The sequence below is a fragment of the Saccopteryx bilineata genome, chromosome 2 (assembly GCF_036850765.1).
Source record: "Saccopteryx bilineata isolate mSacBil1 chromosome 2, mSacBil1_pri_phased_curated, whole genome shotgun sequence".
NCBI lineage: Eukaryota > Metazoa > Chordata > Mammalia > Chiroptera > Emballonuridae > Saccopteryx > Saccopteryx bilineata.
The window spans coordinates 333,333,717-333,395,464 of NC_089491.1; the positions used below are offsets into that span (position 1 = coordinate 333,333,717).

At 53.6% G+C, this 61,748-nt stretch overlaps 2 protein-coding genes across 9 annotated transcripts in view; both read left to right on the plus strand.

Annotated features, from left to right (window-relative positions):
• The first annotated feature begins 3,504 nt into the window (after positions 1-3,504).
• On the plus strand, positions 3,505-33,312 carry CCDC136 (coiled-coil domain containing 136). Of its 7 annotated transcripts, XM_066262245.1 has the most exons (19): positions 3,505-3,625; positions 4,390-4,497; positions 6,056-6,319; positions 6,410-6,484; positions 12,743-13,066; positions 16,476-16,587; positions 17,168-17,336; positions 17,547-17,687; positions 18,021-18,179; positions 18,456-18,626; positions 19,039-19,224; positions 20,964-21,158; positions 21,662-21,889; positions 23,193-23,678; positions 23,818-24,039; positions 25,438-25,719; positions 26,407-26,718; positions 28,615-28,721; positions 32,979-33,062. In XM_066262245.1, exons 1-18 carry the CDS (start codon positions 3,568-3,570, stop codon positions 28,714-28,716), a joined length of 3,594 nt encoding a protein of 1,197 aa, XP_066118342.1. In that variant the 5' UTR covers positions 3,505-3,567; the 3' UTR covers positions 28,717-28,721; positions 32,979-33,062. The 7 variants fall into 7 exon arrangements, with proteins under 7 accessions (XP_066118342.1, XP_066118341.1, XP_066118345.1 ...); XM_066262244.1 differs by lacking the exon at positions 28,615-28,721 and having other exon boundaries at positions 32,979-33,312; XM_066262248.1 differs by lacking the exons at positions 23,193-23,678; positions 23,818-24,039; positions 28,615-28,721 and having other exon boundaries at positions 32,979-33,312.
• Positions 33,313-40,006: 6,694 nt separating this feature from the next.
• Positions 40,007-61,748, plus strand: part of FLNC (filamin C) — a 26,712-nt gene continuing 4,970 nt past the window's right edge. Inside the window, exons 1-37 of one of the 2 annotated variants that reach the window (XM_066262253.1) lie at positions 40,007-40,651; positions 44,924-45,172; positions 46,661-46,758; positions 46,911-47,061; positions 47,155-47,273; positions 47,472-47,549; positions 47,750-47,912; positions 48,023-48,223; positions 49,589-49,726; positions 50,099-50,225; positions 50,375-50,511; positions 50,727-50,920; positions 51,013-51,126; positions 51,742-51,885; positions 52,104-52,227; positions 52,389-52,549; positions 52,763-52,853; positions 52,950-53,119; positions 53,340-53,457; positions 53,548-53,810; positions 54,184-54,781; positions 55,441-55,614; positions 55,723-55,885; positions 56,140-56,300; positions 56,960-57,127; positions 57,207-57,330; positions 57,784-57,940; positions 58,015-58,204; positions 58,386-58,409; positions 58,525-58,772; positions 59,183-59,263; positions 59,574-59,673; positions 59,962-60,102; positions 60,336-60,464; positions 60,568-60,741; positions 61,303-61,464; positions 61,574-61,748. The exon at positions 61,574-61,748 is cut by the window's right edge and continues 29 nt beyond it. In XM_066262253.1, coding sequence (XP_066118350.1) covers positions 40,297-40,651; positions 44,924-45,172; positions 46,661-46,758; positions 46,911-47,061; positions 47,155-47,273; positions 47,472-47,549; positions 47,750-47,912; positions 48,023-48,223; positions 49,589-49,726; positions 50,099-50,225; positions 50,375-50,511; positions 50,727-50,920; positions 51,013-51,126; positions 51,742-51,885; positions 52,104-52,227; positions 52,389-52,549; positions 52,763-52,853; positions 52,950-53,119; positions 53,340-53,457; positions 53,548-53,810; positions 54,184-54,781; positions 55,441-55,614; positions 55,723-55,885; positions 56,140-56,300; positions 56,960-57,127; positions 57,207-57,330; positions 57,784-57,940; positions 58,015-58,204; positions 58,386-58,409; positions 58,525-58,772; positions 59,183-59,263; positions 59,574-59,673; positions 59,962-60,102; positions 60,336-60,464; positions 60,568-60,741; positions 61,303-61,464; positions 61,574-61,748 — 6,164 coding nt within the window. In that variant the 5' untranslated portion in view covers positions 40,007-40,296. The remainder of the gene's footprint in view (positions 40,652-44,923; positions 45,173-46,660; positions 46,759-46,910; positions 47,062-47,154; positions 47,274-47,471; positions 47,550-47,749; positions 47,913-48,022; positions 48,224-49,588; positions 49,727-50,098; positions 50,226-50,374; positions 50,512-50,726; positions 50,921-51,012; positions 51,127-51,741; positions 51,886-52,103; positions 52,228-52,388; positions 52,550-52,762; positions 52,854-52,949; positions 53,120-53,339; positions 53,458-53,547; positions 53,811-54,183; positions 54,782-55,440; positions 55,615-55,722; positions 55,886-56,139; positions 56,301-56,959; positions 57,128-57,206; positions 57,331-57,783; positions 57,941-58,014; positions 58,205-58,385; positions 58,410-58,524; positions 58,773-59,182; positions 59,264-59,573; positions 59,674-59,961; positions 60,103-60,335; positions 60,465-60,567; positions 60,742-61,302; positions 61,465-61,573) is intronic. The other variant, XM_066262254.1, reaches the window with a different exon arrangement.

Consider the following 61,748-nt stretch of genomic DNA (forward strand, 5'->3'; position numbering starts at 1 on the left):
TACTTAAGAAAAAAGTCTTAAAAGTAACCAGAAAAAAAGCCTGTTTGCCTATAAAGAATTATATTGGCAGCTGTCTTATTAGCAACGAAATATTATAGAAAAAATAGAATATCTTCAAAAGACCAAGAGAAAACTGTCAACCTAAAATTCTATGCCTACTAAATTTCTATTTTAATGGTGTAAAATGGCCCTGTGTGGGAGCTCATTTGATTAGAGTATTGTTCCAATACATATATCAAGGTTATGAGTTTAATCTCCAGTCAGGGCACACACAAGAATTAACCAATGAATGCATAAACAAATAGAACAACAAATTGATTCTTCTCTCTCCCCCCCCTTCCCCTCTCTCTAAGGTCAATCAATCAATAACATTATAAAATAAAATAAAATAAATGTTGTATAAAAAGAACATTTTAAGACAATGACTGAGAATGTTTACTCTCAAAGACTTCCACTGAAATGTCACCAAACGATATACTTCATAAGAAGGAAGGACTGGAATGCAAGAAGGAATGGTGAACAGAGAAACTTGTAAATATGTAAGTGAACTGAAACAAGTTTTGAAAGCACAGTGAGAATGTAAATTGGTCCAACTGCTTTACAGAGCTATTTGGCAATAATGTAAAGTTTAATGAGTGAAGTTGAGCACAGATTCTATGACCTAGAAATTCCACCTCTAGGTCTCTATCTGAGAGAAGTGCTGACATACGTGCCAAGGAGTCACACACAGCATGGTCCACGCCAGCATTGTTTATAATACGGAAAACTGAACACATCCTAAATGCCCACTAGCAAAAGAATGAATCAACAAATTTGGTATATTCAAACAATAAAATAGTATTCAGCAGTTAAAATTCATGAACTGGAATTACACAAATAAATATAAAAAAAAGAGTTGAGAAAAAAGAAAGTTTGCAGAAGAATGTATACAGTATAATACCATTTAGATAGATTTTTAAACACATACATCAGTATTCCATATTGTTTGTGAATTTACACATAGAGTAAAACTGTAAAACCATAAATAGAAGGGCTATCTCTGAATTAAATATGGCAAGAAATAAACAGGAGTTGAATTTCAATGGTGGGTACATGAATAGTTATTGTTATTCTCTGTACTTTACTGCATGTTTAAAAGACTTGCTTTTTTTTCTTTTTAATGAAGAGATCTAGGCATTTAGAAATAAGGGTAAAGAGGGATAAATGGCTGCATCAACCCTCAGAAAGGATGAGCTGTGGGGGTGGAATTAGGAGGGAGGCTGAGTCCTGAGCCCAGGGATTACAAGGATTAATTTAGATCATCCCCCAAAGGTGATCACCTGGCTGGCATCCCCTCACTGCTGGCCTTTTGGAGCTTCATCTCTGAGCCCTGGTTCACTTGGCCCCATACCTGCTGAGCCCTTTCCTCCTGCCCCCTAATGTCACCCCCCCCCCCAGCCAGTGCTAGTCTGGCCAGGGCTTGCCCAAATTTGGCAATAGATTGATTCAGAATAGATTGATTCAGAGCTCCTCTGAATGCTCTTCCAATCCAGGGTGGACGGTGGCTTACACCCCCAGAGCCAGAAAGACATTAGTCTTCATACCCAGGATCAGAGCTCCCTGAAGAGCGCTTGGATGCCTGCATGTCACAGTGGACGATGGCCTCTCTTGCCCTTCCATCCACCAGCCAAGAGGTCAGCAGTGAACATCAAGTGCCCACTGATCTTACTGGTTGAGCCAAAACCAGAAGGCACTGCAAGATGGCAGAACAGGTAGCCACTGGTCTTCCAGCACGGAGCTCTGTCAGTCACCAGAGCTCTAGGCCCCCCACGTTCCCAGTGCTAACCCCTTTCCACCACCGCTGACAACTGCCCTGCTCTCTAAGTCTGGACAAGCCTGATATCGGCAGTAGACCTTCTGGAAGGGGTCTGGGTGGGCTTGTTCAACAGCCTTTCCCTATGATGGGATTGCCTTGACCACAGGATCTGGAATGGAATCCTGATCTCTGGGAAGCAAATGAAACCTCCATCATCTCTCAGAGCACCTGGCTAAGGGGATGAGAAAAAGGGGAGGTGGGGGGGGGAGACTCTTACAGGGCAATGTTATGGGTTATCTGACAACAGTTAACTCCCTAAGTGTGCAATCACATGCTAAAAGATAAGACAGCATTTACTGCATGGTTAGAAGATTCACTTTTACTCTTTTTTATTCTACATGTCAGGTACTTTGTCAGATGCTGGAGATTAAAAAAAATGACTAAGATACCTTCTGAACCATCCATAAATTGGGCAGACGGAAGAGTGATCTTGACAGCCAGTGATTTCTAAACACTGAGGGAAGCAGGACAGGGTGAGCAGAGCAGGGACCTCTTCCAGGGCTGTCCAGGTGGCAGGAAAGGCGCCTCCAGTGGACTCCCCAACCAGGGTTGAAGGATAGGTAGGGGATGTCCCAGCAGAGGACTTCTTTCCTGAGGATTATAGGGGTTTGTGAACTTGACAGCCTGTGGAAGTGAACACAGACAAATATACCCTTGACCTTGTGAACGATAAAGAGAAGGCGTTGGTGTGCCTCCCTGGCTTAGGAATCTTCTCGCACTTTTCTAGATGTGCGGAGGCGCCCTGGTTCCCAAGTGTGTGTCCTCTCTTTCCCGACTGAGCCCCGCAGAGATGTGAGAACAACGGCCTTGGGCACCTGGTAGACAGACATTCCTTGAATGAATGGGCTTCCACATCCCTCTTCTACAAGAGTGATTATCAGCAGTTCCCACTCTGAGCCCGCTACACCGACGGGGTGCCTGGGGTCGCGGCTCGCAGCCCACGGGGTTGGTCTTCGGGCCGCAAAGGCTGCGTGAGGCCACAAGAGTGGGCCTCCTAAGAGGGTCCTGGTTCGGCTTGATGGGGACCTGGGGAAGCAGAGAGACGAGGCCCGGCATTTCACATAGGCTGACCTTGGCTTCCTTGCTCCAGCGCTCACGCAACTCTGGGGCGCGGGAGGCCACCGCGCGGGACTGCGGAAGGCAGCCGCGGGTCCGCGCTGACAGCAGTGGTGGCGGCGCCAGACCTGCGTGGTGGTGGCGGTGTGAGTGTCTGCGTGTTTGGAGGGAACTGGCACGGAGGATTTGTCCATCCATGTCCTTTTCCTCCCCAATCACTGAGCGCACTGAGAGGGAGGGGCCCTGACACACGGCGCAGAGGGGTCCCCGCGTGCTGCCGACCCCAGGCAGGACCCACCGCCAGACCAGGGGATCTTGTCGCTTCATTTTGGGGCAGCCTCGAGCCCAGTGCAGCTTCGATCCGCTCGCTCCTCTCCCTCGAAGCGGCCATAGGCGTGTCCGGGGACACGCTCCCTCGCCCTCCCCGCGCCCGCGCGCGGGTACAGGTTCCCTAAGCCTGAGTGCTGGGAGGGCTTCCGGGCGGCGGCGGACCACAGGCGGGGCGGAGTCAGGTGGCCGGGCCAGGCCCCGCCCCTAGACCAGGGCCCGCCCCCTCGGCCCGCCCCTCTCCCCTCCCCCTGCGCGCCCGGCTCCGGGTCCCGGCCTCGCCGCTGCGGCGTCTGCTCCGGGCGACCGCGGCGGCAGCGCGAGCGGCGATGGAGGCGGGTGCCGGGGCCGGCGAGGGCGCCGCGAGCTGGAGCTGCCCCGGCCCAGGTCAGAGCCGCCCTTCCTCCCCTCTCCACCGCCGCCTCTTTCTTTTCTCTCCTCCCTGCGGTCCCGGTGTCCTCCCTCCTCTCGCCTCTCCCTCCGTTCCAGCCCAAGCCTTTCCCCTCCACCTCTCCCCCTGCCGGGCCCGGTCTCCATCTTTCCGGGATGGGTCTGCCGCCAGCGGCCGCGTCCTCCCTGGCGGTCCCTCTCCTGAGCCCTCTCCATCTCGTCTGTCCAGCCTGGCGGTGCTTCCAGCCCTGGGCTCCAGACCCTGCCCCTTTTTGGCCCCGAAGCCGTCAGAGCGCGGGCGAGGGCGGGGCGGGAGAGGTCCGGGGGGAGCAGGAGGGGAGGGAGCAGCCCTGGCCTAGACCCCTGCCCACAGCCCGCCCTCCCATCACCTGCCTCCCCGCTCGCACGACCTCACCCCTTCAGCCCCTTCTTTATTGGTTCCTTTCCCCGCTCCCATCCTTGCCTCTCTCCTCCTGTCCCTTTTGGGCTAAAGAGACACCTGCCCTTTCTGCTGTGCAAGGGAGCAGAACCTGGAACAGGAGGAGGTGCCTAGGAGAGTGCGGGGCAGAGTCCCTGCAGGCCCAGCCCCGGAGGCTGCTGAGGGAGGCGAGTCGCAGCTCTGGGCCGATTAAACCGAGCACTCCCACCAGGATTTAAAACACAGGCTCCGAAGGGCTAGAAGGCATGCCCTTCCCCTTCCCTGCACCCCAACCCCAGCCGCCCCTGGCAGCCGACAACTCCTCCTCTCTCCCTGCTGGCAGGTCCCACAGTGACCACGTTAGGGTCCTACGAGGTGTCTGAGGGATGTGAGAGGAAGAAAGGCCAACGCTGGGGGTCCCTGGAACGGCGGGGGATGCAAGCTATGGAGGGTGAGTTTTCCAAGAAAGCTTTCTTCCTCTCTTCCTCGCCCAGGTTCCCTTCTCTCCTCCATTCTCCCCCTGACCTCCAGAGCTCTGAGCCTGATGGGGCTCTTGACCAGTTCAGCCCCCTCCTCCCTTCCTCAGGCTCAGGCTTTGAGGGAGGCTCCTCATGCATCCCTTTGGGGCCCTAATCACCACCTGACCGGGCTGTGTGTCCTGGGGGAGCTGCCAGACAGAGGAGCAGGCCTCAGTTGGACAGCGCTTTGAAACAGCTTTCCCGCAGGGACTGTTCTTCCTGCCTCCCGACCCAGATCCCAAGCTGTCTGTTATTTTGAAAAGCAGGGAAGTGAGCATGTGGCTTGTCATGCTGATGCCACCACCACACACTTCAGACACAATGTGGTTCTCTAGGTTAGCATGGTGCCTGAAAGAGATTGGGAGGGGGACAGGTGAGAAGGCCAACCTCCCAACACTCATGTGTCCCCACCCGCACCTCTGGGGCTTCATGGTTGCTCCCAACATCAGGCCCCTGAAAGGGTGTTGGTCCATCTTCCAGGACTTTTTATGAAGTGTCCCCAGACCCCTGGACACACTCAGTGTGGACAACTCTGCTTCTCCAAGGGGGACAGATGATGATGATTCAGGAGACCCCAGATGAACCTTAGGCTACTCCCATTGGAGAAAGTGAGACCAGGGATTCAGAATTTTAAAACCAATCAAAACAGTCACCATCCAGACAAGGTTTTTGCTATTTGGAGGAACTGCATTGCAGCAAAGGAGGGGCTGCTTGCCAACCAGAGGCTGGGGACCAACACACCCCAGTTTCTTAATGCATTAAGGGCTTTCTTTTACACACAAGCACAACCTCAGACTTCTCCCCCCAAAAAAACTGCACTGTGATCACCAGGGAAGGAGGGGCCTCATAACACTCAGGAGAGGGAAAGAAGACCCACTCCCCACCCCTACCCCTGCAAACACTCCGTGGGGAAAAAGAGGGCAGACTTCATTGAAAATTTCAAAAGGAGCACATTTGGAAGGCCCCCATGTTTGTCCAGTAAAACATTCAGAATCACTTCATTTAGGTGTGTTCTTTCTCTGCCTGCTGACAGGCAATGCCTTGTTATTATGGGAAGGCTAATTGCTCTTAAGCTACTGGGATAATTTTTTAACTTTCTACAAACTCTTGCCTTATTTGGCTTAAGTCAGCCCCAGTGACTGAATCCTTTTGTGACTACTTGTCCCACTACCCACAGCCAGGACTGGAAGAAGCAGGTGTCCTTATGCAAGCTTCACATGGCTGAGCCAGCACCTGGGTGCTCAGTTGGCCCAAAGGCAGTAATGGGAGGCTGCCAGGTGCAATACTGTTCCAGAAAGGGCCTGGGAGGAGGATGGTCTACTCCAAACTTGACCCTCACACCTGAGGATTCATGAATGCAGGTCCTGCCCAGGGGGTCCTTGGGGGACACCAGGTGGCACTATTATACCATCTCTGCCCTGGGCCAGTGAGATTGAAGGACCCTGGAAAGGAAGTTGTCTCTGACTCCTTGGTGGGATGTGTGTCTCCTAGGGGAAGTGTTACTCCCAGCTCTCTATGAGGAAGAGGAGGAAGAGGAAGAGGAGGAAGAAGAGGTGGAAGAAGAAGTGGAAGAAGAGGAGCAAGTGCAGAAAAGTGGCAGTGTGGGCTCCCTGTCGTTGGGCAAGCACCGGGGACTGAGCCTCACAGAGACAGAGCTGGAGGAGCTGCGGGCTCAGGTGCTACAGCTGGTGGCAGAGCTGGAAGAGACCCGGGAACTGGCAGGGCAGCATGAGGACGACTCCCTGGAGCTGCAGGGTGAGTGTCCATGACGGGGCCAGGGCCTGAGCCCAAAGGCTCTGTGTGCACTGGCTCCCGGGCCTGACGCCTGCTCCCCTTGCACTGCAGGGCTCCTGGAGGATGAGCGGCTGGCCAGCGCCCAGCAGGCAGAGGTGTTCACCAAGCAGATCCAGCAGCTCCAAGGTAACTCCCAGAACTCAGGGCTGGTGCAGTGGTGGCCACCCGTGCACTTCTGTCCTGAGGGTTTGGCTGAAGCATACACACAAACATAACCTAATCCAGTGCTTTGTCCTTTTATCTCTCCTGGCCTCACCCTCTCTCCCCATTTCTCCATTCCCCTCTTTTCCTCATTCCTTTCTTTTTGCGTCCCTGCCTGTCTCTTCTGTCTTCTCCTCCCCTTTCTTGCCCTCACATTTCACCCCTTCTCTCACGTTGACTCTCTCCTTTTCCTCTCCTTCAGCCTCCCTTCACATCGACGTCCCCTTTCCTTAGTTCTCCTGGTCAGTGGCAGGGCAGGTGATCAGGACTGGATTCCAAACCAGACCCTTTTCCCAGGTTCTTCAAGGGCACCATGGGAAGAGCAGTGAGTCAATGAGAGTGAGCAGAGGGGACTCTAGAGATCTTTTAAGTGAAGCAGATGAGAGCTTCTTTTGTTCCCTAGGACCAAGCTGTGGCTCCCAAATCCTTTTCTTCTAACACCCACATTCCCTTTGTCTCTGGGAAGCAGCAAGGTGAGCCTCCCACATTCATTCCACTGAACCACCAAATAAAAAAGCAGTTTTTATTACTTCTGTAGGCTTCCGGAAGATTTAGGGGAGCTGCCCTAGAAAACATCAGGGACTCTACTGGGAGAAGGGAGATCAAGCTCCCCCCCAAAAAAAGGTATAAATGGAGAAAAAAGGAAGGCCAGGAAGCAGGCCCAGAAAGGGCAAAGCGAAGGTGGAGGACAGGAAGGGGAAAAGAAGAGACAGATAATAAGTAAAGGTAGATGCAGGAACAGTAGACAGTTCAAAGGGGAGGGCGGAGGAGAGAATGGGAAGAGATGTGTTGCACAGAGCGGAGGGTGTGAACACTGGTCTCAGATCACCTAGGTTCCTGGGCCTTGCTCTGCCAGGTAATAAGCTTTTGCTCTTGGGCAAGTCACTTTTATCTTTCTGAAACATGGTTCCTTTTCTGTAAAATGGGGTTAATTTATTTGTTTATCAACCATTTATGGACTGCCTGTATACTTGGAGAGCCAGCTATGAACAAGACAAACTGGATCCTTGCCCTAATGAAGAGGACGTTCTAATCGGCAGAGACAGAAAAAAAACAACAACACAAGTTCAGGTGGCATTATATGCTATGAAGTCAGTGCAACGATATGAGAGAGAGAGATGGGGCGAGATGGGAGTTTATTTTTCACAGGGTAGTTAGAAAAGTCCTCTTTGAGAGATGACATTTGAACTTAGACCTGGATAATGAGAAAGATTGGTGGGAAAAGCATATCCAGCAGAGGGAATAGCAACTGCAAAAGCTCAGAGGCAAGAATGAGCTTCATGTGTTTGAAGGACAGAACAAAGGCCACTGAGGCTGAAGCACAGTGCATGTGGAGGACCATGGTAAGAGTCCTGGGAGGCAGGCAGAGGCCAGATTGCAAAGGCCCTTGTAGGCCAGCTGAGAGATTTGGCTCTTATTCTAAGTATAGAGGAAAGACATGGGAGAGTCCTAGCCAGGGCTGGGGTGATGTGCTCTGCTTTACATTTTAAAAAGAGCACTTTGACCACTATGTTGAAATTGGATAAAGGGAACAGAGTCAAAGCAGTGAGACTGGTCAGCACATCTTGCAATAATAGTCCAGTCAAGAGGTGGCAGTTGTGCCTGATCAGGTGGTGGCACAATGGATAGAGCGTCGGACTGGAATGCAGAGGACCCAGGTTTGAGACCCCAAGGTCGCCAGCTTGAGCGTGGGCTCATCTGGTTTGAGCAAAGCTCACCAACTTGGATCCAAGGTCGCTGGCTTGAGCAAGGGGTTTCTCGGTCTGCTGAAGGCCCACGGTCAAGGCACATATGAGAAAGCAATCACTGAACAACTAAGGTGTCACAACAAAAAACTGATGATTGATGCTTCTCCTCTCTCCGTTCCTGTCTGTCTGACCCTCTCTCTGACTCTGTCTCTGTAAAAAAAGAAAAAAAAAGGCCCTGGCTGGTTGGCTCAGTGGTAGAGCGTCAGCCTGGCGTGCGGGGGACCCGGGTTCGATTCCCGGCCAGGGCACACAGGAGAAGCGCCCATTTGCTTCTCCACCCCCACCCCCTCCTTCCTCTCTGTCTCTCTCTTCCCCTCCCGCAGCCAAGGCTCCATTGGAGCAAAGATGGCCCGGGGCGCTGGGGATGGCTCCTTGGCCTCTGCCCCAGGCGCTAGAGTGGCTCTGGTCGCGGCAGAGCGACGCCCCGGAGGGGCAGAGCATCGCCCCCTGGTGGGCAGAGCGTGGCCCCTGGTGGGCGTGCCGGGTGGATCCCGGTCGGGCGCATGCAGGAGTCTGTCTGACTGTCTCTCTCCGTTTCCAGCTTCAGAAAAATACAAACAAAAAAAAAATAATAAAAAAGAAAAAAGAAAAAAAAGAAGGTGGCAGTTGCTTAGATTAGAGTAGAAATGAAGATGATTCACTATGGGTTTTGAAGGTCAAGCCCTCAGGACTTCTTTTTTTTTTTTTTTTACAGAGGCAGAGATAGACAGGGACAGACAGACAGGAACGGAGAGAGACGAGAAGCATCAATCACCAGTTTTTCGTTGCGCGTGCAACTTCTTAGTTGTTCATTGATTGCTTTCCCACATATGCCTTGACTGCAGGCCTTCAGCAGACTGAGTAACCCCTTGCTGGAGCCAGCGACCTTGGGTCCAAGCTGGTGAGCTTTTTGCTCAAGCCAGATGAGCCCGCGCTCAAGCCGGCGACCTCGGGGTCTCGAACCTGGGTCCTTCCACATCCCAGTCCGATGCTCCATCCACTGTGCCACCACCTGGTCAGGCAGCCCTCAGGACTTCTGATGAATTGGATGGGGTATAAGAGAGACATGAAAGATGGTTGCCTTACACTGGTTGGACGGTGGTGTTATTGGGATGGGAAGACTTGGGGGTTAGGGGAAGCATTTAAGACATGTTTTCTACATGCTGAGTTTGAAATGGCCAATGACACCTAAATAAATATGTTAAATTGGATATCTGGATCTAGAACCAAGGGAGCAATTGGGAGATATCAATTTGGGAGTCATTTAGCGCAGTGTTCCCCAACCCCTGGGCCACGGACCGGTACCGGTCCGTGGGCCATTTGGTACCGGTACTCAGAGAAAGAATAAATAACTACATTATTTCCGTTTTATTTATATTTAAGTCTGAACAATGTTTTATTTTTTAAAAATGACCAGATTCCCTCTGTTACACCGGTCTAAGACACACTCTTGACGCTTGTCTTGGTCATGTGATACACTTATCCGTCCCACCCTAAAGGCCGGTCCGTGAAAATATTTTCTGACATTAAACTGGTCCGTGGCCCAATAAAGGTTGGGGACCACTGATTTAGCGTATAGACGGCATTCACGTCTATGGGAAATCACCATGAAATCACACCGAGATAGAGGAAGAGAAGAAAAGAGGATCCAGTGTCAAGATTACTCTAGTATTTAAAGGCCCATGTAGAAGGAGAAATGAACAAACAGAGACGAAGGTAGGAGGAACTGCTGAAGGCTTTCATGGCCTGGAAGCCAAGAGCAGAAAGTGGTTGGTGGAGATTAACAATCAACAGTGTGAAAAGTTGCTTAGTCAAGTAAGACGGCCATGTGGTATGGCAAGATGGAGGGCTCTGAGATACTTCGGTGAAGCCTGACTAGATTGGGATTGAAGAGGAAAGGGGAGGTGAACTGGAGAAGGTAAGTACAGGTAATTCCAGCAGCCATGTTTTGAAGAGCGGCAGAGAAATAAGGGAATGAGAAATAAAGTCAAGGGAGAGTTTTTTGGGGGTCTTTTTGTTTTGTTTTGTTTTAGATAGGATACACTAGGTCGTGTTTTTATTTTTTTAGATTTTTATTCATTGATTTGAAAGAGAGAGGACGGGACAGAAACATTGATTAATAGTTCCACTTATCTATTCATCATTTGTTTGTTTTTTAATTGAATGTATTGAGATGACTTTGGTTAATAAAATTACATAGGTTTTGGGTGTACAGACAGTGTTGTTAGGGCAATGGAAATGGTCCGGTACAGTATAAAAAGGCCTTTTCAGGCCCTGGCCGGTTGGCTCAGTGGTAGAGCGTTGGCCTGGTGTGCAGGAGTCCCGGGTTCGATTCCCGGCCAGGGCACACAGGAGAAGTGCCCATCTGCTTCTCCCCCCCCCCTCCCCCTCTCCTTCCTCTCTGTCTTTCTTCCCCTCCAGCAGCTAAGGCTCCATTGGAGCAAAGATGGCCCGGGTGCTGAGGATGGCTCTGTGGCCTCTGCCTCAGGCGCTAGAATGGCTTTGGTCGCAACAGAGCGACGCCCTGGATGGGCAAAGCATCGCCCGTGGTGGGCATGCCGGGTGAATCCCAGTCGGGCTCATGCGGGAGTCTGTCTGACAGCCTCTCCGTTTCCAATATCAGAAAAATACAAAAAATAAAATAAAAATAAAAAAATAAGAAGGCCTTTTCTTGGATCAAGGCCATTCTTCTTTTCAAGTAAGAAGGAAGTCAGACTCTAAGCAGAGAGGCAGGCAGACAACTACATAGGAAAATAAAGTTCTAGAGCAGTTTGTACTGAGTAGGGCTGTTTCTAGCATTAGATTTCATCCAAGCCGCGAACGGGGTAAAGAGTAGAGGCTGTAGGTCTGGTGAAGGCACCCCCAATCCCCACCCCGCGGAATAAACAGACCGTCCTTGCGCACACGCGCGTTGCCCGTTTCTGCCAAGAGGGGGCGCGCGCGGCCTCAGAGGTAGCTGGTGCTGCGAGGCCGTTCGGCCTCCACAGCCCCTCCGGGGGGCCGGGACCGGCCGGTGGAGGGAGGCCCCCCCTCTCTCAGAGACCTATTGCGGGGGGCCGACGAGATGGAGGCCATAACCTGTAAGTGAATACTGACTTGTCTTTTCCGCAACCTGACTCCCGGACTCTCAGCTTAGCCCCGACGGTCCCAGACACACTGTCAACTGGCACCACCAGCTCCTGGAGAACCAGCTTGGACCCTTCCACCCCCCAGCCAGGGCCCGCCCAGCCCAGCCCAGCCCAGCTTCTGGATAAGCTCCGCCCCTCGGGCCACTGTGGGCCCTACCCTTTGTGTTCCTAATGAAGAGGTTTCTTAGGTGGGGGAGGGCTGCCTTCATGGAGCTTATAGCCAAGTAACTGGGAGATCAAGGTTTTACGCACTGCCAAACTACAAGGTGCTTTGAGAGCATTTAATAAAGGACTTGCTTCATTTTTTTTTTGAGGTGGTGGGGGGAGAGGCTAGGGAAAGTTGAAATCTGAATGGTGAGTAGAACAAGCAAGTGCTTCAGGGTAAGGAATGAGATGTTCCACAGAGGCTGAGAGTACACTTGACACATTTCTTTTGTAAATTAACATCTATTATAAAATAGAGGCTCACTGTGAAAATTCACACAGCACCAGTTTACATGATGTAAAAAGTCACAGTCCCCATCACATGCTATCCTGCTCCTCAGAAGGAACTGCCGTTTCTGGTTCGGCACACAGATCTTTCCAGACCTTTTTCTATGCCTTGTGTATTTGTGTTACCTACTGTATATATAATTTTTTTTTTGCAAAAATTAGGTATTTTCTTTCTAGATAGTGTATTATGGAAATCTTTTCATATCTTCTCTATGACTGCCATTTTCTTTGGAATGGCTGCTGATATTCTGTTTCAACCATCTTCAATTTAAATGACCCTTATCAATCAGCATGTAGGGTATTTTTCTATGTTTGCTTATCATGCGATGAACCTACGTTTGAATTTCAGTTGTGAACTCTCAACATACATTATTTGGGGGCCAGTACTTACCACAGGCAGTTCATGGGAGCTCTGAAGATCTAATTTCTAACCTCCGAGACTGAACAGTCTGTGTACACTTTTTTTTTTTCAGAAAGGGAATTTTTGAAAAGACTCAGGACATCAGTAAAGTACTGTAAATTAGGTTTGGCCTTTAACTGTTAGGCGAGCACTTAGACTCACTAGTAGTACCTTTTGTTTTCAGTAGCCCAAGTTGCTGCTTTGGTGCCAAGCCTCAAAGACTGCTTTTCTACTTAACTTACTACGTAGATCCACTCTTTATTCCCTTGCTAGGTATTCTCTTTATTCCGTACCAGATGAAGCTATACTTCTCTGAAGGGTAGAGACTGGGTTGTCAGAGCTTTCTGAATAAAAAATTAAGCCTGCCCTTATCTTTGTGCCTCTAGAACATGGTAGATTAATTCACTTCTCCTTTTGGGCATCTCAACCTTTTCAGGTGAACTGCGGTCTCTACGAGAGGAGATTTCTCTATTAGAGCGTGAGAAAGAAAATGAACTCAAGGATATAGAACGGGAGCTGCATTTGGCCCAGACAGAGATCCACAATCTGCGACGCGCAGCGGAGGATTCAGCGACGGAACATGAGAGTGACATAGCGTCCCTGCAGGAGGACCTGTACCGGATGCAAAATGAACTTGATGACATGGAGCGCGTTCGGGGAGAGTATGAGATGGAGATCACTGCCCTCCGTGCAGAAATGGAAATGAAGACCTCTGACCCGTCCAATAGCTATAGCCTCTCAGATTTCTCTGAGATGCAAGGTAGGAGAGTGCAAGCCCCCTCCTTCTGGTCTGTGGAAGGTGGTCTTACTTAGATCACAATTTGAGAACCTCTAGAAAAAAAAACCTCCCAGGTTGAATTCAAGTCTATAAGAGAAAAAAATCACCAAGTGTCACACAGCTAACCCATCATGTGTAAGAAATAGCACCATGGAGATGTACTGTTTCTCAGAGAGCCATCAGGCATTTGTTGATGGGATTCTGCTGAAGCCCTTCCCTGGGAAGGACAGTTAGGGATGGGAGGGAGTCCAGGAGCCTATCACCTTGGGAAACTCTTCCCGCTGCTCCAGCATCATGGACGGCTTTCGGGGTCCTCCAGTCCTGCTGCCGGGCCCTAGAATGCTAATTCTTAGGCTCCTTTAGCCCTCCCCAAAGCAGAAGCTTTAGGGGGCAACAAATCCGAGCGCAAGACAGCTGGAGAGGAAAAGAGGTTATTTCTATTAATAAAGACATGAAGTACTCAAAAGCTCTGAGCTCCAAAGCTTTCAGACAGAGAGACTCCCAGCTAGTTGCTAGGATTCATGACACCAGGGAGTTAGCCTTTATTCTGAGGCTAGATTGATGATCTGGTTATAATGGGAGGCCTTATATTAGGCCAGGTCAAGCAGAGGCAAATCAACAAGGAATCAAAGAAATGCAAGGTTTCCCAGCTGTGACAGGCTTCTCAGAAGAGCCTTTGGATTGGTGACACTAGGAGAGGGCAGCCAGCCCAGTGGACAGGCTAGGGCTGGACTTACACAGGCCTCAGTTCGCCATCTTGGCTCCACCGATAAGCAGAATGAACTTAGTTTTATTATCTCTCTGAACTCCAGTTTCCATACATGTAAAAATTGGTTAATAAAACTTTACAGCAGGGAGACTTGACTTGGGGTGGTGACCACACAACGTAATATACAGATGCTATATTGTATAATTTTATTAACCAATGTCACCCCAATAAATTCAATTTTTAAAAGTTTAAAATTATCCAACAGTAAAAAACAAAACAAAGCTACAGCTAGATGAGATCCTGAGATAAGAAAAGGACCTTAGGGAAAATGTAGAGAAACATGAATAAAGTGAAGAGTTTAGTTAATAGTAATGTACTAACCTTGATTTCTTAGTCATAACAAATGTACCCATTGTCAGATATAAACAATAGGAAAACAAGGTGAGAACTCTCCCAGGGAATTCTGTGCTCTTCTGCACTCTTTGCAACTTTTCTGTAAATCCAAAACTATTCTAAAGTTAAAAGTTTATTTTAAAAAGAAAAGGAAAAAAAACCTTACAAAGCTATTTTGGGAATTAGATGGCATGCTTAGCGTGTTGAAAGCACTCACATACTAACTAAATCCAGGTTTGAAACCATCAAGTCTAATGCTTAGCACATGGTTAGTTTTCATTAAAGATAGTTTTCTCCCTTCCTTCTATGGTAATCTGCAGTATTCCAGGGACTTCTGATTGGAATAAACATTGGTAGTAAACTTGACTGTGTTAAAACTGACAGTAGGTAAGATAGGCCTTGTAATTAGAGCAAGCAAATATTCTCCAAGTATCAGAATTAGTATTCTAAGAGAAATAATTCTTAGAAGTGAATCAGTTTTTGAAATTGATTTTGAGAGTGAGAAAGACAGAAAGGTAGGGGGGAGGAGAGAGTAAGAAACATCAACTCATAGTTACTTCACTTTAGTTGTTCATTGATTACTTCTCATACATGCTCTGATGGGGTGTGTGGGGAGGTGTCTCAAGCTGAGCCAGTGACCCCTTGCTCAAGCCAGCAACCTTGGGGTTATGTCAATGATCCCATGCTCAAGCCAGCAACCTTGTGCTCAAGCTGGCAAGACCATGCTCAAGCTGGCAACCTTGGGGTTTTGAACCAAAGACCTCATCATTTCAGGTCAACACTCTATCCACTGCACTACCACTGGTCAGGCCTAAGAGAAATAATTCTTAATTATAAAGAAATAAAACAGATATGGGTATCTGTATTATCACAGTATTAAAAAGCATTGTACCTGGTACTAAGGGACATATGCTGGGGCATTTCAGCCGGGGCATTTTTCTGTGGATGCCTGAGTGTGATGAGTGGGTCTGGTTAGGATGGGCCCTTCCTTTAGCAGATAAAAGATCATTAGAGCCTGACCATGTGGTGGTACAGTGGATAAAACATCAGACTGGGACGCAGAGGACCCAGGTTCGAAACTCCGTGGTCGCCAGCTTGAGTGTGGGCTTATCTGGTTTGAGCAAGGTTCACCAGCTTGAGCCCAAGGTTGCTGGCTTGAGCAAGGGGTCACTTGGTTTGCTGGAGCCTCCTGGTCAAGACACATATGAGAAGGCAATCAATGAAAAACTAAGGTGTCACAACAAAGAATTGATACTTCTCATCTGTCCCTTCCTGTGTGTCTGTCCCTATCTGTCCCTCTCTCTGTCTCTCTCTGTTTCTGTCACACACACACAAAAGTTCATTAGAAGGAATTCTTTTTTTTTTTAAGTCTTTCTTAATCTTTTTATTACCTTTCTGTTATTTTCTTGCAATTTATGTTGTTTTTTTTGTTTGTTTGTTTGTTTTACAGAAACAGAGAGAGTCAGAGAGAGGGATAGATAGGGACAGACAGACAGACAGGAACGGAGAGATAAGAAGCATCAATCATTAGTTTTTTGTTGCATATTGCAATACCTTAATTGTTCATTGATTGCTTTCTCATACGTGCCTTGACCACGGGCCTTCAGCAGACCGAATAACCCCTTGCTGGAGCCAGCAACCTTAGGGCTCAAGCTGGTGAGCTTTTGCTCAAACCAGATGAGCCCGTGCTCAAGCTGGCTACGTTGGGGTCTCGAACCTGGGTCTTCTGCATCCTAGTCCGACACTTTATCCACTGCGCCACTGCCCGGTCAGGCTAGAAGGAATTCTTGACCACATGCAGGCCAGTGCATTGGCGTGATGGTTAGGGGAGTTAAAGAACCTTTAGGGTTGTCTCCTGGGTTGTCCCCGAAAGGCTAGGACCCCTAGGCAGCTTACATCTCTCAATGTTTGGTATTAAAAGTGTAATAGGAAGGTAATAAAACAATGCAATAAAGAGTTTATACAATAAACCAAACAATTAAACCATCACAAACTCCTGAAATCCCAAAACTCTGCCTTGGGTAGAGTTTCGAAGATGGATACACAGGGCAAATCTTCAGGGACAATGAAAAGAAAGGCAACCCCCTAAAAGGGGACAAAGACCTGTTGCAGCGTGGAATTTTCTGGGCTCTATCTTTTAAGCCTCTGCATGTGGTATCTCTTCTGTCTCTAGAGAGAGAGGAACAGGTCAGCCTTCTGCTGTCTGATTTCTGGGGTGGAAAAATTGGGGACTGGTCATCAGTGCTTCCTCCCTGGATTCTCGTGTCTCTCTCATCCCGTCCCCTGCAGAAGAATTGCAGCAACTGCGGGAACGCTACCGCTTCCTGAACGAGGAGTACCGGGCCCTGCAGGAGAGCAACAGCAGCCTCACAGGGCAGCTCGCAGACCTGGAGAGTGAGAGGTACAGCCGGGGGCTGGTGGGGCTCTGAGGACGGGGCTTTTCCCTGAATAGAACTGGGGAAGGCAGATGCCAGGCTAGCCAGTGTCCCTCCCCTCCTGGAGACCTGGTTCTTCCCACGGTGTCTCCAGGATACGGGTGCTGCCTAGAAGCAGGCGTGGGCCTCCAACCCAGTTGTCTAGGACTAGAGTTGAGTGAGTTCAAAAATTTAGTTTTCTTCCATGCTAGCCATTAGGGTCTGGTTTTCTGTGCCCTCAAGTAGCTCAAAAGTGATTCCTTTGTTGTCCACACAGACTTGATTCAGTCTAATGGCCTCCAGATTGGAGCTGGCTTGACACCAGGCCCAGCCTCAAGTCCTACTGGGCTAGCACTCTTAAAGCCTCCTAGAGCCAAGCAGGGCTTAGCAGATTGAGGTGCTGGGGACTTTGTACCCTTCTAAGTGTGTTGATTTGAGAGACAAATCACAATAAAATGACCCTTACCACTTCTTTGCCTAAAATGAAGGCGTCAAGGCTAAAGCACTTGGCAGGTGACACCAGGCAGAGGTCTCTCCCCAACACGGCTCTGGGGTTCTGGATTACAGGACACGAAGAGCAACAGAAAAGTGGCTGGAGTCCCAAACACTAAAGAGTATGATGTCAGTAGAGTCTCAAACTTCAGAAATGGATTTCCTAGAGCCTGATCCAGAAACCCATTTGTTGCGACAGAAGCTGCTGGGAGCCGAGGAACAGGTGTATGACATGCAGAACAAGGTAGGGGACAGGAGGGCCCTTTCCGCTGCCATATTTTTGCCTTCTCTGTAGACACGGGACACAGGGCTGACAAAGGAGGCATGCACTATGTATGGCGGGAGGTAGCACTCTGGGGTCTTGCTTGCGTGATATAAAAATTCCACCGGGCCTGTTCTCAGAGTGCATGTGCTGCTTGTAGTAAGTCGTCCTCCCATTCCACTTCCCACGCAGTGTAAGGAATTGTGTTGTGAGTTGCAAGAGCTGTGGAGTCACCGCCAGGCCAGCGAGGAGGAGCACAGGCGGCTGCAGCGGGAGCTCAAGTGCGCGCAGAATGAGGTGCTCCGCTTCCAGACTTCCCACCATGCTGCCCAGGTAAACCTGCTGGGAGGGGAACTGGGGAGGGCGCAGGGCCTTCATGGCGTCGCCACTTCCAGGGAGGACGAACGCGGCATTGCGGCTGTGCTCTGCTGGCTCTTGCGCTGCACCCGGGGGTACAGTCCACTGGAGACCATTTGGAGAAGTCACGTAGCATTGCGTTCTAGAAATGGCAGTCATTATGGAGTGTCTGCCTCAGAGAAGAAACCAGACCAGAGACCTCTGGGAGCTCCCCAGGATGTCTGCATCTGGAAGAGAACCCAGCCAGTCTGGAGAGGGCTCTGCTGTCTCTGGAGAGTGACAGTTCTACCCGCGTCCTCCCCGCCACAGAATGATGAGCTGAAGACAAGACTCTGTGCCCTGCAGCAGAAGTACGATGCTAGCCAGGACGAGCAGAGCGAGCTCTTGAAGGCGCAACTCCAGCTGCAGGCTGAGCTCCGGCAGCTCAAAGTCATGAGACCCACAGTCGTAGAAAGCCCAAGTGAGAAGGTAACAGCAGCCAGAGGTGAGGGGCAATTTAGGTGCCAAGAGGTTTGGGGAAGGTGGCTAAGAGTAGAGAGTGGAACTACCGCCAGCTGCCACCTGCAGCCTCACCGGTGAAGAGCTCCAGCCACCCTCCAGTACTGTGTTAGAGGAGGGGACCTCCAGCGGGTGAAGGGCAGGGAGATGCCCATCCTTAGACCGTCTGTGTCTGAGAGTGGCTCAGGCAGAGGAGTGAGTGGGCTGAGGATCCCAGAGGCGCTGCCCAAAGCCCCTCCGCCATAGGAGTTAAAGTGCCGGCTCCATAAGCTGCAGCTGCAGTACGAGAATGTGTCGTTTGAGAAGGATAAGCTGCTGGACGTGCAGCAGCAGCTGCGGGAGGACCTGCAGGACCAGGAGGCGGAGGTGCAACGCCTCAAAGACATCGCGAGCTGCTTCCAAGAGAGCAGTGAGAAGGTAAAGGCAGCTCCAGGTGAGGGCGAAGGTGGCCAGGCAGAGCTGCAGCGAGAGGACCGTGCAGAGGAGGTGTGGGAATTGTAGGAGTCGCCGGACGAGCCCTTGGTGAGGGAGACAGAGAGCTGCTTAGGAGAGAGGTGATCGCAGAGAGTCACGATGCTCTCAGCTTCCTTGGGCAGAAAACCAGCCTATAAAAAGGGAGCCCTCTCCTCTCCTCACTCCCAAAATGGAAGCCCCAGCAGGTCTCTGTGTAGAGCCTGTTAGGGACTCGTCCATCTCAGGGAGCCCTCAGTGGGATGAAATTGGGACTGGAAAGGACAGGGTAGGGGACCCCCTCGGTCACTGCCTGAGAGGAGAGAGTGCAGCCGCTGGGGCTCTGGGGTTGACGGCGGGCCTGCCTCCCCTGCCCCAGAACGCAGAGATGCAGTCCCAGCTGCAGGAGCTGAGACAGCTGTACCAGACCAGCACGGACGAGCTGGAGCGGCAGAAGCACATGTACAATCAGCTGGAGCAGGACTTCCTGCTCTCCCAGCAGGAGCTGATGCAGCTCAAGACCACCCAGCCCATCCCAGAAGACAAGGGAAAATGTGCTAATAAGGTAATCGTAATTAAGAGAGGTGACATCTCCTGGGCACTTGCTCTGGAGAAAGGAGGTGAGGGCAACAGACAAGTCATCCATCCATCCCAGGCACTTGATGGGCTCTTGTCCAATCACAGCTGCATGCAGCAAGGCAGGAAACAGAGGCAGAGCCCTGTGCTGTTAACTTTAAACCAGTTTGCCTAGACCTGGACCTGGGCCACAGGTTTGTAGGATCAGTACATCTGGATCCAGTCTGAACACTGGAAGGCTTGCACATAATTCCACGTGTCCTGAGATCTTGTCATTCATGGAGAATATACACATAGGCCCCTGTGTGTAACTTAGGGTTAGAACTAGAAGGAGAAGGTCTAATTTTCAGAGGTGGATTGCAGATGCTTTTGTCAGATGAGATGGTCTTGTGCCCAGAGCACTAGTTGGGTTTTGGAAGGACCTAGGCTCTTCCAGGATTTATTCTGTGACTTCAGAGTGCTTGAGTCCTCTAAGCTTGATATTTATTTTTTACCCCTTTTCAATGGAACAGAATACTACTCTTATCTCACTTTCTTTTAGTAATAAATCCTGGCAGTGATGAACGAAGCCTTCCTCACTCATTCTCTTTTTTTCATAGGTGTAAAATGCAAGTCATTATCAGTCAGAATGTGTTGAGCACTTTCAGGATCGCTGATAGGCGATGGAAAAGTGTTGAAGCACAAGAGAGAACAGGCCCGAGATTCTCACAAAATAGGGGAACAAGTCACATTCTGCCAGACTACTCAGTAGCTCCTGCCACAGCCAACAGCAGGCTGTGTCCCCTGGAAAAGGCCTTCAGGAGATGCAGAATTGGGGGATATTATTTGGGCCACCCAAACAGTTTACCTGCCTTTGTACACCCACACTCAACTTCTCCCTTTCCCTATTGCCACTAAACTCAGGAGTTAGGGGGCCCCTGCCTTCCTCACGACCTCCTCTCAGTGAGAGACAGAGCCAGCTTTTTCTCTGGTCATAAAACAGCATTGAGATTAGTCTGATATTAGATTTAAATTTTAAAAAGTTGTTATTTATTGATTGATTTTAGAAAGAGGAAGGAAATGAAAAAGAAAGACAGAAACATCAATTTGTTGTTCTGCTTATTTATGTATTCATTGGTTGATTCTTGTACGTGCCCTGACTGGAGATTGAACCCACAACTTTGGCATATGGAGACAACATTCTAAACAACTGAGCTATCCGGCCAGGACAAGATTTTGACTTTTTGGAATCATAGGATGATTTAGTCTTAATCAAATTTAGCAATAGCACATACCTTTCTAAAGATTTTAAAAGATGACTATAAAATGGGGGGAAAAAAAGGTGAAATTAAGTCCTTATTGGTAATAAGAGTAACCGGAAGTAGAATTCCCAGCAGGGCAAGAAAATGATATGTATATACACCAAAGGAAAGAGCCAAAGGCAAGGGAGGCGGGGAAACAAGAAGGGCAGGGCATTGATAACACTCCCATTCAAAATGCTCTTAGAAGGGACTAAGAGAAGAAATTTAGAGCACAGCCAAACAGTTATCCCAAGCAGCCTGCTGGGGTTACCTACTCAGCATCTAAACCAGTGTGGGTACAATGTGGCTCAGGATGGTCGGTACAGGGAGGGCAACCCTCCTAATTTGCAAGGGGCAGGAGGGCACTGGAGTGCTCTGCTAGCCACACGGGCAGAGAACGAACTACCTTCAGGAGTAACTTGCCCTCCACGCCCCGCTCCACCCGCAGTGTGATGCCCTGCTGTTCAGACTGACAGAGCTGCAGGAGAAGTACAAGGCCAGCCAGAAGGAGATGGGGCAGCTGCAAATGGAGCAGTGCCAGCTCCTGGAGGATCAGAGGAGGCTGCAGGAGGAGCAGGGCCAGCTGCAGGAAGAGTTGCACAGGCTCACGTTCCCGCTGCCCCAGGCGGGTGTCCTCTGGAAGGTAACCACAGCCATCGAAAGGCTGGTAACCATGGAGGCGTGGCTCTGAGACGCTTCCCAGGTGCCACTGTACTTGGGAAGAAGAAAAGGGTGTGGGATTGAGATTTTTCTTTTCTTAACCAACCACTCCTTTCTCACCAGTGTCAAACCAAAAAAAAAAAGATTTCAGTATAGCAGATTAAGGTTTTTAGGCTCTGGCATCAGTCCAGCATTTTTAGATTTAGATATTTAGTCCATCTGGAAAAAATAAACTTGAAAGCACTCTGTAAACTACAAAATACATCCAAACATACAAGATCAGTACTACTCAACTAACAGACCTCCAAAGAAGGACGGCCCCCATCTTGGATGGGCTGTGCAGACCCTACCCAGAGATTCTTTTTGGCTGACATCAGGAAGGCTTTACCCAGAGATTCTTAAAGGGAGGGTCCCCGCAGGCCGAGGCAGAGGGCTCTCCTGTGCCCACCACAGTGCCCGCCCCCTTCCTCCCACTCTACCTCACAGAGTCAGGAGCTACTTTCAAAGTTACAAAACCTGTGTGAACTGCAGCTGCTCTACCAAGGCATGCAGGAGGAGCAGAAACAGCTGGTGCACACTCAAGAAACTGTATTAATGGAGCAATTGGAGCTGCACAAAGAGCTGCATCTTTTCAAAGACTCTCGTTTCCAGGAAGTGTTGGAGAATCCAGAAGGTTCCAAATCGCTTAAGTCCTCAAAAAGTGGTCCACACAAGGTAACCATGGCAAGCGGCAGGGAGACGGTTCTGGGGATGGCAGGGAAAGGGGCTGCACAAAAGGGTCAGAGTTAGGAAGGCCTGATTGGCCCGGAGTAATGATGACAGTGAAGTCCAGACCTGCCCCAGCCATGTCTACTTATGGGCTCATTAAGATGCGGCGATAGGTATGCCTGAGGACCTCACCCGTGCACATGCCCAGTTGAGGCTCTGTGAACACTCAGAACCGAGATGACCCGGAAGTCTGTAATCACCTGATAATCTGCCTCTTGCTTTGGACTGACTGTAAAGGTGCTATCCTTTTCTCGTGAGCTGGTTGAGAATGGAGAAGCAACTGTTCAATGATAAAATCTGTACCCTTTAGGTGTTCGACATGAGGCCAATATGGGGCCTTTCATTTCCAAAGCAAGAGTTCCTAGCATGCAGTGTTCTCGGTACTGACCACACCATCTTCATTGCAATGTTGGCAAGAATGACAGCCATGTCAGGGTGTTGGGACATCAGCAAAGGGCCATGCCTCTGAGGCCTCCCTGGTGGAGATTTCTATAAGGTCTTTCAGGTTTTGGGGGTGAATTTGGTCTGAGGTCTCAGTGGGAGCAAGGAAGAGCAAGTAGACTATTTCAATTTAAGCAATATCAATTCATTCAGATATTAGCCTGGACAGGGAGATCCAGGCAACAGCAGGAGTCCAAACTATGAGATTTGGTCAGATTCCAGGGACATCAGATTTCAGCCTGGAGAACACAGAGACCAGGTATAAAATATTTCCTTAACCGATCAGATCTCATTCTGGGCATTGGCAGCCAAGAATCCAGACCCAGAGGTCCTGGGAAGTGTGCCCAGAGTCCAGATTCAGAATTGGGGCAGGAGGTACAGGGAATCAGAGTGAGACCTTGATTCCAGATCCCCATTTCTGAGGAAGAAAGCTGATTTTAGAACTGGGGGGCAGAGAGGGGACTGAGTCTAAAGGTCAGGATAATGGATTCACCTGACTGAGAAGCGGGTAAGTGTTCTCCAGACCCGGTCAGCACTGCTCCAGGAGAGAGGGATGTACCTGAATTCAGAAAACAGCAGAAATGGGAGTCTGGAAACACTGGAGTGTCTGCCCAGGGGACATTTTCCCCAATGAACAAGGAACTGACCCATATCAGTTATCTGTAGGGCTAAACTGACCACCGAGGCTGTCGCGAGACTGGGGTGAAGGTGTGTAGTTCTCTAAGGTGTGCTCGCTCTCAGCCGGCTGCACCAGGAGGGGTGGAACTAGGGCTGGAGTAACGCCCTGTCTCCCACCCACTCCCGGCAGTCCAAGATCATCGCCTTCCAGATGCAGGCTCTGCAGGACCTGTATGAGGCCAGTCAGACCGAGCAGGAGCTGCTGCAGCAGGAGCATGGGAGGCTCCTCGAGGAGCGGAAGATGCTGCAGGCTGACTTGCAGCTCTGCCTGGAAGAAATGCAGTTTCTCCAAGCCCAGTCCCCTTCTATAAAAATGATGAGCCCCGAGCCCTCCAAGAATAACAGTAGCGACATTGACAGCAGTGAGCACTATCACAAGAATTATGGGAGCACCCAAGCCAGTGAGGAGAGCTTTCTCAAGAGCTATGAGAGTGGCACCAGCGACACTGAGACCTGTATGAAGAGCTATGGCAGCAGCAGCAGCAGTGGTGGTGGTGGTAGCAACAGCAATGTCGCCCGGAAGAAGGGCTGTGTTGGCCGCAGCAACTCTGACACCTATTATAAGAGTTATGTCAGCAGCACTGACGACGAAACTGCTGAGCCTGAAGTTGTAGAGGTAAAAGTAGCCAGACGACACATTGGACAGGGACGAAGGGTTCCTGTCCTATTACGGAAGGGCCTAGCAAGGAGAGTGGGGCAGAGGGCAGGTGCTTCCCCGGGGGGTCATCATTCCTCCCCTGCCCTGCCCTCCGCAGCACTTTGAGGATATGGTGGCCGAGGTGCTGGTCAAGCTGCAGGGAGTGCAGGCTCTGTACCAGCTCAGCCAGGAGGAGCACGACCTGCTGCAAGAAAGGATGGGGAAGCTCCTGGCCCAGCAGAAGGCGCTGAAGGAGGAGCTGGACGCCTGTGAGAAGAAGTTCCGGGAGTGCAGCGAGGGCCTTGAGGACTCCATCGCCTCCCAAAATGACAAGAATGAGGTAACCGCCCTCAGGGAGGCAGGGCTTCACGCAGGAGTCCCCAGAGTCGGAGGAGGTTGTAGCCATTTCAGAGAGGCTGGGAGAGAGGGGCAGTTGCTCTCTTCCTGGTCCGATGACACAGTGGGGACCGAATCCCAGGAGGTCGGGCACTCTGCTACATCGTGATGGACATTTCTCAGGTGCCTGCTGTGTTGGGACTTACTGATCTTCAAGACTCTGATTAATTTTTTCTCCCTTTGCCACTTCTGTTCTCGGTTTTGCTCTGTGCCCTAGAGCAGTGGTTTTTCAACTGCCGGTCCACGGACAGGTCCGCCAAATATTTCGTGCTGGTCTGCAAAAGAGTTAACCACCCTGATGTTGTATGAAGCTTATAGCCCCAATGATCTTAGTCAAATTCATTTGTGCTCAGGGTGATTTCTGCCTAAGCAGTCCCTGAAATAACTCTCCTATTTTCACCGGTCCCCAAGTGTATAAAGGTTGAAAACCACTGCCCTAGAGTTGCATTTTTTCACCTACCAATTCATGTGAGCTATTTTGTGTGTATTTGTCTTGGCTCTTCAACTCGATTGTAAGCACCTCAAGGACAGGGCCCTGTCTCCCCTTGGACATGTCATAATGCCAAGAAGAGTGCTCTGCATCCACTAGCAAGGGGACAGAAAGCATTGGCTCCGACCAAGAGTCATCCACAGTCCAGTGGGGGTCACTGTGTATGCAGAACAGAGGTACAGAGGGCAATAGACACGTGGGCCTAAGGAGAGACCCTGACGTGCTCCTGGAAGTCAGGAAAGACAGAGCCAGAGGTTAGGGGGCAGGAGGAGGACTTGCCTCCATTTCCAGGGCAAGGTGCAGGTGCCCAGGTAAATCATCAGGAGTGTCCACCACAGTTCTGTAAGTGATTGTACCTAATAGAGAAATAGTTTGGGTAAAGTAGAAGTTCCCATCAAAAGTCATGATAAACTAAAGCTCGAGGTTCAGAAGGGGTAGTCCTATAGTTACCCTTCAGACAGGTCATAACAAAGATACAATTTAAATCATCCTTTTTTGATCCTGTTAGATATAAATTATCAGGTGCCTCCAGTGAGGGAGGAGCTCTTTGTAAAATTGCTTTAGAGGCTCATCTTCCACAGTTTCGTGTTTTTCTTTCTTGTTTTAGTAATTTGTCCAGTGTTGTTCACTTAGCAAGTGGCGGGGCCGAGACTTGAACCCAGGCAGCCTGGTTCCAGAGTCCACACTTTCAATCCTTATGTTCTGCTGCTAATTCTGGCTCCCTCGTGTTTTCTTTATCGTCTGCTTCCCTGCTGGCTCTAGCAGGGAAATTTCTGATGCAGCGACCCCAAGCAGGGTCCAGGCACATGGCACAGGCCAGGCCATGGGTAACGGCCCCCCTACTGCCCACAGATCAAGGAGCTGCAGACCAAGCTGCGGGAGCTGCAGCTGCAGTACCAGGCCAGCATGGATGAGCAGAGGCGGCTCTTGGCAGAGCAGGAGCAGTTGGAGGGGCAGCTGCAATGCTGCCAGGAGGAGCTTCACCAGCTCAAGCAGAGGAAGTCTTCTGTTATTTCCATTGCCAAGGGAAACAGTGACAGTAAGAACATGAACACGAACACCAAAGGGGCGAAAAATAAAAAGGTGACCCTGCTGAAGCCGGAGAGTAGTGAGAGCAGCTGTGAGGACAAGCAGGTGAGTAGTAACCTGTGTAGCCAGAAGCAGAAAGGTAGATGAGATCCTGGGAAGAAAAGTAACCGTCTCTATCACCATCCTGTCCAGGTGAGGTGCCTGTAAACAAGCTTCTGGAGTCTCTAAGGTGTCTAGAGTAGTTCCATACGAGTAACAACTTGGTGTCCCTCCTCCTGTAACGTTAAGGGGAGAGTAGAGTACAGACCGCTCATATGTGGAGTCATAGCCCCAGAGGACCACAGCCACTAGGCTGGGTGACCACTTCAGTTAACCCAGCCCAATTTTCTGGGGCCCTGGTCCTTCCTGGGTCACATGCTCAAGAGAAGGACCAAATGGACGAAATAAGGGAAATCTATTCAGAAGTTGCGTACACATAAGTGAAAGAGGGTAAACTAGGAGTCGCCGTGCAGGGGCAGGAAGTGCAGTTGAGGTTCAGAGCATGAGACTCTTTAGCTCTGGCAGCTGTCTGGAATGGCTAACATCCAGACAGATGTGTTGGTCCAGAGAGGCTGCGTGGCACTGCCCTCCACGCTGTGTGCTGGGAGATTGGCCCAGTCCCAGGTGGCAGTGCTGCCCACACACCATGACGAGATGGGAAGCAGCGTGTTCTTGAGATAGTTCAGTGCTATGCTGAAGGGGCAGGATCTTTGCAGGTGACAGCACCTCCACCTGCCCTGCCTCCGCCCACAGAGTCTGGAGGTAGTGCTGTACTACAGGGCCAGCAGCACAGAGTCAGACAATCCACTGCAGGAAGAGAAAGAGGAGATGGAGGAGGAAAAGAGGGAAGACATTGAAGAGGGACCAAAGGAGGAGCCACAGGATGAACCAGTTGCTGAGCCCCTAGATGACGTAAAAATGAAGTCCACTGAGGATGAAGAGGAGGACATTGAAGAGTCCCAAGACCAGGAGGGTAAGGAAGAAGACAACAAAGATGCAGAGAATGGCAACTCTTTCCCGGAAGCATCAGAGGAAAAACCCCTCAAACTGTCTGAAAGCAAAAAGGTAACCACAGCCAAAGGTTGGGTCAAGTGGGAAATGAGCCCTGGGGCTCAGGTGCCCCTGTTTGCGGGGTGACCCAGCCCTAGGGTGGCACCCTAGGGTGGACTTCTGCAGGAGTAGAGGCCAGTGAGCTCGAGGCACACCGCTTGGGGGAAGCGGAAATGGACATGGGTTTGGAGAGCGTGGTCTCCCAGTGCGAATGGCAAGCTTAAACCAATTTGTCGTGGAACTGCATTACAAAGACCACCTTTGCTGGGAACCAAGGTGGGTTCTTTGGAGTCCTACCTCCTTTCATGTGCAGGTAGCGCTAGTTACTTATGTCAGGAGGGTGCTGCCCCTGCCATAGTGCATTAGTGCACTAGGGACGCTGACAGGGCAAGGCCTTCTGTCAGCCTGGGCCAGTCACTCCGTTTCCCACAATGCCCTGTAAAGTTAGACCTTTGTTGTTGCAGTTAGGAGTGGGTGGAGGGCCGGTGTCACCCACCAGGCTCTGTATATTACAAGGCATAGGGTGGGGGCTGGGGTGACCAGAAGCGATAGGACATTTCCCTCTGTACAGCAAGCAGGTCACTGACCAGCCCAGGCAGAGCAGCCAGACCCCTAACCCTTTACTTGCTGGATCTTGAGAGGTTGGTGGTGAGAGTATCCTGGGTAATTTACCAACAAAAATGCGAAACTATTTCCGTATTTTAACAACTGGTACATCTGTACAGGTAAGTACCAGCTGAACTCCCACCCTGGTTGGGGTTAACTGGGGGCTCTGGTTCCCAGAAGAGGTCAAGTACTTCCTGAACAAGTCCTCAGTTCACAGTCCTGGTTCCTTCTGAACTGTGAACTGTTCATCTAAACACAGGGGAAGAAAATAGGTCTCTTGTGGTGGGATGTCCCGGTCAACTTGAAGGCAGTCTGGAATTTCTCTGACAGTTGAGGCTGCAGAGTGGGCTGAGGAGCCAGTGTGCCGACGTCGTAAACTGTGGCAGACCATTACTTAGGATGTAGAGACCATGACTTAGGACCATGACTTAGGAGAACCGCAGCTCTTCTCCCATATGGTATTGCTTTGAATTCATGGTGTCCCTCCACGTGCTGGTTCTGAGCCTCAGCGATTTCCTGGCCTTGGGTACCACATTTCTAAATGCCAGACCTGATTCTTCCGAAGTCAAGCTCATTCCTTGTGTCTACATGCGGATGTGGCCCTTTGGCCTGGCGGGTCCTGCATCATCTGTGGGCAGCTCTCCTGCTATGTGTGTTGCCGCCTGTAAACTCAGTCTCTCTCTGGAAGATTGTTGCATGCAAAGAACTGCTCCTTCTCCATTGTTGGCTTGTTTTAGTACATTTTGTCTCACAACCACAGCCTTAGACTCCTGGGGGATCGTGGGGACCCCCAGAACACTTAGACACTTGGTGGAAAGCAGCCAGTATGAGGGACTGACAAAGGGACAGGTGGCCTGGCAGGAGACGGCTCTTTCTAGGTTGACAAAGTGTACATCCTTCTCATTTGAAGAGGTCAGCTTTACTCACCAGAGCACCAGTTTTACAGAATCATGACCTACAGAAATGGTCCGGGGGCAGATCACCTCTGCTTGATGAGAGACACAAGAGGGCCGTGACAACCCAGAAAACTGGACCGGGGCACCACCTGACTTAGCCCTAAGCTGCTGCTAAACCCATTCTGTTTTATGTCTTCTGGAGGCTCCCAGTGGGAAGAACCAAGCTTGGGTAGCAGAGAAGAAACCCTGCTGTTCTCGCTCACCAGTTGTTTAACCTCTTGATCTCTCTCTCTCTTCCCTTTGTTTTCTCATCTTCATTATCTGTTGGATTCATGTGTTTATGTCTTTTTATGCCACCTTTCACCTCCTGGTCTCCTCTTGTGCTTCTTTCTCATTTGATATGTTGCAGCCATCCCCTGCCCCCAACCCCCCCATCTTCTCCTTGCCTCTTGTAGGCCTGGTGGTCATATCGGCTTTGCTCTGGTGCTGGTGGGCTGAGACGTCATCCTAACGCAGGTACTGGTATTGCGTCTTCTTCTGAGGGATCGAGGGAGGGTGCAGGTGGCCCTGGCCTCCCCTCTTGCCCTCTCCTCTCAGCTGCTTGCTTCTCTCTTTTGCCATTTTATAACAGGCGATCCTAGGGTTTGAGTGTTAGCCCTGGCTTTTCCTTGGGCTATGGCAAAGCCTGTGACATCTTGGGGCGTGTCTCCATAAAACATAGGAAGTTAGAATGCTGACTGTTGGCATGGTTTGAGTTTCTGTCTTCTGGCTAGGAAAAATTCAGATGATCCTAGCACTGTGGCCACTTTCGAAGCTGCCCAACAACTTCTGAAGAGCTGATGGTGTCGGTCTGCAGGGCTGGCCTGGGGGCTCACTGTTTAGCCCCACGCCCTCACTGTTGTAACCATCCAGGATGGCAAAATCAGGAGTCCCTGCCTCCCTTGTTGGGTGAGAGAGGAGGTCTGGTGAGCCGTGCCTCCCTCAGGGTCCCGTGTATGAGGGTAGCCTCAACTCATCCTTTAACCTTGGGGAAAAGGGAACCGAAACCTCTACTGTACTATATACTTCCTACTGAGAAGTTCTATGATTTGAGCTTCTGGTCTCCAGAAAAAACAGAACAAGAATGCCAGGAAATACTTTCTAATTCTCTGTTGATCCTTTTTGGGGGCCAGAATCTACTGTAATTGGCTTCCCAAGCTGGCTTTTCTCAAGAGAATGTGATATTGGTGAAAAGTTTCCACCAACCAGAGATGCAAGTTTTCTCAGAATCAATGCTGGCATATGCTGGGCACCTTCCAATTGGCCAGTCCTGTAATCTGGCCTGTCAACAAGGCACCAGAATGTGGTCTTGTGACCCAAGGTAGAACCCTACAATCCCACCTGCCTTCCAGAACCCATAAACTCTTCTCTCGGCCTGTTTTGGCTCCTTTCCCACGCAGCCCCTGCCCTCCACTCTCCCACCCTCCTCCTCACATCCCAGTAAGCAGAGTGTGGTTGGCTTGATGAGCAGCTTCAGTGTGGCAGCAGAAGCTTTGCTGGGAGCTCTTATCACTGTTTCCTTTTCTTTCCTATTTTATCTTGCCTTTCTTTGGGGCATTCCACTTACACCTCATAGACAGTCTTCTACTCTTTTAATGACAGAGGTCTCTCCCTGTACCTATTTCTCCCCTATATACTCCCATTTCTAAGTCCCTATAGGATGAGACCCAGATCATTCAGCCATAACTTTACTCCAACTCAAACTCAGCCAAGCCCACGCAGAGTGAGAGGAAGGAACTCCCCGGTAAGGGTCCTCCTGAGGAGCTTGTTATGCCCAGAGCCTGGCTGCACCCCCATATGCAGCTCTCCATCCAGGAATTGAGGCAGCACAGGTAAAAGGTGGCTGATAGACTGGTCAGAGAACGTGGTTGCATCTATCTCTGCTGCTTACAGCTTAGTCCTGGGGGCAAAATGCATAATCTGAATGTTCGTCTCTTCAAGTGTAAGCAAAGGATGAGAAAACCTTTGCCCTCCTCGTTGAGGATCAGATAAATTCATATATATAAAAGTACTTTACAGCCCTGGCTGGTTGGCTCAGTGGTAGAACATCGGCCTGGTGTGCAGGAGTCCCGGGTTCAATTCCCGGCCAGGGCACACAGGAGAAGCGCCCATCTGCTTCTCCACCCCTCCCCCTCTCCTTCCTCTCTGTCTCTCTCTTCCCCTCCCGCAGCCAAGGCTCCATTGGAGCAAAATTGGCCCGGGCATTGAGGATGGCTCCATGGCCTCTGCCTCAGGTGCTAGAATGGCTCTGGGTGCAACAGAGCAACGCCCCAAGATGGGCAGAGCATCGCCCCCTGGTGGGCATGCTGGGTGGATCCCGGTCAGGCGCATGCGGGAGTCTGTCTGACTGCCTCCCCGTTTACAGCTTCAGAAAAAAAAAAAAGTACTTTACAAATGATAAAACACCACATAGATAATGAAGAGAGTGCACACATACATAAGGCATACTGTGCACCACCACTGTTCCCATCACCTTATCCATGGTGACGCATTGAAATCTTACAACCACCCTGTCAGATAGCTATTACTATTATCATTTGATGTGTGATAAGACTAAGGTGCAGAGAGATGAAGTAATACAGCCAGGAAATTGGGAATTATATTCTAAGAACTTAACATTAGCAACAGATAAAATTCCATTCCCGGTTTCCCTTATCATCTCTCTTCCTTTTGAGCAGTTTTCCCCGACTGCCTCCAGGCAATTAAGAAAGCACCCTATAGCCCTGGCCGGTTGGCTCAGTGGTAGAGCATCGGCCTGGCGTGCAGGAGTCCTGGGTTCGATTCCCAGCCAGGGCACACAGGAGAAGCGCCCATCTGCTTCTCCACCCCTCCCCCTCTCCTTTCTCTCTCTCTCTTCCCCTCCTGCAGCCAAGGCTCCATTGGAGCAAAGTTGGCCCAGGCACTGAGGATGGCTCTGTGGCCTCTGCTTCAGGCACTAGAGTGGCTCTGGTTGCAACAGAGCAACACCCCAAGATGGGCAGAGCATTGCTCCCTGGTGGGCATGCCAGGTGGATCCTGGTCGGGCTTGTGCAGGAGTCTGTCTGACTGCCTCCCTATTTCCAACTTCAGAAAAATACAAAAAAAAAAAAAAGAAAAGAAAGAAAGAAAGAAAGAAAGCACCATATTTCTCTTTATGCAGCCTTGGGTCACGTAGTTCTCTTGATAACTATTATAGCGTTGTTAACTTCTCTCATGTATTGGGCATGTATTGTTTATAAAATCCCTTTGCACATTGCATATGCTGAATGTCTCTTCCCTATTCTCTACCTGCAGCTGATTTCTTTTTGGATCCAAAACAGAATTTTCCATTCATCACTATTAGAGATAAACCATTGATCTAACCTGTGAAGTTTTTTTAATCTTGACTCTGGTTTCAAAATATTCCCTTAACCCACGGTTTTACATCATCCTCGGGGGTGACAAGCCCACCCTCCTATCTTTACCCAAGGCATAGGTGAGGGACGAGCCTTGTGAGTCTGTCTGTCCAGCTCTCACTCAGCTCACTGATCACTTATCAAGCTGTCATCCTACTCACTTCCTCAGATGCTCTCCAAAGACATCATGGAAAACCTTGTCAAACACCTTGATTAAGCCCAAAACATGATCTTCTTCATCTGCAGGTTTAGTGACCTGGTCTGAAAGGAAAGTCTGGCCTGACTTACCCCTCTGTGGTACCCAAACCTGCCCTTTACTCAGCCCGTCTGGAATCTGCCTCTGCCTGGTGTGGAGGGCACCAGTTCACATTTGCAGGTTTCAGCTCTTTCCTCCTTTAACAGCCTCAGACTGACATTTCTAGCAATGCACATCAGGATAGAAGCATTTGAACATGTACATTTTTTAAGCTCCCTTTTCAGTTTTCTTACATGAATTACTCTGTAAACCACCTCCAACATCTCTCTGCTTCCCATTTTATATCTCATGTTCTTTTTTGTAACTATTTTTACAAGTGTTCGAGATTTTCTTTGTTCCCTATAGTTGGCTTAAAATCCTCTTTTTTTTTTTAAATCCTCTTTTTAGATCCATTATTCTCTGAGAAAATGCATTCTTAGCATTAATGGGCTATATTTGCCCTTATATAGTAATTATCTTTCTGTTACACCACAGCTTACGACCTAAAACTCAAATTTTGTCTTTCAAGTAATAGAGTAAAAATAAAAAAGCAAATGAAGTAGGAACTATTTCCCCAAGTACGTATTTCCTTGCCCAAGATTTCATATTCCCTAAATGATGCTTATTGTTGTCCCACGGATCAGCAGGATTTGCTGTGGGCAGCAGGGTCTGGCAGCCTCTGCACATGCTCAGGAAGTCAGTCAACACACCCAATACCTGGGAGTGTTTAATAACACTGGCATTTGCCTCCCAGGGCCAATGACCAGCTTCCTTGAATTTCCTTGAGCCAACATCATTCTTCACAAAGGCTTTGGGCCATCTTAGAACCAGTGCTTTCTCACTGCAACCATTTGGATACTCTGAAGTCCGGCTCCTGGGCCTGCTTCTACACGCAGGGACTGGTATTCTTCTCATTCCACGGGGCATGCATACAGGGTCATCTCAGGTGACACACACAGGGTCATTGCAGGCATCTAGTGGTGCCAGTGAGACCACATTGCCTCCAGCAGTTTATCCCGGAGGTAAGAGGGAGTGGACTGAGATGGTCCTGGTAGGCAGGGGAGCTCTGGCTTAGGGAAGGGTTCAGGAGGCCGGGCACTCACCATCTGTCTTTGGTCCCCACAGAACATGTTTGGGATGTGGAAGCCTGTGGTGTTCTTGGCTCTTGCAGCTGTGGCTCTGTATGTGTTACCCAACATGCGGCAGCAGGAGACAGAGTTCTGCCTCATGGAGTGATGGCAGACCCGGGCCAGCCGAGGGGCAGATCCCCAGTGGCTACGACCCTCAGCTTTGGGCAGGACACACTGTGCCAGAGCCCCCGCCCACCCATATGCCCCATGTGTCCCCATCCTCTTAGCCTCAGTCACCCAGGCTGGAAAGGTATGGGGAGCTGCCGGCTCCCGGCTCCTGCCTTGTATAAGAACGTGGGTCCTTGTAATTAAATATCAACGTAACTATATGCGACTCTGTGGCTTTTTATTTCTTAAATACCTCACGACACAACCAGAACAGGCTGGTTCCCCTTATACCAGGCACCTCCCATAAGGGTCTGACCCTAAATATGATTTCTCACCCTACAAATGTCTGAGACATGCAGCTGGCTCCCCTGCCGCCAGCCGGGTCGCAGATGGACTGGCCTGTACACATTGCCACTATCTCAGGGAGCTCTTCTAAGCATAGGGAAATGGAACAAACAGGGTACTTTGTGGGAGGGAGCCCGATGACCTGCCCTTAGGTTCTGTGCTCACACCTATCTACTGGAGAAGAATGCCCTGAGGAGATCTGCTGTGAGTTTTTGTGGCCTACTTCTATGACTTCTCAAGGGATTCCTCTTAGAGATAACTTTAGTGATCACTCAGGGTCCTGGCAGCCCAGAGAAGTGAGAAGGCTAAACTGAAAGTCTATCCTGGCAGCCCTGGGGCCAGTGCTGAAAACGTGACCAGCCTCTAAAAACAGGGCTGCACCAAGGCAGATCGAGAGCAATGCCACACACACCGTCCCTTTCGCCTCCCTCTGAATAACTTAAGACAGCGCTGACTTAGGGTGGCCTTGCTCCTAGCCACTCAAAGGGTGGCCCACAGAGCAGCCGCAGTAGCACTGAGAGCTTTTTAGGAAGGTGGAAACTCAGGCTCCACTTCAGACCTACCACACAGAATATGCATTTACCACACTGCTCAACTGATCAGTGTACACCATAAAATCTGAGAAGCACTTCCCTCAGTGACATTAAACTGTGTATCCTCAGTTGTAACCTAATTGAAGACATTCCTTCACAACCCATTGGTCACACTGGCCCCTGGCTCCTGGTTGTTAAGTGTTGTGAAACCCTGCTTTTTATTTATTTATTTATTTAATTTTTATTTTTTTACAGAGACAGAGAGTCAGAAAGAGGGATAGATAGGGACAAACAGGAATGGAGAGAGATGAGAAGCGTCAATCATTAGTTTTTCATTGCAACACCTTAGTTGTTCATCGATTGCTTTCTCATATGTGCCATGACCGTGAGGCTATAGCAGACCGAGTAACCCCTTGCTCAAGCCAGCGACCTTGGGTCCAAGCTGGTGAGCTTTGCTCAAACCAGATGAGCCCACGCTCAAGCTGGCAGCCTCAGGGTCTCGAGCCTGGGTCCTCCACATCCCAGTCTGACACTCTATCCACTGCACCACCGCCTGGTCAGGTAAACCCTGCTTTTTAATGACTTTATTCTGGTGACTAGTTGGCTGGAAAAATATGTGGTGGAAAGGCCTAGAAGGTTATCTACCACCGAGAATCACTGATTTAACTTGGAATCAATTAGAAGTCAAGATGGAGATCATGGTCTGGTAGGCAATGGGCCCCAGCCAGGACTGTATCTGCTCTTTCCCAGGCCAATTATGGAAGCTGGACAATGACAAGAAAGTGGTCCTGCTCTTCCCAAGCTTTTCTGCTTAGAATACAGAGCTCTACCTTTAGGACACTTGCCTCTGTTGGCTCATTTTATTTATTTTTTAATTTTTAAATATAGATTGTAGACAGAGAGAAAAATATTATTTTTTTTGTTCCACCCATTTATGCATTCATTCATTGGTTGGTTCTTGTATGTATCCTCACAAGGGATTGAACCTGCAACCTTGGCATATGGGGATGACGCTCTAACCAACTGAGCCATCTGACCAGAGCCTCTTGTTGGCTCATTTTAAAATGCCATTCTTTTCCTCCTTTTGGGCTCTGACTCCTGGTCTTGTTGATACACTTTACCAGAGTAGATTAAAGAGATTTCTCTTTGTTGAATGTAACAGTCACTTGAGCTAGCTTGAAGTCTACAGGGGTGTTTCTTAGAAGCTGGAGGACTGAGGTACAGATAGAACCAAAGATTCCAAATACTTTCAAGGGCCTCCAACACCCACTCTACTGCCCTCAGGGTAACTGCGCCCCGTCTGCCCTCTCCCTGCACAACAACCCCCTCTGCTTTCCCTTCCCAGGTCACATGGTACAGCACACCACCTGCCACTCCTGTCAAGGCCCAGCTGCTATTGAGGGGGCAGCTAAAGATCAGAGGTATGCTGGCTGTGATTCTGGCAGGTTTGGGATGCAGAGTAAGGAAGAGGGGAGTATAGTAGAGATCCAGGCGGTGGCCTGACTCTACAGGGGAAGGAGATGGGTCTGGGAGGAAGACCTAGCTTACCAGAACCCACGTGGTTGCCAAGATACCAGCGGAAGGAACAAACTAACTTGTTTCTTGATCACCTATTAGCTTCTAGGCACCGTGCTCATCATTTAACCTTATTTCCTTTCAACACATAAAATCCCTATGAGAGCACTATTACCTCCATTTTATAGATGAGAAAACTGAGGCCCAATAGAGTTACATTACCTACTCAAGGTCACAGAGCCTATGGATCTGTCTATCCTACCACACTGTCCCTGGCACTTGGGTCAGGGCCACAGTCAGGATCACTGACTGATCAAAGTGACTCCTGTGAGCCTGGCCAGCCGGTTATTATCACAGGTGACAGTGGAAATGTCCCTGGCTCCAGAAAAAACAGGATTCTCAAGCATGGCCCATTGGACTGGCTCATTCAGACAGATCAAGTTAAGTATGGCCACTGTCAATGGCCCTTGATGGGGAAGAAGGCCAGGTGGAAGGCCAAGCAACCTGTTCCCCCGAGACAGGTCAGCAGGTGGTGAGTCAGGGGGCTATAATCAGCTTGTGGCCCCAGCCAGCATTGCCCCAAATACTCAGCTGATGAAAACCCTCGTAAGCCCCTCAGTGTGCCCCTGCCCAGCATGGGGAGGAACACACTGGCCCTCCGGGAGGCTGCCGCACTTGGCAGCCCCAGGAGCAGCATTGTGCACGGTCTGTTCCAGCCTCATGGCCGGGCCTGGGGCCTGGGCTCATGGGCTATATTGAGGGCTGAGTCACCAGCCTGCCCCTGGGTCAGGCTGCTATGACTGGCTGGCTGGGGCCTGAGTCAGGCCCCGATTTATCCTGGAGAGCAACAGGCTCAAGTTTCAGGGAGGGTGGGGTAAAAAGGGTTCTGGGAACTATCGTTGGTCCTAGGCACCTTGCTCTGCTGAGAACTTCCACTTCTCTGGGGTCTCACAGGACCTCTCCCGGAGAGAGGGAATGAGAAGTGGAAAAGGGGCTTCTTGCTCCCCTCACTGGCTTCCCTCTGAACATGCGCTCCCTAACAGAGGCCCTCCGCTGACCAAGGGACCTCGGGTAATGCCCACATAACAGAATCATGAGCCACTAGGATGTGTAAAGGGGCTGTTGGCTCCAAACAAACCCACTTTACCCCTTTCTCTCCTCCTTAGCAGCTCAGGGAGAGGAATCCATCCCCTCTCAGATCTGTTCCTCAGTTTCTCCATCAGGACTTCAGAGGCAGCATCGTTGAACCCTCAGCTGGCACCTCAGGTTCCGTGTCAGAGGTCTGCCTTTTTACACACACACACACACACACACAGAGTTTCGCTGTGAGACCCAGCTATGTGTCATGTGTCCCCAGGAGCTGGGCATCTCTCCACAGGAGAGCTCAGGCTCTCAAGCAGGCGGACAGCACTGATGCCTGGTGGCTGGTTTTGGCCATGGGACAAAGGTGGTATGGGGGAATGAGAGCTCTGGAGATAGGGAGGAGGGTGCCAATAGGAGAGTGGAATTCCTGAGCATCTCGTCACGGGCAGCCGACAGAACATGAGCCGCAGGGCCCAAGCTATTTATACCTCGCCTGTCACTATCAGGGCCCCCAGAGCTCCCCCCTCCCAAGCCACACACAGCCGCCCTTCTTCTGTTTCTGGTCCCTTCTCTACTCCTCCCCCTCCTTACCTAATGAGAAGGGAACGGAATCATTCATGGACCCCTTCCACAATAAACACAGCCCTCCCCCCAAAAAAAAACCCCTGCACTTCTTTCTACGCTCCATAACGAATTCACCCTCATTCTGCCCTTCAAAGAGGAGATAGTCTTCAAAGATGCCCATATCCCCTTCCTTTTCACCCGGTCTGGAGAGGCGGGGAAGAGGAATAAAGCAGACTGATTCACCTATAAGCTCCCAGAACCTTCCCAAATTTCAGTCATCACACAGCTTGAATTGGGGGTTGTCTGGCACAATCTTACTTACTTGGGCATAAAGAATGAGAAAGCTGAGAAAGTCTGTACCAGGAGATGTGGAATACATGTATGCTACAGAATTGTGTAATATGGGCCCTGGCCGGTTGGCTCAGTGGTAGAGCGTCGGCCTAGCGTGCGGAGGACCCGGGTTCGATTCTCGGCCAGGGCACACAGGAGAAGCGCCCATTTGCTTCTCCACCCCTCCGCCGCGCTTTCCTCTCCGTCTCTCTTCCCCTCCCGCAGCCAAGGCTCCATTGGAGCAAAGATGGCCCAGGCACTGGGGATGGCTCTGTGGCCTCTGCCTCAGGTGCTAGAGTGGCTCTGGTCGCAACATGGCGACACCCAGGATGGGCAGAGCATCGCCCCTGGTGGGCGTGCCGGGTGGATCCAGGTTGGGTGCATGCGGAAGTCTGTCTGACTGTCTCTCCCTGTTTCCAGCTTCAGAAAAATGGAAAAAAAAAATTAAAAAAAAAACAAAAACAAAAAACAGAATTGTGTAATATGTATTCTTTTTCTATAAGTATCCTCTACAGCAGGGGTCCCCAAACTTTTTATACAGGGGGCCAGTTCACTGTAACCTCAGACCGTTGGAGGGCCGGACTATAAAAAAAACTATGAACAATTTCTTATGTACACTGCACATATCTTATTTTAAAGTAAAAAAACAAAACAGGAACAAATACAATATTTAAAGTAAAGAACGAGTAAATTTAAATCAACAAACTGACTAGTATTCAATGGGAACAATGGGCCTGCTTTTGGCTAATGAGATGGTCAATGTGCTCCTCTCACTGACCACCAATGAAAGAGGTGCCCCTTCCAAAAGTGCAGCGGGGGCTGGATAAATGGCCTCAGGGGGCCACATGCGGCCCGCAGGCCGTAGTTTGGGGACCCCTGCTCTACAGCTCTGTCATTCCAGGCCAGCTCCTCTGTCTCCATGCTTCAGTTTCCTTGCTGTCACCATTCCCTAGCTTCCAGCTGCCCTTGGCTTATTCTGAGCCCAGTCCTGCCTAGGCTTCCTGACTCGCTCCCGTGGGCTCTCCCTGCCCACCAGCCTCAGTCATGGTCACGTTTCTCCTTGGCTGCTCTGGGCAGGGCTCTCCCTATTTCTGCTTGGCTAACCCACCCCTTCACTGGAAGGATCTTCCCAGTGGCCCAAATGGGCACATTGCCCAGGGGGCGCCCTGGTACTACCCGGCAGAGTCTCTTCGTTCCCTCTCATCACCTTGGTTGAGTCAAACTTGGTAGGGTGGGGAGTGGGGGCCGGCACAGTGTGACTCACTGGGTTCTCTTTTCCTGAGCTCAGCTTCATTCTGAGAGGATGAGGCCAAACGGGCTGGTGACAGGGACCCTGAGTCAGAGCCAGCCTCAGTTTTCCTTCTGGGACCCCAGATTTGGGTTTCAAACTAGGCTTTTCTATCTGTAAAGTGGAGCACCCCTGCCAAATCATTCCTCCCAACTAGCCTAGGCAGGGTCCCTACTTCTTCTCAGTCCATCTCCACACAGCACACCCTTTCCCTTCCCTGTCCCCAGGTGGACAACACCCTGGGCTTGGAGCCTGGACTCTCAGGCTCTGTCAATGGCCCTGTCACCAACTCATCCAGAAAATTCTGTCAACACCAGATTAGTGTGTTTGGCCCTAACCACTGGCCTCAGTTTCCCCATTTTTCTCAGTCCTGCAGAACGTGGAGGGGGCACGTAGGTCCAGTAGCCATGGCCATCATCACAGCCACCTAGCTCGTGCAGGTTCTCGTTGAATTTGGGCAGACGGTAAAGAAATGGTGGACTCAGAAGATAGTGGGCCATTCTGTCTATTGGTGTCTCACCAAGACAGGCAAGCCACAAGAAAAGCCAAGGAAAAGCAGAGAACCTGTTTTTCCCATGGAAAGCAAGAGATCAGGGAACCCTCTGCAATGCTGATAGCAGGAACCGAGAGAAGGAGGGAGAGAGAGAGAGAGAGAGCCGCACTCGCCCCCGGTCTGCTTTATTTTATAGTGTAGAAAATTAAAGCCTTTAAGCCAATATACAAATAAGGAAGTCTCTGATACAAAGCCACTTATCTGAGGCATAAATGGGATTCCTCATAAGAGTGCACCACCTCACATCATGCAACAGTCAAGGGTGTGGGGAAAAGTTTAGTTTTGAGAAGATCTTAGTATTAGAAGGATGTTAAAAAGATCTTAGTATTAAAAGGGTGAGAAAGGCTTAGTTTTACGACTAAGGCTATAAGGGTTTTGCCAGCTTACAGCCTGTCTCCCACACCCAATGCAAACTATAAGCGAGCAAACATATACATTATATTTACAAACTTATTTGACCAACAGGGCATATTTTATCTCTGACTGGCAATGTGAGTTTTGGGGTGTTGGATGCCCTGTGCCCACATTCAAGCTTTCCTCTCTATCTCTCTAGTGCAGCGCTCGGGGGACCAGCCCCTCTGGGCAGGGGGTGGGAGCGCCCGCTTGGGCCGCTGGGGCCCGTGGGGGAGGGGAGGAGGGAGGCGGGGCGGTGGAGCTCCGAGCGGCCCCCACCCGTGGCAGGCGGCATTCCTGGGAGGCCGGCGCTCTGACGTGGACCCGGGGGCCGCGAGTGCGGCGGGGGGAGAGCGGCCCAGGGGCTTCTTAAACCCCCCGCCCCGGCCCAGCCGGCACTTCCCGAGCACCGCTCCGCCCCTGGAGGGAGAGAGAGAGCGAGCGAGAGAGAGCGAGACAGCAAGAGAGCGCGGCCAAGGAGAGAGTCCCGCCGAGTCCGCAGCCAGGGGCGCGAGAGAAGTTGAGAGCCGCGCAGCGCCGACCTGCGAGCCCCGCGTCGCCCCAGCAGCGCCCCAGCCCAGCTCGGCCCAGCCCCGCCAGCATGATGAACAACAGCGGCTACTCCGAGGCCGCGGGTCTCGGCCTGGGCGACGAGGCGGACGACATGCCGTCCACGGAGAAGGACCTGGCGGAGGACGCGCCGTGGAAGAAGATCCAGCAGAACACGTTCACTCGCTGGTGCAACGAGCACCTCAAGTGCGTGGGCAAGCGCCTGACCGACCTGCAGCGCGACCTCAGCGACGGGCTGCGCCTCATCGCGCTGCTCGAGGTGCTCAGCCAGAAGCGCATGTACCGCAAGTTCCACCCGCGCCCCAACTTCCGCCAGATGAAGCTGGAGAACGTGTCCGTGGCCCTCGAGTTCCTCGAGCGCGAGCACATCAAGCTCGTGTCCATCGGTCAGTGTGGGCGGGGAGTGCCCCGAGGACGGGCTGGCCCGTGGGGACAGGGGACACAGGTGCCAGGGGGCGCAGGGGGCCGGGAGGGGACCCCGGATCTCCTGCCACTGACGCCAACTACTCGGGCACTGCGGAGAGCAGCATGTGGGGGTCGATGCTCGCGGGGACCCCCCTCTACTCATCGTCCCCAGACATACTTGAGAAAACAGGGCCGGTACCCATCGCTGATTACTGGGGCCGTCTCCCCCTAAACAAAGCAGCAGCTTCCCAGCCTCCCAGCAGCTCCACAGGGGGGAGCGGGCTGAAGGCCGGTCCCAACCTCTGCGGGTCTTGGGGCTCTGGGCAGAGCGAGAGTCGGCGGCCCACATGTGCTCAGCAGCTGGGTTCAGGTTCAGGCCCCTGGCTGGGACAGGCAGGGCCCAGCCTCAGAAACCTAAAAAGGCACTGAGCGAGCGCGGGAGCCTTAACCCCCGCTTGTCCTCCGGTTCAGCCTTCTGGGGAGAGGGCTCCGCAGGCCCATTCCCGCCCGGGCCCCGTCCCCAGCCCACCCCTTAAGATGGGATTGGCTGCAGCTAACGGTCTGCTCCAAGGGGTGGGAGGGGAAGGCCTGTAGAAGGGAGGAAGTCATTGAGTGTAACCAGATTTGGAAGGTGTGTCTGCGCTGGATGGGGGTGGGGAGACACTCTAGGCTTTGGAGCCCAGAGGCCAAGATTGGACCCTGAGTGGTCAAAGGTTGCCCTTCTCCTCCCAGCCCTGCACGCTTCCCTGCATGCTGGGGCCTGGGGAAGATCCCCTGTCCTGCCCTGAGCTCTTGAGTCCTGCTGTGATTTACAGGAAAGTGTCCCTTGGGGTTTGTAACCCAGGGACAGGGGAGAGGAGTTTCCCTTGGGGTCAGGTGCCTCCCCTGCCAGGCTGTCCCAGAGAAGACACAGATAATTGAATGTCTGTCTGCCCGCACTCTCCCTCAGGGCATCTCTAGGCCTCCTGAATTAGCTGCTGAGGTCAACCCGGGGCCCTTTGCCCTGTCCAGTCCCTTCTCTAGGCCTTACCCTCCTGCCCCAACACTGCCCCCCCAACCCACCCGCTCTGGCCTGGAAATAGCCCTGCCTCCGTGACACAGCAGATGTCTCTGAGCTTTCCAGAAGGACAAGCCTGAGGACAGGGAGGGGGGGAGGGGCCCGGTGTGTGTTGTGGGGCTGAGGGTAAAGTGAGAATGTGCGTGTGTTGGGGGTGGGGGTCAGGTCAGGGAGGAGTCAGCCCTGGGACCCTCGTCCTTGCACACTGGGACTTGACAGACAAGCTGTCCCAGCTAGGGTCTCTAGGGCAGAGCCTGGAGCCTCACACGACTGTATAGGAAACTGCACAGCCTTCCCCTCCTCTCCTGCTGCGGGGCAGCCAGCCCCGCTCCAGGCCTCATCCTTCCTGAGCGCACCTCTCCCCTCCCCCATGGCGGTGCCTGGCTCCAGCCCCTTGGCTCAACTGCGGAGGGGCCGGCTCAGAGTAGAGGGGGGGAAGAAGCAAAAGCTGGTTTGGGGGCGGGAGGGAAGTGCCTGGGTTCCTGCTGAGAAGAAGGGAACCGTTCCCCGTTCGGGCCAAGTGGCTCACTCGCACTGATGAGATAAGCTGTCAGCAATTCAGCTGCTGGGCCTGAGGCTGAGGGTAGAGGGGAGGGGGCACAGGCAGCAGGGGCTGCCCGAACCTGAGATGTAAAGGGATTCCCCACGAGGGGCAGCATCCTGCTTCCTTTCGTTCCTTCTGTGCTGCTAGTGGTGGGAAGAGGCCGTCCTGGGGGGTCTCCTCTGGGCAATGTCTCAAGACTGAAACTGAGCAGCAGCTGGGTATCTGGGAGGAGTGTGAAAAAGACTCCCCACTTCCTTTTCTCGGAGCGGGTAGGAGTTGAGGAACCCCCCCGAAGGAGGGGTTTTCAGCCTGGGTTGAAGGCGCTGCGTGCCCTTCTTACCGCACTCCCCCTTTTCTCCCCATCCCAGCCCCCACCACCCCTTAGCCCCTCCGAACAAAGAGACCTAGGAGGCCGCTCTGTCCCGCAGCTGTTCCCCAGTTGCTATTCCTTCTCCTTGAGCCAACAGCCAAGGGAGGGGCTGGAGGGGACAGCAGCTGTCCCAGCACCTCCTTCGCCAGGCCCTCTCTCCTCCTTCTCCATTTGGGGCCAGGGGCGGCCTAAGGGACTGGGTGTTGGGCTCCTCCCACCCCTTTGGGGGTATCCTTAGGCAGGCGTAGAAGTGGTGGCTCGGTGGGGTGCAAGGGAGGGAGCTGGTTTGAGCTGAGCTTCCCTCCCCTGCCAGGCCTCTGAGGAGCAGAGGAAGAGGAAGGTCATTGCTCCTCGAGTAGGACCCTAGACCTACCCCTCTCCTGCCTCAAGGCACAGTGGACCACTTGCTGTCTGGCCCACCGCCAGTTGCTGGGGAGAAACCTCTTCCTGCAGCAAATATGAATGACCTCTCCCAACACACCCCACCCGCTGTCCCAGCAGACTCCGGGCCTCCCTCCCAGGGTTCTGGCTCCAGTTGGGAGAAGCGCTTCTGTAAGCACCAGCCTGGGAGGCTGTCAGGGCAGTGAGAGGCTGTGGGGCACTGGGTGTCAAGCCTGTGGAAGTGCTGGGGGCCCGTGTGCTGGCGAGGGAATGCGCTGAAGCACCGGGAGGCCGGGAGTGAGTGTGTCATGGAATCTGGAAGCTGCCAAACCATTGTGCTGCAGTGGAGCCAGAGGGAGAGGGGCGGGCTGGAGCTGCTGGGGAAGGAAGGATGAATCAGTGAAAGGGTGGGGGAGCCTAGGGGGCCACGGACCTCGCCAGCCAGACGTTCAGAGAGGCTGATTCTCCCACTGCAGGGCAGGTGGGAGTGGGTGGGTTTGCTGGGATTCCCAGGCTCTCCTCTCTTGAAACTGTCCCCCAAGATCTAGAGAAGGGCAGGGAAAGGTTTACAAGAGGTGCTTCCAGCCCCACCCTTTCCTATCTCTCAGGCGACACCAGTAAACAAGGCTGAGTCTTCCTCCCCCTCCCAGTCTCCTAAAAGCAGTGCTCTGGGAAGCTGAAATCTTTCAGGCCTGTATCATATTTTACAAATAAGTTGGTTTCCAAAGGTCTATACTCTAGGCCACCCCCTACTCCTGGATGTTTCCTTCTGGCTGTTAAAGGGGAACCAGCCCCCTCAAATTTGGGGGAGCCAGTTCTGGTCCATCTTATTCCTCAAAAGAGGGAATGGGTGGAGAGTCTCAACCTCTGAGGTTTGCGCTCACATAGGTGACATTTCCCTTGGCTCTTGTGAAACCCCAGCATCTGAGAACATGGTTTCGAGATGTAACAGAGCATGCACTGTACCTCTTCCCTCCTCCCAGAATTTCGTTCCAAAAGCCTTTTATGGCCTTCAGAGCACAATCTGGTTGGAACTAGGTTGGTCCTACTCTCCAACTTCAGTTTTTAAAATATTCGTTCATTCAGCCCGCATTTATTGAGACCCTACTCAGTCCTAGGCTCTGAGGATAGAGAGACAAAGTGCAATGTCCAGAGTGAAAGGAGCCAGACAGAAAAGAGTGCATACTGTATCATTCCATGTATATAAAACTTAGAAAATGAAAACTGATCTATAGTGACCCAGAGCAGCCTGGGAAGGGGGAACAAGGAAGGGCAGGAAGCAGAATTACAAGGAGTATGTGCGAAAGGATCCCAAAGGAACCTTTGAGGTGAGGGTGTTTATTATCTTATGGTGATGGCTTTATATATATATATATATATATATATATATTAGGGCTTATCCAGTTATACTCTTTAATATGTGCAATTTAAGGTATATCAAGCATACCTCAAAAACTTTTTAAAAAAAATGAAACAAAACCATGTCTACCCACAAAAGTCTTACACACCAGATCATTGCATGGATGTCTATAGCCTGACAGGAGACGCCCTCAAGTCCTATGATGGAGGTGACACTACCTGCTGTGGAGACACATTGGGAAGTGCTTCTCTCTGAAGGGAAAAGGGAGGGACAATAAAGGATAAGGGAGTTGGCTTCTGGCCCGGACTTGAAGGATGGTGAGAATTGGGTAGGCAGAAAAGGGAGTAGGTTCCAGAAGTAGGCGGGGGTGGGGGTGGGTGGGGGGGGTGGGGCTATGGGACAGAGGTGTCTAGGCAGTGGAGGGTGGGCCCACCTGGGACAGAGGTGTCTAGGCAGTGGAGGGTGGGCCCACCTGGGACAGAGGTGTCTAGGCAGTGGAGGGTGGGCCCACCTGAGCCCAACTTGTCCCCTCACTCTGCAGACAGCAAAGCCATCGTGGACGGGAACCTGAAGCTGATCCTGGGCCTGATCTGGACGCTGATCCTGCACTACTCCATCTCCATGCCCATGTGGGAAGACGAGGATGATGAGGATGCCCGAAAGCAGACGCCCAAACAGCGTCTGCTTGGCTGGATCCAGAACAAGGTGCCCCAGCTGCCCATCACCAACTTCAACCGTGACTGGCAGGACGGCAAAGCTCTGGGCGCCCTGGTGGACAACTGTGCTCCTGGTGAGTGGGCCAGCTGGCCCATGTGGACCCCTCAGCCTGGAGGGAGAGCTGGCGCGAGCTGGTGGACTGAGGCTTGTGGTGGTCAGAATGCGTATCTCAGGGCAGGGGGGTCGGTGCCACGTGGGGGGCTTGCCCTCTTCTCCAGCTGAGACTCACTGCTTGAGTCAGGCCCTTCCTGATGGCTGTGCCAGACTCCCCTCATTGTACAGATAGGGACACTGAAGTCCAGAGAGGGCCAGTGTCTTGTCCAGGATCACACAGCTTGTCTGTGGCAGAACTGATCTAGAGCTCAGGGCCTCGACTCCCTGCTCGATGAACTTTTTTACTGTGCCATGTAGGCACCATTTCTACGAAACTGAGAGAACGGAAATGTGTTGGGACTTGTAGCAAGAAACCCAGGTGTTAGACCTGGGGAAGGCTCTTCTTTGTGAGACCCTGGGAGAGCTTTGAGAAGGGGCCGAGGCTGGTGTGACAGACACTGCCCAGTGGCAGGTGACCCAGCTCGGGGGGGGGGCCCATGAGGAGACTGAGGCCCCAGGGCTGGAACCCTGCCCTATGTGAAGCTCCCTTTCTGACCTTCACCTCCTGAGAAGATAGGTCTTCTTCTCTCCAGGGAAGCCATGGTCCCTCGGGAGAATCCTTCTCCAGCTTGGGGTCAGCTGGGGAGCAGGGGTGGGAGGCGGGGGCACCGGCAGCCTGGGAAGCATTCCCAGCTGCTGAGCTGTTGCCCACAGCTGGTGTGGCTGCCAGCAGTGAGCTCAACTGTTCCGGCCAGTCACGGATTACAGCCTTGAAGCTGGCCCCTCCCACCAGCGAGCATCACCTCCCTCCTTCAGGTCTAGCCAAGACCAAGCACCCCCTAACCCCTGCACCCCTTTGCAGGAGTGATCTGGGCTGCCTTAGCATTCCTTTGGTTAGGAGAGCTGGGTTCTGGTTGACCATAGAGAACTCATCCTCTCCCAACAAGCTCTTCAGTGCCTCAGTTTCCCCAAGTGGGTAGTTAAGAAGGAGAGGGAGTCTTCTGCCCTAAAGCTGATATGGAAAGTGCTTGGAGACATAGGACTTCGTGGCAGCTATGAGGAGGCCTTCTAGGGGATGGGTCAGAGGCATATGTGGGGCAGAGACTCTGACCTCCTCTGTCCACCCCGGAGGCAGAATGAGGTGGAGGGCCCCGGGAGAGGTGCCCTCGGAGGGGTTTGGTGCTCAGGCTCTGCACTGTAGCATGGGCAGGCAGGAGGCTGGCTGGCAGGGCTGGTGCCAGGCTGCGTCAGCCGGGACAGAAAGGCCTCATTGTTGGTGCAAGGAAGGACTGCCTGCCCCTAAACCGCAATGGGCATCCCAGCAGATGGGCCGTAACTTCGGGGGTCAGCAGGAACCTGGCTGGTGGGAGGGGACGTGGACCTACAGACCATGAGAGTTTTGGGTGAGCATATGCTGTGTCTTTGGCTGACTGCTTCCCCTAATCGTCTCCCCCGACCCCCTCTGCAGGCCTCTGTCCTGACTGGGCGGCCTGGGACCCCAACCAGCCTGTGGAGAACGCGCGGGAGGCCATGCAGCAGGCGGACGACTGGCTCGGGGTGCCCCAGGTACACTGGCACTTCGGGTGGGGGGGGGAGGACAGGGACAGGAGAGCCGAGGGTAGCAGCTGGGTACGTACGGATACCTGGTCAGGCCATGGGTGAGAACCAGGTTGCCAGGGCAGGAGTGCAGCCTGTAATTCCATTCCTTCCTGTGGCAGGTGATTGCCCCAGAGGAGATTGTGGACCCCAACGTGGATGAGCATTCTGTCATGACCTACCTGTCCCAGTTCCCCAAGGCCAAGCTCAAACCTGGTGCCCCTGTTCGCTCCAAGCAGCTGAACCCCAAGAAGGCCATTGCCTACGGGCCTGGTATGTGCTGAGCCCGCAGCAGCCCTCCCTGGTCGGTGGGGTCCCTGCTGGGATGGCTCTCCCTAAGTAACCTGCCTCTGCCTTGGCCATCAGGCATCGAGCCCCAGGGCAACACAGTGCTGCAGCCTGCCCACTTCACGGTGCAGACGGTGGATGCCGGCCTGGGCGAGGTGCTGGTCTACATTGAGGATCCCGAGGGCCACACTGAGGAGGTATGGAGAGCCGCTGGGGATAAGTGTGACATTGCAACCAGAGGCCACAGGCCAACAACAGGAATAGCCCTGAGCTGGCTGCCAGAGCCACCCGCTGTGCTGAAGGGGGAGGGAGCTTCACCAGGGGGGCCACCAAGCACTCTGGGGTCAGCAGGGGCTACAGCCACTGTGACTTTCAATCTGTTCCCTTCCCTGCAGGCCAAAGTGGTTCCCAACAATGACAAGGACCGCACCTACGCTGTCTCCTACATACCCAAGGTCGCTGGGTTGCACAAGGTATCTGCCCACAGGCCCTTCCTTGTGCTCCATGCCTCATTCACATCCTGGGCTCGGGCTGAGTGGACCCTCTCTCAGCTCACAGCCCACCCCAGGGAACCAGCGCCCACCTCCCAGCCTCCTTGGGTCTGCTCTTTCCTTTTACCTGCTCTTCAGAACTGTTCTCTCCTAGAAGCTAACCTTTGACCCCTGGCCCCTAGGTGACCGTGCTCTTTGCTGGCCAGAATATCGAACACAGCCCCTTCGAGGTGAATGTGGGCATGGCCCTGGGGGATGCCAACAAGGTGTCGGCCCGTGGCCCTGGCCTGGAGCCTGTGGGCAACGTAGCCAACAAACCCACCTACTTTGACATCTACACTGCGGGTAAGGATGCCCGTGACTGGTTGTGGGGTGGTTGTGGGTAGTCTCAGGCCGAGGGAGCCTCTAGCAGCTGTGTGTCCAGCATGGGGGCTGACAGCTGTGGTCCGTGGCAGGGGCTGGCACTGGCGATGTTGCTGTGGTGATCGTGGACCCGCAGGGCCGGCAAGACACCGTGGAAGTGGCCCTGGAGGACAAAGGCGACAGCACGTTCCGCTGCACGTACCGGCCCGTGATGGAGGGGCCCCACACGGTGCACGTGGCCTTCGCTGGCGCCCCCATCACCCGCAGCCCTTTCCCTGTCCACGTGGCAGAAGGTAAAGGCCCCCATCCTCACCCACAATCACCTTCACTGAGGCCGGAACACAGAATTGCTACCAAACTCCCAACCTGAGGACTTACGGGAAACGAAGCACTAAATTCAGGGGTGGGTGGGGAGCCAGCTGAAGGCTTCAGAAAGGCAGAGGGAATGGCCAGGGCTGGGGATCTGGAGAGATCTCATCCTCGTCATCTTTCCAGTCCCTGTCCCCAAGGAGGATCAGGAGACCATAGCAAAAGGTACCAGACAGGTGCCACCTTGGAAAGATAGAGGGGAAGCAAGAGGGCTACATGGTAAGGGTGTATGTTGAGCATTGTGTGCCAGGTGCTCAGGTGGCGACTCCTCCACTTGGTTCTCTCCCTGCCCCTCAGAGCCCTGGCTGCCCCTCACCCACTCTGTGCCCATCGTCTTCCAGGCCCAGAGAGTGGCGCTACATTAGTACTATAGCAGAGGTGGGCCAAGCATGGCCACAGCTGACTGGCTTCACCCATGCTATGTGGCATGGCCCAGGCAGTATGGAATCACCCCCTTCTGTGGCATACCCCAGGTTCCACACTACTGCGGTGTTCTGTGGCAGACCCAGTGTTCTTGCCACTTGCCTGATGATTTCTAGGCTAAGACCTGTCTTATCATAGGTTCTGTGTTATTGCCTGTGCTCTGTGCAGGGCCCCAGGTCCCATGCTATTGCCTGTATTCCACCGAGGGCCTGGATCACATGTCATTGACCGTTTTGTGGCACTCGGGGTTCCGTGGCAGTTTAGTGTTCCGAGGCAGGCTGCGACCACCGTCCTTCAGCTGCCGTGGTCAGCAGCGAGGGCTGGTTTATTGCCACTGCAGGGTTCTGTGGCAGGCTCACCTCCATGCATGGCCTGTGGCCACAGTATCTCTCGTTGCCCGGTGTTGCGGAGGGTTTTGTGGCACGACTCAGTTTCTGAAGCCGCTCAGGTGGCTCTAGGTGGGTGTTCTAGGGGTAGGTGAAGGACCCTTCCCTCTTTCTCTTCACCATGCTCTCTGCCCAGGCTCTGCCATGCCTTTGTCCCAAGAAGCACTGACTCTGAGAACCCAGAGGAAAGATAGAGGGGGAAGCGGTCGCAGGCCCCTGTCGGGCCCATTACAAGAAACCCTTCTTGTAATGGGCCCGACAGGGGCCTGCGACCACTCCTTGCCCAGCATGCTCCAACTGTGCGGGGGCCTCCCAGCAGCCCCAACGGCGTGGGGGCACCAGGGAGCTCGGGGAAGGCTTGCAGGAGGCAGTGGACTTGTGAAGGGGTCAGGAGGACTGTGGGGGGGATGAGTGGTGAGGGGCTGAGACTCTGTCCAGGCCCCCTCGGCATCCCAACCTCCCTTCTCCTCCTCTCCCCAGCCTGTAACCCCAATGCCTGCCGTGCCTCTGGGCGGGGTCTGCAGCCCAAGGGTGTGCGTGTGAAAGAGGTGGCCGACTTCAAGGTGTTCACCAAGGGCGCTGGCAGCGGAGAGCTCAAAGTCACCGTGAAGGGGCCAAGTGAGTGCCAGGGCCCAGGGCCGGGGGGCGTGGGGGGATTGGGGCGCACGCAGGAACGCAGCCACTGGTTCTGACTCTCTGAGAGCCTTGACAATGAACACCGTGCCCACCGGGATGATTCCAGAGAGACCCCGACAAGAGACACTGTGAGACCTTAAACATATCATCTCTGTGCCTCAGCTTCCCAGTGTGCCAGCTGGGAATAGTCCTTGCTGCCGTAGCTGCTACTCTGGGCTATGACGCCAGGGATGGCATGTGGTCCCTGCCCGACAATGCAGCTCTGCCCGCGTGGCGATGCTCCCAAGGGTGCGTCAAGGGGGTTGAGGGACTGGAACTCAGGCACCATTGACTCCCTTTCCCCTCCTCCCCCAGAGGGCACTGAGGAGCCCGTGAAGGTGCGGGAGGCCGGGGACGGTGTGTTCGAGTGCGAGTACTACCCTGTGCTGCCTGGGAAGTATGTGGTGACCATCACGTGGGGCGGCTATGCCATCCCCCGCAGGTAAGTGCCATGCAGCCCTGCCTTCCTGTGGGGGCCCTCACAGGGTGGAGGAGGGAGCTGGCTGTCTGGGACTGTCAGGGAACAAAGGAGGGGTCGCTGAGGGGGGTGGAGTGCTTCTCAGCAGTAACACCTGTTCCCTCTCCACCCAGCCCCTTTGAAGTACAGGTGAGCCCAGAGGCAGGAGCGCAGAAGGTACGGGCCTGGGGTCCTGGTTTGGAAACCGGCCAGGTGGGCAAGTCAGCTGACTTTGTGGTGGAGGCCATTGGCACAGAAGTGGGGACACTGGGTAAGTGGCTGGATGGCAGCAGGTGGAGTTCTGGGGAGTGGGGTGATGGAGGGAGACTTGGGAATGACTGGGGACCAGAGGCGGGAATGCTGGGGAGTGATGGGATGAGACAAAGAGATGGGACATGGGGACAACTGGGGAGGGGGGGTTGGGGGAAATGACGGGGTATCCCAGCTGCCTCTAGCGCCCTCTGATCCCCTCCATTTTACATGCAGGCTTCTCCATCGAGGGACCTTCACAGGCCAAGATCGAGTGTGACGACAAGGGGGACGGCTCCTGTGATGTGCGGTACTGGCCCACGGAGCCTGGGGAGTATGCTGTGCATGTCATCTGTGATGACGAGGACATCCGAGACTCGCCATTCATTGCCCACATCCAGCCAGCCCCACCTGACTGCTTCCCGGACAAGGTTGGGTCCCACGTTCTGTACACCAGCCCAGGGTGGGGCGGTGGGGCCCTCCTTCAGTCCCCAACCCAACCCCCTGTCTTGCGCCTGCTCAGGTGAAGGCCTTTGGACCCGGCCTAGAGCCCACTGGCTGCATCGTGGACAAGCCCGCAGAGTTCACCATTGATGCCCGCGCAGCTGGCAAAGGAGACTTGAAGTTCTATGCCCAGGTGGGACATTGCCCAACCTCACTGCCCCTCCGTGCTCTGGGCAGGGACCCTGGGAAGATGGAGGTAGATGAGAGGCAGGGGCCTCCAGGCATCACAAGACTGATTTTTACGGGTCCATAAGAACTATGAAAATTGTAAAATTTTGTTTTTTCTTACTGATAATCTTAAAAGCATACTTTATCATAAAACATTTTTATACCAAAAATTTTCAATTAGAAGATGACTTGATAGAGTAAGACATTAGTTTCCCAAGTCAGTTTCTCATACTGATATGCATTGACCCCTAGAGGTTAAAGAATGTATTCTTGGGTCCAGGAGGATGACTCTTCTTTTAAAGGTACATTATTCAACTTTAAGAACATTGATTTAGCCCAGCCTCTTTCCTGCCAACACATTTCAGAGACCTAGGCCTGGAGACCAGGCGACACAGATAGCTAAGAGCCTGGTCTCCTGGCTCCCAGGGTGCACTACGGCCTCCAGAGCCTGTGGCAGTAAGCTCGTGTGGCCTTGAGTGTGTCAGCCATGGGTAAGGGGAACCGCTCGAAGCCAGCAGAGGGCGCCAGTGCTTTGAGGAGGCCTGAGCCCTCTAAGAACCTTTCTTGATGATGCCCACAGGACGCCAATGGCTGCCCCATTGACATCAAGGTCATCCCCAATGGCGATGGCACCTTCCGCTGCTCTTATGTACCCACCAAGCCCATTAAGCACACTATTATCATTTCCTGGGGAGGAGTCAACGTTCCCAAGAGCCCCTTCCGGGTACGTCCTCCTTGCCTGCCATACCCACCGCCCAGGGCCCCGGAGGGATGGTGGAGCCCCAGAGAGATGTCTGTCCCTGGCCACTTGTCACCACTCCCCACCTGAAGGTCCCCTTGAAGAGGCTAAGATGGTCCCGCTAAGGCTGGGGCGGGTAGTGCTGCGGAAAGGGAAGGGCCGTGAGGAAGGACACCATGCTGAGCACTGACCCCTCCCCGCAGGTAAACGTGGGAGAGGGCAGTCACCCCGAGCGGGTCAAAGTGTACGGCCCTGGTGTGGAGAAGACAGGGCTCAAGGCCAACGAGCCCACCTACTTCACTGTGGACTGCAGCGAGGCCGGGCAAGGTGTGCTGGGAGTGGGAGTGGGAGTCGGGTGGGGCCCGGGCAGGGTCCGGGCAGGGGGGCTGAGCTGGACTCTGGCTGGAGCTCTGTGGGACCCATAAGGTCCCATAGAAAGAGAGATTTTTGAGCCCCCCTCTCATGGCCTTGTGCTTGCCTCCCCCCAGGCGACGTGAGCATTGGCATCAAGTGCGCTCCCGGGGTGGTGGGCCCCGCAGAGGCTGACATCGACTTTGACATCATCAAGAACGACAATGACACCTTCACAGTCAAGTACACACCCCCGGGGGCTGGCCGCTACACCATCATGGTGCTATTTGCCAACCAGGTACGCCACCCTTAGTTTTTGGCAGTCATGAGCAGCCTGCATGCCACCCCCAGTCTGAGCTAGCAGCTTGAGATGCTGTCATTGGGGGAGATGGAGGACAATTCCACAGCCACGAATGAGCACGTCCTGTGTATGGGCAGTGTGCCTCAGAGGAAGAAAAGGGGGCTCTTTAAGTTGCCTTTGTCCACATTGACCAGCTTTTTCTTCGTCCAGGAGATCCCTGCCAGCCCCTTCCACATTAAGGTGGATCCATCCCATGATGCCAGCAAGGTCAAGGCTGAGGGCCCGGGGCTGACCCGCACCGGTGGGTGTCTGCACAGGGACTGGCAAGGCTGGCTGGGGTGGGGGTAGGTGTCGTGCCCCTCAGGCCCTCACTACCATCTTGGCATGGGCTCCCCAGGTGTGGAAGTGGGGAAGCCCACTCACTTCACGGTGCTGACCAAGGGAGCCGGCAAGGCCAAGCTGGACGTGCACTTTGCCGGGGCCGCCAAGGGAGAGGCTGTGCGGGACTTTGAGATCATTGACAACCATGACTACTCCTATACCGTCAAGTACACCGCAGTCCAGCAGGTGGGCCCCGCCTCCCCCGTGCTCCTCCCCTCCCGCTGACAGGTTCCTGGGTTCCCTTCCTCCCGTCTCATTGGGCCACTTGGGCCAGTTCTGGATCTTGGCCCTTCTCCACCCGTCCTCTCTCGCCATGGATCTCTGAGCTCAAGTTCACATCAGCCAAGGGCATGTTGCCAGGCTCTGTCTAAGCCACCCAGTTCTGACCCCTTGTTATACCCAATAGGGCAACATGGCAGTGACGGTGACCTATGGCGGGGACCCTGTCCCCAAGAGCCCCTTTGTGGTGAATGTGGCGCCCCCACTGGACCTCAGCAAAGTCAAAGTTCAAGGCCTGAACAGCAGTAAGTAGGGCAAGAGAGATGCCCTGGGAGTGAGGGGTGCTGGGAGGACAGGCTGGAGGCTGCTCACGGTGTCCCTCGCCCTCTGTGCAGAGGTGGCTGTCGGGCAAGAACAGGCCTTCTCCGTGAACACACGAGGGGCTGGTGGTCAGGGCCAGCTGGATGTGCGGATGACCTCTCCCTCCCGACGACCCATCCCCTGCAAGCTGGAGCCCGGGGGCGGAGCTGAAGCCCAGTCTGTGCGCTACATGCCCCCCGAGGAGGGGCCCTACAAAGTGGATATCACCTATGACGGCCACCCGGTGCCTGGCAGCCCCTTTGCTGTGGAGGGTGTGCTGCCCCCTGACCCCTCCAAGGTGAGCAGATACAGGCTGATTGAAGCTGGGAGTTTGAGGCTTGTAGGGAAGACAGATGAATCACAGGGCAGAGGCTAGATGGCCTTATGTCCTGGAGTGCGCACAGCCAGGGACCCAGCGTCAAGGCCATCCCGCACCCCAGGACCTGCCTTTGAGACAACTAAGTCATTAAGAGCCTGGCCTTGGATCAGACCTGGGCTTGAATCCCAGATCCAGTAACTGGGATGAATGATTTAATCTCTCTGCCTGTTTCCTCACCTGGAACAGTTTGTAGCGGCTGCTGCAGTAGAAGGCACTCAGCGGGGTGGGAGCCATGAAGCCCAGGCACAGGAGACCAGGTGTAGGGAACTCACCTACTTGCTCCTCTCCCTAGGTTTGTGCTTATGGCCCTGGTCTCAAGGGCGGACTGGTGGGCACCCCAGCGCCGTTCTCCATCGACACCAAGGGGGCTGGCACAGGTGGCTTGGGGCTGACCGTGGAGGGCCCCTGCGAAGCCAAGATCGAATGCCAGGACAATGGTGATGGCTCCTGTGCTGTCAGCTACCTGCCCACGGAGCCGGGCGAGTACACCATCAACATCCTGTTTGCCGAAGCCCACATCCCCGGCTCGCCCTTCAAGGCCACCATCCGGCCCGTGTTTGACCCGAGCAAGGTGCGGGCCAGCGGGCCAGGCCTGGAGCGCGGCAAGGCCGGCGAGGCCGCCACCTTCACCGTGGACTGCTCGGAGGCGGGCGAGGCGGAGCTGACCATCGAGATCCTGTCGGACGCTGGTGTCAAGGCCGAAGTGCTGATCCACAACAATGCCGATGGCACCTACCACATCACCTACAGCCCCGCCTTCCCTGGCACCTACACGATCACCATCAAGTATGGGGGGCACCCGGTACCCAAATTCCCCACCCGCGTCCATGTGCAGCCCGCAGTTGACACCAGTGGGATCAAGGTCTCGGGGCCTGGCGTGGAGCCACATGGTGAGTGAGACGGAAGGAGGCAAGAGCTGGTTAAGTGGCCAGTCAGGGGGCCCGGGGGTCAGTGGGAGGGAGGGAAGCAGGGCTGAGGGCTTAAAGGGCCAACATGGGGTGAAGGGAGGGCTTTGGGCTGCCCCCGAGTCCTTCAGGCTCAGACACCCCAGAGAAGGAGCCAAGGAGAAGAGCAGGGCATGGGGCTTGGCCTCTGCTCTTGTGGCAAAGTTGCACCTGCCCTTGGGCATTTTTCTGGGGAGACTCTCAACTTTCATCAGCTTAAGGGGACCTTGATGTGCAAAAGCTCAGCCCCTGCTCAGGGGTGTAGAAGCACACTGTGGGGTGGAGAAGACAAGAGTCAGGAGACTGTTCAGTGAACATGTTACCTGCTAGGGGCTAAACCTGAGGGTGGGGATGCAGAGGGGTGTGAGACCGAGACCTGTTCTTGGGGGGCCCGTGCGTGGTGGCGTGACTGAAGTGAGGAGAGCGTCAAGTATGGTGTTAGCAAGGGCTGGAGGTGGCGGTGGAGACAGGGCCTGCAGCCCCTGGGGGCAGCGGGTAGCTGATGGGCTGGGAAGGGGCAGCCTTGGAGTTGGGGAGGGGTGGGGGCTAGCGCCTGTGTGAAGGCTGCCCCCAGGCCACACTGAACTCTCCTCTCCTGGACCCAGGTGTCCTGCGTGAGGTGACCACTGAGTTCACTGTGGACGCAAGATCCCTAACAGCCACGGGCGGGAACCACGTGACGGCTCGAGTGCTCAACCCCTCGGGTGCCAAGACGGACACCTACGTGACAGACAACGGCGATGGCACCTACCACGTGCAGTACACGGCCTACGAAGAGGGTGAGGGGCCAGGCTGAGCGGGGACGGCAGGGGCCTGACCGCAGCATTCTCTGGGCAGTGGGCGGTGGGGCCTGCACACTCTGACCCACTCCGTGTGACCTCTGCCAGGTGTGCACTTGGTGGAGGTGCTGTATGATGACGTAGCTGTGCCCAAGAGCCCCTTCCGAGTGGGCGTGACCGAGGGCTGTGACCCAACCCGAGTCCGGGCCTTTGGACCAGGCTTGGAAGGTGGCTTGGTCAACAAAGCCAACCGCTTCACCGTGGAAACCAGGTACCCGCCCCATTTCCTAACTTTGACCCTGACAGGGTGGTCACCCTGATCCCAGCCGCTTGTCTGCCCCTTTTGTCCTCTGTGGTGCCTCAGCATCCCCACCCCCCATCAAGGGTGACCCAAGAGCAAACCTCCCCCCATGTCCAAATCCGCTGGGCCCCCAGCGGCCAGCTCTCTTCCCCACCCCCACTCACCCTGCTCCTCCATGCCCACTCACTGGTCCTAGCGGAGCTGATGGGGGTGTCATCCTGCAGGGGAGCTGGCACCGGGGGCCTAGGCCTAGCCATCGAGGGGCCCTCAGAAGCCAAGATGTCCTGCAAGGACAACAAGGACGGTAGCTGCACAGTGGAGTACGTCCCCTTCACCCCCGGAGACTACGATGTCAACATCACCTTCGGCGGGCGGCCCATCCCAGGTGTGCAGAGACGCGGGCGGTGCTCCTGGAGGACAGAACGATGCCTGCCCACTGGGCAGGAAACTAGGAGGACGTCAGATGTGCAAATTCATTCCTAGGGCAGGATGGCCAGGAGCCCAGCTCACACAGAGTGAGCGGGCATGGACGCTGAGGCCATTACCAGGAGGCAGGGCGCTGGGTACTATTGATGGACCACCCTCCAGTCCATCCCCAGAGGCCCAGCACTGGCATCCTGGCTCTTTGGAGTGCTAGACACAGTCCGGGCCTCTCTCACTGACTCTGAGGATGGCCTCGTGCCCTTTCGCTCTCTCTGTAAAGCCAAGAACCCCTGCTCCCCTGAGGGACATATTTCCCTCTTTATCTAATGTAACCCTATCAAAAATGCATCATCTTTTAAAAATATTTCGTTTTTACCATTTTATTATTTAAGGAAGGCCTTCTTTCATTCCTGTGGCCCAAGTGAGTCAGGTTTGCCCAGCCTCAGTCTGCAGCCTAGTTTGTTTATCCTTGTTTACATTTTCTTAGCAAGTTCCTAAGCATTTGCACATGTTGCTCTGGCTTCCTGGGGCATATACGGCAGGGAAGGCCTCGTCCTGGTTCCTCGGTGTAAGAGAGCCCTCCTGGCAGGTGGGCAGGGGCTGATGGCTTTCTCCTTGCAGGGAGCCCATTCCGGGTGCCAGTGAAGGATGTGGTAGACCCTGGGAAGGTGAAGTGCTCAGGACCAGGGCTGGGGGCCGGTGTCAGGGCCCGGGTACCCCAGACCTTCACAGTGGACTGCAGCCAAGCTGGCCGAGCCCCGCTGCAGGTGGCTGTGCTGGGCCCCACAGGTATGGCATGTCTAAGGCGGGGTGAAGGGAGGTGGGAGAGGGCGCCAGAGGTTCTGCTGACCCTCCTTGCCTTGCCCAGGTGTGGCTGAGCCTGTGGAGGTACGTGACAATGGAGATGGCACCCACACTGTTCACTACACCCCTGCCACCGATGGGCCCTACACGGTAGCCATCAAGTATGCCGACCAGGAGGTTCCACGCAGGTGAGGACCAGCTTCGGGCTCCTGTGCTGTGCTGAGCCCGGGGGAGCTCCTGGGAGCGCCGCCCCCACTTGTCCCAGCCCCTCCCCACTCTTCCCGGGCTCCGTCCCATATTCTCTGCCCTGGAGGCGTACAGCCCAGGGGTTTCTCCGCCCTAGGCTTCCCCACCGTGTAGCCACAAAGTTAGTGCCTTGGGAAAAGGCGGGGGGCTTCTGCACCCTCCTCTAAACAGACCGCAGCATCCTCCCTGGGTGGAGAAGTGCTCAGGCTGTCAGCAGCATCCCCAAGTGACCCTCCCTCCAGACTCAGGGTGTGATCTGGCTCCTGGGAACTGGTCCCTCCCCCCTAGCCCAGAAAGTCATCCCTCCTACTCATGTCTGTGGGGAGGACTCCAGGCTCCAAATGAGATGCCTCCACCAACCCCCAGCCAACAGTCCATCCTTTCTGCCCCTCAAGCCCCTTCAAGATCAAGGTGCTTCCAGCCCATGATGCCAGCAAGGTGCGGGCCAGCGGCCCAGGGCTCAATGCCTCCGGCATCCCTGCCAGCCTGCCTGTGGAGTTCACCATCGATGCGAGAGATGCTGGGGAGGGCTTGCTCACTGTCCAGATTCTGGTGAGTCCACGCCTAGCCCACCTCCCAGGTCAGGCTCTGGCACGGGTGGGCCTTGACCTCTGCTTCTCCCTCAGGATCCTGAGGGTAAACCCAAGAAGGCCAACATCCGAGACAACGGGGATGGCACGTACACCGTGTCCTACCTGCCGGACATGAGTGGCCGGTACACCATTACCATCAAGTACGGTGGCGATGAGATCCCCTACTCGCCCTTCCGCATCCATGCCCTCCCCACAGGGGATGCCAGCAAGTGCCTCGTCACAGGTGAGCACACACCCGCTTCCTCTGTCCCTGCTCACCATCCAGCACCCCTCAGCTCTTCCAAGTCCCTGGCCCAGTGCTCTGAGGACTGTTGGTCCAAGAGCCCACCCCTCTCATTTCCTTGTCCCCGCCCCACCCCTCCAGAGTTCTGCACGGCCTCACACTCTTTCTTCTCTCTTTCCAGTGTCCATTGGAGGCCATGGCCTGGGTGAGTGCCCTCTTTTCTCTCCCTGCTGTGGGCTGAGGTGGTGGGGCAGCTGGGAACAAAGGGGGTGCTGGGCACATTCCCCATGGGCCCCTGACAGCCCTCTTCTGTGTGGCAGGTGCCTGCCTGGGCCCCCGCATTCAGATCGGGGAGGAGACGGTAATCACGGTGGATGCCAAGGCAGCCGGCAAGGGGAAGGTGACATGCACAGTGTCCACACCGGATGGGGCAGAGCTCGACGTGGACGTGGTTGAGAACCACGATGGCACCTTCGATATCTACTACACAGCGCCCGAGCCGGGCAAATACGTCATCACCATCCGCTTTGGAGGCGAGCACATCCCCAACAGCCCCTTCCATGTGCTGGTGAGTGCCACGGCTGCAGCAGGGCCAGGCGGTGCTGGGGAGGTGGGCGGGGCCCTCTCGGTGACAGCAAGGACACCCAGAACCCATCCCCATGTCTGAAGGATGCTGGGTCCAGAGTGCTCCAGAGTCAAACCTTTGGTTTTCCTGCAGCCTCCCAACCCGGGGCGTGAACACGGCCCCACCTTGGGCCCCTCTGCCATTGGTCAGCTCTTTCCGGAGCTGACCCTTGGGCTCACTGTCCCAAGGTGGTCCTACAGAATGAGTGTCCCCAGGGTCCTCCAGAGTGTAAAGCACCCTAGATATTCATCCGAGATTTCAGGCCCCGGGGTCATTCCCTGAGTCAGCGCCTGATCACCCTCGCTGGTGTGCTGGCCTGCCACATCCTGAGCTCTCTGTGCCTTGCCTCCCAGGCGTGTGACCCCATGGCCCATGTGGAGGAGCCCTCTGACGTGCCACAGCTGCACCGGCGCAGTCCCTACCCCACACGCTGGGTACTGCTGCCTCCCCCTGGGCGAGCCCTTGCCCTCCTGCTCTGCCTTCATTTCTTCCTTCTGTTCTTCAGCAGCCGGGGCTGGGCATGGTCTGGGGCCATCTTGGGGAGCAGGCGGGGCCAGGGTGGGCAGAGGGCTCCCTGAGCTGGGCACACACCTCTTCTCTGGCAGCTGACACACCTCGCCTGCTGCTCTGGTTTCACCGTTAACCGTCTTGTTCTTGCCTCGCTGTCTCTGACTTCAGTCACGGCTCCGGCCAAGCCCCACAGATCTTCCTCAGTCAATGACTGTTCCCTCTCACCTGCCGTAGGCCACAGAGGAGCCAGTGGTGCCCGTGGAGCCAATGGAGTCCATGCTGAGGCCCTTCAACCTGGTCATCCCCTTCACCATGCAGAAAGGGGAGCTCACAGGTACAGCCTGGGCCCCAGGCATGAGGGTTCAGGGAAAGGATACCTGTGTCCAACCCCTTGTCTTAGAGATGACAACTGGGACCCAGAGAGGGGAAGTAAGTCCCCCAAGGTCACGTAGCAAGTTGGGTAGAGCTGAAACTCAGATTTCAGCCCTCTGGCTCCCAGTGCAGGGTTCTCTCCACTGCTCCAGGCTGTGCCCACCTCCAGCAGAGCCACACAGGCACGGGGCCAGGAGGGGTTGTGGTAGGGGAAGCCAAGCTCCCCTACGTAACTGAGTCTGCTTGGCAGGGGAGGTGCGGATGCCCTCTGGGAAGACAGCCCGGCCCAACATCACGGACAACAAGGATGGCACCATCACGGTGAGATACGCGCCCACGGAGAAAGGCCTCCACCAGATGGGGATCAAGTATGATGGCAACCACATCCCCGGTGAGTCAGGAGCCTGGCCAGGCTGAGCCGAGAGCAACCCACAGCGACTTCCTTTTGCTTGCCTCCTTTCAACAATATTTATTGAGCGCTTACTGTGTGCAGATACCCCGGGAGGTCCTGGGGAGGCTGGTGGGAGGCAGAGCGGCACCAGTTAGGCCCCTATGGCAGAGATGTAGGGCTCAGGCAGTCCCCCTGCTCACTGCTAACCCAGCCCCCTTCTCTGTCCACCACAGGGAGCCCCCTGCAGTTCTATGTGGACGCCATCAACAGCCGCCATGTCAGTGCCTATGGGCCAGGCCTGAGCCACGGCATGGTCAACAAGCCAGCCACCTTCACCATCGTCACCAAGGATGCTGGGGAAGGTGAGGGAGCGGCAGGCAGGGGGCTGGGGCCGAGGGGGTAGGGGGCAGCCAGGGGCAGGGGTGAGGGCAGGACCTCTGATCTCAGCCCCACCTCCACCTGCAGGGGGTCTGTCCCTGGCCGTGGAGGGCCCATCCAAGGCGGAGATCACCTGTAAGGACAACAAGGATGGCACCTGCACCGTGTCCTACCTCCCCACCGCCCCAGGAGACTACAGCATCATCGTGCGCTTTGATGACAAGCACATCCCTGGGAGCCCCTTCACAGCCAAGATCACAGGTGGGGGACTTGTGGGCACACACAGCCTGTGACACACACCTGGCACACAACAGACATGCAAGCCCAGAATGTTCAAGTCCCTGGGGCCTAGAGTAGGGCTCTTTGAGGTGCAAGAGGTTATTTTGGACAAATGTAAGAAAGTCTGTTCTCCACAGCAGGTGAGAAACAGCCCCCCCCCATGCTTTGAAACACATCATCTCATTTAGTCTTTGAAGTAACTGTGAGGTTAGGGTATTGATAACTCCTTTTGATAGCTGAGGAAACCAATCGGCCCAGAAAGGCTGAGCAAGTTGAACAGAGTCACACAGAGGGTAAAGGGTACGTGTCATCTGGTCCACATGTGACTCAGGATAAAAATGCACAAATTAAGGATTTAACCCATTCGTAATCTTTGGTAGCTAATGTGTAAATGGAGCCGGAGCTCTTCCAGGCTTGGGCATCTCCATGCATGTGTGGAATCCTCAGTCTAGTCAGTGGGATCAGCCAGGAGGTCTCCTAAGCCCCACGAAGGCAGGGCCTGCCTGGAGTCACAGCCGCCTGATACCCCAACTCTACCACCAGGTGATGACTCCATGAGGACGTCACAGCTAAATGTGGGCACCTCCACCGACGTGTCACTGAAGATCACCGAGAGTGACCTGAGCCTGCTGACTGCCAGCATCCGTGCTCCTTCGGGCAACGAGGAGCCCTGCCTGCTGAAGCGCCTGCCCAACCGGCACATTGGTGAGCAGATGGCCCTGGGTGGGGCCGCGGGAGGGGGAAGGCCTGAAGGGGCCAGGAGGGGTCACTCTGCCAGGCCCAGGCTCTGTGTCTGACTCCCACCTCTCCACAGGCATCTCCTTCACCCCCAAGGAGGTGGGGGAGCACGTGGTGAGCGTGCGCAAGAGTGGCAAGCACGTCACCAACAGCCCCTTCAAGATCCTGGTGGGGCCGTCAGAGATCGGGGATGCTAGCAAGGTGCGAGTCTGGGGCAAGGGCCTCTCCGAGGGACACACCTTCCAGGTGGC

Bases quoted from the DNA above. Each gene is read 5' to 3' on its own strand.
- CCDC136 (XM_066262244.1), top strand. From the start codon at position 3,568: ATGGAGGCGGGTGCCGGGGCCGGCGAGGGCGCCGCGAGCTGGAGCTGC. The intron at 17,688-18,020 runs GTAAACCTGCTG...TCCCCGCCACAG, and splicing joins CTTCCCACCATGCTGCCCAG to AATGATGAGCTGAAGACAAG. The intron at 26,719-32,978 runs GTAACCACAGCC...TGGTCCCCACAG, and splicing joins AACTGTCTGAAAGCAAAAAG to AACATGTTTGGGATGTGGAA.